At 36.5% G+C, this 72,089-nt stretch overlaps 4 protein-coding genes across 8 annotated transcripts; 2 read left to right on the top strand and 2 right to left on the bottom strand.

The window, feature by feature from the left end:
• The first annotated feature begins 196 nt into the window (after positions 1–196).
• On the top strand, positions 197–14,248 carry gad2 (glutamate decarboxylase 2). Its single transcript, XM_026200757.1, has 16 exons — positions 197–514; positions 795–857; positions 1,117–1,260; positions 1,766–1,999; positions 2,668–2,758; positions 3,408–3,520; positions 3,805–3,920; positions 4,487–4,566; positions 4,679–4,733; positions 4,849–4,965; positions 6,464–6,528; positions 7,132–7,210; positions 7,386–7,535; positions 7,725–7,832; positions 9,377–9,466; positions 10,561–14,248. The coding sequence occupies exons 1-16, from the start codon at positions 442–444 to the stop codon at positions 10,732–10,734; spliced, it is 1,752 nt and encodes a 583-aa protein (XP_026056542.1). The 5' UTR covers positions 197–441; the 3' UTR covers positions 10,735–14,248.
• A 12,998-nt stretch (positions 14,249–27,246) lies between these two features.
• Positions 27,247–33,140, bottom strand: nell3 (NELL (neural EGFL like) family member 3). Of its 3 annotated transcripts, none has more exons than XM_026200754.1 (5): positions 33,044–33,140; positions 32,251–32,849; positions 29,680–30,233; positions 29,495–29,561; positions 27,247–29,402 (listed from the first exon to the last, which is right to left on the bottom strand). In XM_026200754.1, exons 2-5 carry the CDS (start codon positions 32,828–32,830, stop codon positions 27,874–27,876), a joined length of 2,730 nt encoding a protein of 909 aa, XP_026056539.1. In that variant the 5' UTR covers positions 32,831–32,849; positions 33,044–33,140; the 3' UTR covers positions 27,247–27,873. The 3 variants fall into 3 exon arrangements, with proteins under 3 accessions (XP_026056539.1, XP_026056540.1, XP_026056538.1); XM_026200755.1 differs by having other exon boundaries at positions 32,926–33,113; XM_026200753.1 differs by having other exon boundaries at positions 32,922–33,112.
• Positions 33,141–37,301: 4,161 nt separating this feature from the next.
• Positions 37,302–58,850, top strand: LOC113042149 (amyloid beta A4 precursor protein-binding family B member 1-interacting protein-like). Its single transcript, XM_026200749.1, has 14 exons — positions 37,302–37,447; positions 42,608–42,667; positions 43,108–43,207; positions 44,055–44,305; positions 45,083–45,160; positions 48,072–48,231; positions 50,585–50,706; positions 51,276–51,350; positions 51,605–51,748; positions 52,298–52,408; positions 56,162–56,260; positions 56,729–56,852; positions 56,963–57,009; positions 57,671–58,850. The coding sequence occupies exons 2-14, from the start codon at positions 42,608–42,610 to the stop codon at positions 58,205–58,207; spliced, it is 1,908 nt and encodes a 635-aa protein (XP_026056534.1). The 5' UTR covers positions 37,302–37,447; the 3' UTR covers positions 58,208–58,850.
• Positions 58,321–65,797, bottom strand: LOC113042150 (UPF0061 protein YdiU-like). 3 transcript variants are annotated; one of them, XM_026200750.1, is made up of 19 exons: positions 65,546–65,797; positions 65,346–65,464; positions 64,809–64,937; positions 64,670–64,734; positions 62,202–62,258; positions 61,985–62,083; positions 61,712–61,779; positions 61,518–61,605; positions 61,354–61,423; positions 60,769–60,841; positions 60,581–60,664; positions 60,201–60,330; positions 60,086–60,130; positions 59,918–59,999; positions 59,589–59,681; positions 59,409–59,488; positions 59,287–59,330; positions 58,864–58,943; positions 58,321–58,709 (listed from the first exon to the last, which is right to left on the bottom strand). In XM_026200750.1, the coding sequence occupies exons 1-19, from the start codon at positions 65,727–65,729 to the stop codon at positions 58,587–58,589; spliced, it is 1,713 nt and encodes a 570-aa protein (XP_026056535.1). In that variant the 5' UTR covers positions 65,730–65,797; the 3' UTR covers positions 58,321–58,586. The 3 variants fall into 3 exon arrangements, with proteins under 3 accessions (XP_026056535.1, XP_026056536.1, XP_026056537.1); XM_026200751.1 differs by lacking the exon at positions 60,581–60,664 and having other exon boundaries at positions 60,745–60,841; XM_026200752.1 differs by lacking the exon at positions 60,581–60,664.
• Positions 65,798–72,089: the final 6,292 nt, after the last annotated feature.

The raw sequence follows: 72,089 nt of genomic DNA, 5'->3' as shown, positions 1-72,089 counted from the left end.
TGGAGAGCCGGGGAAACGGACTGCAAGAAGTGCTTTTTAAAAATGTTCTATGCACTCTTGACTTGCATTTGCAGCTGAGGCATGTGAAAGAGAATGAGAGCTATTGGATGCCTGCGTCTCCATCAGTGCCAGCGTTTCTCCATGAGTTCAGTGACGGTCTCCAGCTGCTCCAAATCATTGCGCACGGCGCACCAACTGAATCTAGACGCTCAGTCTCGGCTGTTCTCCATTTGAGGGCTTTGAACATATTTTATGAGCACCATAGAAATTAAAGCACTTGATTTGACTCGTTTGGACAGGTGTGATTGTAAATACATCGCGCACGCAGCTGGGTTTCGATTCAGCACCACGGCCGCGGACAGCTCCTGTTTCCCCGTGACGCGCGTCTGGATGGCTGCTGCTCGCGTTTCTCTGTCGCTGCTCTGATCCGCTCCGTTCGCGATGGCATCTCACGGGTTTTGGTTTCTGGGTGCTGAAAACGCGTCTGGAGACGGCAGTCAAAGCCCGAACACTCGTAAGTGGCATGGCGTTCAAAAAGAAGATTGAAAATATTCTGCATGATTGTGTTTATGTATCAGTGAGGCTATGAGACAAAGAAATGCGACATTTGTTGTATCAAGGTTAATTTAAAACCTTGTCCTTGAAATATCATGTCAGCTGTGTCGTAATAATAATAAACAACAGATTTTAGTTTGGTATTTTAAGCCCAGTTCCTCGCCATGGATTATTGACGATGTTAATGGAAGTTTTATGACGGATATGGTGTTCAAATCCCACGCGCTTGATCGTTTCAGCCAGAGCATGGTGTCAGGCGGCGGCCCAGAAATTCTCCGGAGGAATCGGCTCCAAATTATGTGGTACGTTTCTTTTTAACATGAGGTTTACATTTGAATCTCATCCACCTTCGTAAAATGTGATATGGTTACGAAAAGCGCGAGATTACATTATCAATTTCATGTTTTCCTACTGAACTGTTCAATGTTATTGAGAACATTTATTTTCTTCTTCAGATTCTAAACACAAACGAATTGGGTGCTCTTAAAAAAAGTTAATCTTTCCTACAGTGTGAGATGCTGTTGTGTTATTCAATTAATAGAGTAATCGTGTCTTCTGTAGCTCTGTTAAATGTCGGGGAGGCTGAGAAAGCAGCTCAAGCCCCAGTTAAAGCAGAAGATGGGTCTACAGCCGAGAGCTGCGGCTGTAATAAACCCTGTAACTGCCCCAAAGCTGCCGTGTGCTTCTCTGATCTCTATTCAACAGGTAAACCACAATCACATCGCTATCGTAACTGAAAAACTGTACAAATTACTCTGATGATCTGTTTTCATGATGGGTTATGTTGATTACATGACGTGGTTTTATTCGATTTAAATATATTTTATTTAAATTTATTTTTGTATGTTGTATGTTCACCCAGACTGCTTTATATATATATATATATATATATATATATATATATACATTTATATATACAATTTTAAATGTCATTTCTGAAACATTTATATATATAATTATATACAATTTATGTGTGTAAAAATAACTAAAATAACATTAATATAAATAACATTGTTGTGTAAATTATTGTATTAAATGTAAAAATGCATTTCGGAGATCTTGTCCTTTGTTTCTTTTTCAAGGTTAAATGAAGCTATTTTACTCTTGATTCATGCGCTGCATGCAGTCATCTTTTTTATTTCAATGCACTCGTGTTATTTATTCATTCATTTGTATTATTATTATTTTATTATTATTTATTTTTTTACAGACCTTTTACCTGCACTGGATGGGGACGCGAAGACCATGAATTTCCTGCAGGAGGTTGTGGATATAATGCTGGCTTATATAGTGGAATCTTTTGACAGGTCAACGAAAGTGATCGATTTTCACTATCCAAACGAATTGCTCCAAAGGAATAACTGGGAGCTCTCGGACGAACCCGAGACTCTAGATGATATTCTGATCAGCTGTCGCGCCACGCTAAAATACGCCATAAAAACGGGTGAGCGTTTTCATTTGTAAATTGTACATTATAGCCTATGCTCTGTAAAAAGCGTTTACCTGCAATTGTTGCCTTAAAAGCATTATTTCTATTGGATCTAACCCAATACAATTCGTTTTGTTGGTATAAACAGGCATTCTTGACTTGAATTTATTTTTGAGTGTAGCCTAACATTTTTATATACATTTATAGGATATATTTTATTGTGTTTTCTAGTATTAATATTCATTATATCTATATATAATCTAACTTACATTCTGCTATTGATTGTCTCGCTTGTAAAACATTTGTTTAGCTGACCGAACCGCAAGCATCAGTGTGTGTTTGTGCCTGAAGGCGAAACGAATCAGATCAGAACATGATGTGACGTGAAATTAAATGAATGCGTCTAGAGAAGGTTTTATTTTCTCTGGTGGCATTTTAACTGACTGGTATTATATCGAAAATTTATTGTCGTTTTGGGAATAATTATGAATGATCATAAAGATTGATTGAATTCCTTGCTGTCTGCGCCGGCAGACAGCAAGAAATCCCGTTTGAGCTCCATCTGAAGTGAGCGACTATTAATAGAGGGCCATAAATAGATTATAGATTAGTGGAACATGAATGCTTTTGTACATTTAAATGATTAATTTTGTATTCTCCCTCTATGTTATCTCTATCTTCAGCACACCCCAGATATTTCAATCAGCTCTCCACTGGGTTAGACATGGTTGGCTTGGCTGCCGATTGGCTGACGTCCACTGCCAACACCAATATGTGAGTGTGGGTCTCCTTCCAGTAAAATACAAAGCAGGTTGAGATCATTTCCATTTTCTCTGCCTTCATAAACATTATTTTGGACTGGTCTTTGTGGTGGCTGGCTTAACCCTACAGATATCTGTTGAAAGGAATAAAGTGAAAAGCTGCTGAATTCAGACGAGCAAAAATAACCTCCACTCTCTCATCTTGTGCTTTTCACAGAGAGAAAATGAGATGGAAATTAAAATGACATTCAGGCTAATAAGAACAATCATTTTGTGTTGGAAATTAAAGTTTTAATTTAACAGATGCTTAATAAAAATAACATGTAATAACGATGCAATTACAATGTAATAACGATGCAATTACAATGTAATAACAATCTAACGGTTTTTTTTTTTTGTGTAGGCAAAATACAGTTTTGTTTATTTGGTTGTTTTAGATATCAAATGTTAAACCTTTTAGAAATTATTCTTTACAAAAATTATGCACATATTCATCATCGTCTTTAGCTTACTGCAGTGACACACCGCTGGAGAACCTGTAGGCTGTTGCCAAATCCTCTCAAGCATCAGTTGCGAAACAGGTTGTCGTGATGTTTGCTTGTCGTGACTCTTTTTTTTTTTCTGGCTTGTGTAACTGGGTCATGTGATCTCTGTGCAAACAGGTTCACCTATGAGGTGGCTCCAGTCTTCGTGCTGTTGGAATACGTCACGCTGAAGAAGATGAGGGAGATCATTGGCTGGCAGGATGGCCGCGGTGATGGAATATTCTCTCCGGGTAAGCAGCTGTCAGTCTGCGTGACCTGCCTTAAGATGTTGTGAAATGAGAGCGAAAATGAGCAAGTACGGGAATCGGCCAAAAGTGTAAAGTTGTTAGAAGAAGATGCCTTCATTAGTCTTTGAAGTGTATATATTATTATATATATATATATCAAATTTAAACTGAGAAATGATGAGGACGGTCACATCAGAGTAAATGACATTCAGAGCCTGAGTAAAAACTGTCCGAGGTCAAGCTTTACCTGAGTTATGGAATGAAAGGCTTGCTTTATTGTCCTCTAGGTGGCGCCATTTCCAACATGTATGCCATGCTGCTGGCTCGTTATAAAATGTTCCCCGAGGTGAAGGAGAAAGGAATGTCATCCGCACCGAGACTGGTGGCCTTCACATCTGAACATGTACGTCTGTTCATTTACTTTCAGTATCAAGAGAGAGAAATAATAATATACTGTAAACATATAAATAGTCATTTTATTTTAAGTCAGAATGTAAATCATGAAAGTCATTTGTCCAAAACACTCCCCAGATACAGTACATAATGTTAATACATACATAAAACTAAACTGTATTTATGTCCACATTTTGATTTATTAACAAAGTGAGTGAGTGAGAGAGAGCAGTCAGAGTATAATTCAGACATTTTACATAAAAATGTGTTTTCTGTGTTGCCCAGTGAAATTAATTTACAAGAGTAAAGCGGTATGGAGAACAAAAAAAAAAAAAAAGAAAAGAAGGAACATTTTTCTTTCAAGACAGCAAAATTGCATGTCTTGTGAATTTATATATAATTTCAAAAAAATGGCTTGATTATAGAACATTTTCATATATGCTTGTAACTGTTATTAAATAATAACATTATTATTATAGCAAATAAAGACATTAATCACTATTATATTGTTTTTTGGAAGGTTATTTCAAATTGTATATGCAATTTAGTGCATTAATGACTGATTATGATTTTCAGAGCCATTTTTCAATCAAGAAAGGAGCAGCTGCACTTGGAATCGGTACAGAAAGTGTCATCTGTATTAAAGCAGATGAAAGGTTAGTCTGGATTATCACTACTGATGCATTACTTCATGATCGCACACTTGAGAAATGCACGTCTTATAATCACTAAACCATATGACTTCTTTACTGCTCTCATTTCTTCCAGGGGTAAGATGATTCCTTCCGACCTTGAAAGGAGGATTATTGAAGCCAAGCAGAAGGTAATTTCAATGACCATGTCTCCATGACCATCTCGTGTGTCTCTGTTGGATCTGTTCAAATAATTTGTGTGGTTCTTGTGGGCCCTTGAATAACTCATTGATTTCTTTCTCACAGGGATACGTGCCGTTCTTTGTCAGCGCCACGGCCGGCACCACGGTTTATGGTGCCTTTGATCCTCTCATGGCTATAGCGGACATCTGTAAGAAGCACGATGTCTGGATGCATGTGGATGTGAGTAGATCTGCTTTCCTGGACTCGCGTGAACTTTCTGAAAGTTTCACCTGTGCAATACCGACAGTGGACTGGGATCCAAGAGTGATCTCAGTGTTGGCACATCTGAAGAATTGTTCTCTGGATGCAGAACTGAGGACTTTTTCAATTGCACTGCATTACAGATCTCAAAGGGATTAGTTCACTTAAAAAAGAAAATTATGTCACTCTCCCCCTCGAGCTATTCAAAACCTGAGTTTATTCAAAACCTGAGGGAGGGTTTTTTTTTTTTTCTGGTGAACTCAAAAGACGATATTGGAGTATTATGGAAAAAAACAACTTGAGAATGAGTACATGATGTCATGATGATTTTCATTTTGGGGTGAACTATCACTTTAAAAGTGTGCTATTATGCACTTTGACAAAGTCTTGATTTGTACTAGAATAGGTTAGAATAGGTTTGTAGGATAGCCCTAATAATACATTTTTTGTAGTTCTTGAAGAGTGTCTTCTGTTAAAGAGAATAATCTTCTTTTAGAGTGGACTTTGAGCTTTGTAACATTGCAGATAATTTTATGTTTAAACAGCAAGATTACACAATAAGACTAAGTGAGATTGAATTGGAAAAGTGCAAAAAAAAAACAACTAGAACATCTTAAAACCTGTAGTGCAATTCCCTATCAAGAAATCCCAAAATGCTAACATCCACCAACCACAAAGAACACCCTAGCACCCAGAACAACTGCAAAAAACAAAACAAAAAAAAACTATCCATACACCTTAGAGACTGCATTGCAACAGACTTGCAACCAATAGAAATGCTCCAAATGACCACCAAGTGATTCATTAAGAACCACTCAGAACACCTCACCTAGCAAGGAAGCACCTAGCAACACCCTGCCACCACCCAGAATTTTTGGCTGCAGCATATTCTGCACAAAAGTAATCTCCAGAACATGTACAAATGATTTGTTGCTGTTGAACCAGCTGCGTTTGAAGTGTGGCATAGGGATAATTTAGCAAGCATGTAATAAATGTCTTTTAGAACGGTAGATTGTTTCCTATCAGAGGAATTACCTTCAGTCAGTCTGTGTGAGTGTGTACATGTGTGTATTCACTCTCACGGGGCTGATAAGATTAATAGTGTTATTTTATTTTCATTATTATTCATTTTTCTCTGGTGTTGCTGTCACCCCTGGCATTGTGGCAGCATGTTGAAGCTCATACGCGTGCACTGCGTTTGAATCCTCTCAACTTCATTCATCTGACCTAAAGGCAGCAGCTCTATAGTCTCAAATGGGCTGTCAATATAATATACATATAATTTGATGAATGTTCTACAGAAGAAATACAATATCTGCTTACATATTTTAGATAATAAAAATCAGTATTACGTTTTTTTGTATATGCTAAGATGAAACATCCTTTATTTAAATGTGAAAGACAAAGCATGTTTCTGTTAACACATGGTAAACTTTAGTTTACTTTTAAAACTACTTTTGTTTCTGTATTCATACAGGGAGCATGGGGTGGAAGTTTGCTAATGTCCCGGAAACACCGGTGGAAGCTGAATGGAGTCGAGAGGTCAGTATAATCTGCAGGTTCTTTGGATTAAATGTCTTCTTCAGTCAAGGAAATCGATCCATCTGCTTCTATCAGCTGCACTTCTTCATCTATGTAACTCTTTTATATCCTGACTAAGCTAGCCAGTTCGCGATCTCAGCAAAAGCTCTGAGAATGTTCATTTTTAGCCCTCCTCCTCCCTAGCACCACCTGTCTAGATCTGCTATGAGGGGTTCTTCTTTATATTTTGCAGCAGCATGTTTCCTAAAATCTTTATGTCTGAGCAGGTTTATCAAGTCTTCATACTCACTCCGCTGTGTAGCACATCTAGTCAGCCAAGATCAAACTTACCATACACCTTATTATTATCAATAAATGCATTTAGAGAGTCGGCATGACTGAAATATGATTGAGACGTCCACAAACTTCAGTGTGAAAAGTTTACCCTTGTGAAATGAAATGGGTTTGATCATTTTTCTGTTGACTCGATGTTTCACTGCACAGCACAGAGCCTCAGGGAGAAATCTTGTCTCAATCAAAATAAATGATTATATAGCTATTCATTCATTTCAAGGACAATGACTTGGTATTTTAATTCTTTTCTGTATAAACTGACAATTTTAGGGCTAATTCTATGACCTGGAACCCTCATAAAATGATGGCTGTGCCCTTGCAGTGCTCGGCTCTGCTGGTTCGAGAGGAGGTGAGGCTGTCTGCTGTCTGCTACATATTATCACATCATATTATTACAGAGACCAGTATTAAACCACTAAGTCATGCTTAAAAAACGTGACGTTTGCCAGTCAATACAACTACAAGTAATTATTTATTTATCTATTTGACATTTTTTGCCCTTCTCTTCATGTTATCTGTCCCAGGGTCTGATGCAGAGCTGCAATCAGATGCAGGCCTGTTATCTGTTCCAGCAGGACAAGCAGTACGACCTGTCCTATGACACAGGGGACAAGGCCCTGCAGTGCGGCCGCCACGTGGACATCTTCAAACTATGGCTAATGTGGAGAGCTAAGGTATTAAGAGCGTCAGGTTTTGTATTCTTAAAAATAACATTTCAAAATATTAAGCTATTTTGCATTTCCAAGAGTGTGCATTAAAGACATTTGGGACAGTGATTCATTCAAATAGGTCGGTTGTATAGTGAGATTTATTGAGGTTTATTGTGTTATTACATTGTTTGTTCTCTCATTTCTCCTCTGAAGGGCACTATTGGTTTTGAGGCTCAGATTGAAAAATGTCTGGAGCTTTCAGAGTATCTCTACAACAAGATCAAAGACAGGGAAGGATATGAGATGGTGTTTGATGGAAAGGTAAGTCTGATTAAATGCATTTATTTCTTTAGGCCAACTGCTGCATCTTATCACCAGTGCTTTTTATTTGGAAGAGAATTGAGGAATTAGAAAGGGAAGGAATTAAGAGGAATGTTCAAATGAGTAAATACATGGGCTTTTCTGAGCAAACAGAACTTTTTATCTCAGACGGCACGTAAACGGACCACAGACAGTCTGTGCATTGACCGCCCTCAGCATATTATCCTCAATAGTGCCAATAATAATGTCACAATATAGCCACAGTAATTCTGACAATTTCTCTTTTTTAGAGTGAGGTTACTGTACCACAAATTGAATTGATTTTCTGTGGCAGTCTACTATTGTGATATAATCGTAATATTATATAACCCACCCCTATATGGCTTGAGCTAATGTGTGGGCTTTTCCTGTATAAATAAGTTTCAGTGTTGATTATGCTTTTCGTTAATAGTCAAAAGTCTGAATATTTTGAAGTGAACATGAAAATTTATCAATAAATCATCAAATCTTACTAACCCCCAAATTTGAAAAGTAGTGTATAATCATAAATAATTAAGAGATACCGCTTAAATACTATTTCATATATTGTATTTATTTATTTTTAACATACAAGTTTTTTTTTTTTTTTTCAGAATTATTGAAATTTATTCTGAATGTAAAAATATATACATATATTCAAATTAAATCAGTTTGTTTCATTTATGAAATGTATTCCTAAATAATTTCCCAGAAAATAGTTCATGTGCATAAAAAATGCAAAATGCACAGTTTTGCTAAATCCTATCTGACGTGTTTTAAAAATTAAAAATCCTCTCTGAATTTAAACGTAAGGCCTGCATTTCCAAGTAATTTTGTCAAATGCAGAGCTGATTGTGTGTGCTAATTCATCTAACATGAAATGTTTCACCCTTGAAATGACTGAGCAGTCGTTCGAGGCTCATTTAAATGTAAATTGTGTCTGGTGCCAATTTGATAAAATGATTTGGCTGGAGGCTCCTTGCTGAAGTCAGTGTAGTGCAGGGCGAGGAGGGTTGCCGTGTTGCAGTATGATAGAAACCCATTTAACAAAACATTTCAGCTCTCAATTTCATGTTTAGCAAGCTCTTTTTTGGTTTTAGCATGCCGAGGTATGACTCAAATCAGTGTTTTGTCTCTATGTCCCACCATTTGAATGGCTAATGAATCCCTTTCACTGGTGCATGGAGGCATTCTTCTCTAGTGTGGCCCCTGGAGCCTCACAATGAGGACGAGGGCCTCTAATGGACTGTAGTGTCTGTCTATGAGCTACCTGCTCAAGCGCTCAAAGCCCTCATAGCAAAGCCTTTTGATTGAATAGATTACATGGCTGCTTCCAAACTGACAGCGACAAAAATTCCCATTATGGCCCCAGACGGCCCCTAATCACATATTCCGTCACGGATCTTTAATGGACTCCCCAGAGTGCTCTATTTATGCAAGCGTGTGTTGTACGTTAAATTGAGTGATAGGTGTGTGTATTGCGTGAACGTACGCTGATGCTATCTCCTGGCCGTGTGTCCTTGCAGCCTCAGCATACCAATGTGTGTTTCTGGTACCTTCCACCCGGCGTCCGTTACCTGGAGGACAAAGTGGAGAAAATGAAGCGTCTGCACAAGGTGAGAACAATTGGTGATGTGAACTGAGCTTTGACGTTTCAGAAGATATTGCTTTTGCAGCAGTAGTACAATGAAAGAGTAACAAAAATGTAAATTAATCTTCATGCTCTGTTTTGGGGGTTGGAAATACCCTATGGGCATTTTAATAAGCCAAAAGCATATTTAACATTGAAATTACACATTTTTTGTATATTTCATTATACTGTCTTATGAGAATTCAAGACTTTTTTAGACACCGCTCCTCTATATAAAGTTGGCACCATGTCTTACGATGACATAGATAAACTTACAGACATAAGGTCCCTGCAGTGATGTCATTGTAGGGGGAGGGGCCGCTCATCAGGTGTCCTTTTATTGGCTGGCTGCTCTACAGTCACTCCCATGCCAGCAAAGCTCTAATCGGCTATTAGTCTGAACAGATGGTGCTCATGTTAGTCATGCACAGAGTCGCTATCTAACCCTGCCCACAAACCCCTACTCATCTACCTGAAACTAGAACACTTATTCTTTGTCCTTTTCAAAGGATAAAATTGGTTTCTGGAGACTCTTGAGTAGCAGGATATTCACATAGGTTTGAGTATTTATGGTGCAGGGACAATGCATTTTTTAAGATGTATATGAAAAGACACTGGACAGGTTCCAGTATATCAAGGCTCACTTCCTAGAGATGAACATGGTTTTAAGAGCTGGATACAGGCTGCTGCTGATAATAGCTGTACACCTGCAAAAGATTTGAGGGGAAGTGAGTGTAATTATGTGGTGATGAGCGGCTGTGTGTCTTTTATTCAGATTACAGTTCCACATACTGTCCAAAGCTACTGCTCTAATCAAGTGAGTTCGGCTCAGGTTAAATCAAGGACAGTACATCATGCTCATTAGGAAACACTGGATTGATATTACTGGTCGAGATTCAGGTCAGGCTTTAGTCTAAAGTATTACAATTCTGCAATGAATTTAGCCAGAAAGGGGTTCATGTTTGTAAGATATTTTGAGTCTTGTCCATTGGTGTAACCTGTATTATTAAATGCAATCTAAATAAATGCAACAATTACGTTTCGAAACGTAATCAAAGCTAATAAAGTATTCTCTCACAGGTTGCCCCTGTAATCAAAGCCAGAATGATGGAGTACGGAACGACCATGGTGAGCTATCAACCGCAGGGCGACAAGGTCAACTTCTTCCGTATGGTCATCTCCAACCCAGCCGCCACCTTTGAAGACATTGACTTCCTCATTGAAGAGATTGAGCGACTGGGACAGGATCTTTAAAAACCTAAGACACCAAAACCTGTTATTCTTGTGTCCCCGGATGGATCGAATATTTGTTGTGAATGTAACGGTAAATCTTTGATTCCTCTTCTCCAAAGTCATATAAAGATAGTATTATTTAAGAAAATAATAATAAAAAAAGACAATATGAAAATATCTAGACGTTAGTATTGTAGCGTTGTTGTGGGCTTCGTGGTCCAAAGCCCTGTAAAAGTGTTACCGTCTGCTTTTACTGTCTGTCTTAGTGTCTTTGACATGACTTTGTTTGTTTACATGTGTTTATTGAGAATATGAAGAGTTACTAGCTTCTTATTCAGTGCAGGTCCTAAATTTCTATTTGAACAGTTATTCAAAGTGCCAGATTACAGATTATATAATAATAGAGACGTATTATCTAAATCACTTCATCGTACCTAACGTTTTTGTATTCCGAGACAATGTTTGACTTATGTTTGATCAATTTCTCAAGATACAGAACCATAGGAAGAGTTTGGAAAGAGTTTCGACCAACTGTATTGAGTGTGGACATGAAGTTCATATATAGTTTAAATTGTTCTCAAAAAACAAGCCAAAATATAATGTTAATAAAGCGCTCTAAAATTATATTTACAGGAGGCTGCCAGTGTCTTTAGTGAACAGCAATGTTATATAAACATGTCTATACAGTCGCATATTATATGCTACCGTACTTCTAAAATTTGACCAAATTAAAATTATAATTATTACTATTATTATCTTACTATAAAAACATTATAATCCTGTTTGCAGGATAAAATCTTTAAAATGCTTCCCTCCCCCTAATAACGTGCAATTATCTAATAATATTCTTTATTTCTTTACTCGGAAATTCAGAATTTCCAACGTAATACTTGGAAAAGTGCAATAGAGTGGCATTTGGATGGCAGACGATCTTAGAAACTTCTAGGTAGATGTTCACTTTTTAAGCAAACAAAGTGAAAAAAGAAATCAAATAGGCATATAAATTTTTTCGACAATGTCCCCTGGAATGCAACAATAGCACATGCATATCAAGTACTGTATTAAAACATGAAATTAAATGACAAATTTAGTCTATATATGGAGTAAAACACTTTCCTACATAATAGCAATAGATTTCTTAATTTACCGACCCATTCATGTACTTATTTAGCTTTCTTATACAAAATTATAGATATTTCAGGGTATATTAACAGAGCTAAATTTAATGTTATATATAACCTCCAAAAAGAAAATAACACATAAGCATAATAAGGGTTCTGCCCTATGATAGTATGTAAATAATCTTTTAAGATGTTCTTGATCAAGTACATATCTATGTGAATACATCACTGTATTGTATATAAGGCAGAGTCTATTTGTGTGGTAAATAATATTTTCTCTATTCAACAGATATTTAATCATAAATGGTAGATTCTGCTTGAATGTGTGTGTGTGTGTCAGATGTGTTGAATATGATGACTTGTGTAACTGCAAAGATGAAGGATCTGGCTTTAAATCCACTTGAAGCCTCTGCATTTTAACATATTAACTCAAAATGATTATTATAGCACGTTTCAGTGGTTATGAGAGCCATTTCTGAACCCGTGCTGGTTGTATTTGTGCCCAAGTGATAAACTTGACATCCTGTGCCAATTTGTATTTTTGTGTGTTTGTAACTGTATTGCCTTAGTATTAATTGCCAGTATTGTCTAGTTCTCCTAAAGAGGAGCTTGTGCACTTTAGCTTATATGTATGATGATCTGTCCAATGGATGTTCTTAGTTTGATGTTTTATGAAACTGAGCGTTGTCTGAATGTGTCCCAGCTTGGACGTCAATTCGAGATGAAAGTTGCTTATAGCTGAAATCCTTTGTACATTTGCTAATGCTACGTTACTGCCTGTATCCTGTAATAGTCAGCCCTGCTGAAAAACACAGCTGGACCCAGCCGAATCTGGTTTAATATTGGTAACAGTGCATTTCCTAAAAGTATCTTAGCTTGAATATAATTAGTTGGTACCAACAGTTTGGCATTTCCTGAATCCATAGTTCCAACAAACATTCGCAAACAGCAACGCAAAATTTTGTTAACATGTGGTTAGAAATATAGTTTCTTGTTATTATGACATAAAGACTTATGGAGCAAAATAAGTATGCTAACACATAGTACAATCTATAGCTATACAATCTATACATTTATAAATTTAATTCTACGACTTTTCTTTTTTTTGCATACTTGCTCTAGTACCAAGAAGGAAAGAACCAAGAACCAAAGTACTGAAGCAGTCCTCAGATGCCATGTGTATTTATTTACAGCAATAATTGCTTTAATTTGTTACCTGTTTGACGTCAATTTACAACAGTTCTAACCAATGTGATTCAAAAAACGAATGCGCAACAAAGTTCCTTTCTGTTTTGGAAAACTCATCGCTAGCTACTTTCTAGAAAGATGCATCATACTAAGGTGGTTAAGCCGTGAGTAATGTCATTGTAAGGGAAACGCACTCCTGCTCAGGCAGGAAAACCAACTTAAACCAGCTAATCCGGCTAGTTCCAAAAATTAACCATGGTTTTATTATAGTAAAAGTGTAGTAACCATGTTTTATGGGAGACTGAATTGCGTGTTGCAAACCCATGATTAATTTGTGGTTACCATCGTTTAACTGTATTAACTGTGTTTTTTGTTTTTATTTGTAGTAAAACCGTAGTTAATTTTCATAAGGGTAAAGCTGCTTTTCAGCATGGAAGGAATGCTAAGTTGGTAATTTTCGAGATATGAGTGTTCTTTCTGTCCCTTTTCAGGATCAACAAGCTGTGTCACATAGTTTATGTATTTCAAATCTCTCGTATTCATGACAAATGCATCGACATCCTCACCGTGGTAGTCTTGGAACACCCACTGTGCCGTCTTTCCCCGCTGCTGCTACAAACCTGCTCTCTTTGCACGTGCATGAATGCCTTGCCTTCCGAGCTTGTGAAATACAATCCCAGATATCCACATATATATGTATATTTAGTGCAACCTGGTGTTAGTTTTAGTGGCGATATGGATAGCTTAGCTTCAAATATATAGTACACTGTTGCTAGCTTGCTCACTCTGTGTTAGCATTATCCGATGTATTTATCTGCTAAGCAAGCATGTTCTGCGTGGCTAGAAGTTGTATGCTTTCGCGACTGTATACTGTATCTCTATCTTTCTCTCTGTCTTTCGCTTTGGATGTTTTCCGCAGCTTTAATATTAGCGTGTGTAGTTCCTTGGCATGCCTCTATATAAGCATATTCAAAGTCTCGATGTGTCTCTATCGCACTCTCTTCTTCCTGTGTCTCTCTTTCTCTTGCTTTGCCCTGTAGCAGCTCTCAGACCTTTAAGAGCAGTGTATTCCCTGCTGTTTCACGGCTACCCACCATGTCCATCAGTTTGTCTTATGAGGAACTCATGTGCTGTCATGAACCTGACCGAACAGGGTAACACCATGTGACTGAGTGAATTCATTTGTTTTGTTTTTTCTCACTCAACATTGCTTGAAAGTAAAGTGATTGTCTGAGGATCTGATGTTCAGAAGAAAATAACAAACAACTAGTGTGTTGGAATTATATAGAGCGAGGCAGATAATAGACCCTCTTGAAATGTGTTTTACTTTCATGGGAAACGCCAATAAATGTTACTGCCGAACAAGTCTGTCTGGATTTTTAATTATCCTCATCACTTGATTTGAAAGACAATGGGCTCTTATGACTAAGTACCCTCCCAGAAGTATTAGATGCTTAACTGAAATATACTTCAATGCAATTTCTATTGAAACTTGTATGTCATGTATTTGAATATATTTATAATTACACATTTGTAATAAAGTTTAAGTTTTATACATTTAAAATATACTAACTTTAAAATATAGTCTACTAAATATTAGAGCTGTCATGATTATTTTGGCAGTTTAGTAATCGGTCGATTATTCTGACGAATAATCATAAAATTATTATAATTGAAAAAAATTTCGTAATAGAAATATACCTAAGCAAACAAACAGCCTTTAAAATGATGCCAATGGTGTGATTTAAAAAAAATAAAATACTTAACTGTGCAATGAAATCCTTGTTTAATATTGGACTAAAGAGCATGTAAAGGGTTAGTTCACTCAAAAATGAAAATTAGCCCATAAATCACTCACCCTGAAGTAATCCTATGTGTATATGACTTTCTTTCTTCAGATACAGTAAGAGTTATTTTAAAATTGTCTTAGATCTTTTAGGCTTTTTGATGCCACTCAGTGGGTGTTGGATTGCATCGGTCCATGAGAAGTTTAATAAATAGCACATCCATAAAAATACAAAATAATTGTCTCACACTGCTCTGTGGGGTAAAAAAAAAAGGCCTTCTGTATTGAATCTATGTATTCATAAGAAAAATATCCAGATTCAAAAAGTAATAATTACTTTAATCTAGCTGTTGTAAAATGGTAGCAGTTCCTGTGGAATAACGTATGAGGTCAGCATTGCGCATGCGCCGGTGAGTCTCATGAAAACGAACGTTTGTTAACAGGACCAAAGGAAGCAAAGTTTACTTACTTTAGCAAAGATAAACCAGTCTCCTCTTGGCTTACATTGTAATACTCCGACATTCTTCTTTACAAATCCTCATTTTGTACTTCTAATTAGTGACGTTGTTTTGTTTTGATCTCTTCGCTGCATTTCAGCGTACGTCACTTCTGAGCGGGGTGTGCACAAAGCTGACCCTATACGCCATTCCCCCGGAACTACTTCATTTATAACAGTGAGCGCAAACTAGACAATCAAATGTAAACTCAGAGCAAGTTTTATTTTTCTTTATTTTGAAACTGTTTGAACAAATAGCATATTGAGAAAGATATTGATGTATTCTTCTATATTTGTGAAGGTTTATAAATGATTCTTTTTGACCTTACAAATCTGATGAAATGGTGCACGTTGTGGTTCCAGATGAACATTATAATACACCCAAACTCACAACAATATGCACAGATGGAGTTTGAGATGCTTAAATGATAACCGTTTGTGTGGAGCAGCATTTACTGTGAACAGCGTCGCTATAAGTACGTAAACTACATGCATGAAAATAATTAGAATGCATATATTAAACCTGCATAACATTTATTAATCGAATCTTAGTGTTTGTCAATTTGCAATAGCATTATTATGCTTTATTCCGATTTTTAAATGGGTTTAATATATCATGCAGCCTAGGAAAAACGGGCTAATAGTTCGTTTCATGGATTCTCGCCTTTGGAATGCACCACTTCCGATATTTTGCTGGTTACTTGACACAGGCAAAATGTATTTTATTCATAATTAAACATTTGTAATGAAGTTGTAATTTATTACATTTAAAATAAATTAATGCATTTAGCAGACACTTTTATCCTAAGCAATTTACAGTGCATTCAGGAACATATGTTCCCTGGGAATCGAACCCACAACCTTTTGCGTATATGCTATTTTTCGATAGTGTTTCTGGATTGCAGCCTGCTGAAAATTAAAAGCCATATAAAGTGAAGTAGCATGTGAAGAGGGTGTTCAGTAAATATTTCAGAGCACAGGGAGATCTGGTGGTTTACAGGCCTACAGTCATGCCTCTCTTGAATATCAAACACTCACACATCGCCTGGATCTGTACCACATTACAAATGGCAGAGCACTTGACCTTCAGTACTGTCAGTATTAACAGAATTTCATACATGCCTCCACAGAAACGCTTTTGTGCTGTTGAGGGGTATATATTCAGCATTTGTACTGCTCAGTGTGCTGTCATCTTCAGTGTATTCTTATTTGATTCTGAGTCAAATGGTAGTAATAAACCAGCACAAACTGCAACTTCTCTCTCTCTCTCTCTCTCTCTCTCTCTCTATCTCTCTCTCTCACCCTCTCTATCTATCTATCTATCTATCTATCTATCTATCTATCTATCTATCTATCTATCTATCTATCTATCTATCTATCTATCTATCAGTTGGTCTGTCTCTCTGTCTCTCTGTCCCTGTTCTACTTAATTCTGTTGTGACTGATAGTGATTTGTAGTGGTAGATTATTAATAAACTAGAAAGTGAACACTAGATTGCTATGATTATTTGAGTCATTGGGGATGTAATTTCACATTTCATCAGGGTGCGTAAGATGTGTTGTGAAGTAGTAGGGCTGCCAGAGGATGTGACAGGAATAATGAATTGTTCTGAGTGTTGAATCATTAACTGATGTCAGCCTACAGGGGGCACTGTGGCGCCACTGTGCCACCAGAATAATAGTTTAACATTTGTTAATAATAATAGTTTAACATTTGACATTTGTTGACATCCAAAAGTCATATCCCAGCAGAGTGAATATTTTTATATGTTTATATGAATATGTTTGTATTTGTGTAGGTTCTTTAAAATATGTTTATATATAATATATATAATACTGAGCAAACAGTGATCCGTGACATTAGTTGAAAATTGTATTATGTTGAATATTAAAGCTTTGTGGACACATCATTGCTTTTAAATTTGTGGAGTACAAATTATAGTTTTGATTTTTAGGTAAAAAGATACAATAATAATGTAGTTGTTATTATTATACTATATTCATGTTTTTTATGCATAGTGTTGCTATTATGACATACAGTATCTTGAATTAAAATATGGGCAATTAAATATAAATATTCACAATACCTGTATTTAAGTAAAATAACACATTTTACCCTGATACTGCTCTGTCTGTCCTTGCATATTCTGTTATTCAACTGAATTGTCAAAATATTATTTTAAATAGAAGAGTTGATTTAATATTTTACATTAATGAAATGTTAAAAATATATAAATAGCTATTAATAAAAATGTTATCAAAGGCCATTTATGAAATTGGTAAAAGGGAGGGTTCTTATCCCAGTAGTGTCTCTTTGAGTAATTTTACTTTTTATGCTTTAAGTAAATTAGCTTATATTTATCTTCCTTGATAACACACTGGCTGATGCATTATCATCCTGCACATGCCAAACTGTGTTTAAATATTTGACAGTTTTAAAGTAAATACACATTGTTCTTAAAGGAGGGTGTTTTACCCTCATCTTATGCAAAGATGCTATGAAAGAAGAAAAGCATGTGTGCTATTCACAGATAGCTTTATAAATACCAAACCCACTATCTGAGACACTTCTGACACTCATTTCACATAGATGTGCAGCTGCAGACTCAGCTTTACTGAGGTTTGCTCGTGCATGGCAACACCAGAGAGCAAAAAAAAAAAAAAAAACACTCTGCTGTCACTTTTCAGAGATGAAAAAGCCAAATATTTCTGCCTGTTTTCTTTCTCTCTGCATACATGACATACATTTTCCAAGCTGCCTTTTGTTCTTTTATTTTTGTTCTGAATTGTTCTTGACAGTCAGTCACAGTGTTTACATGCAATCATCCAGAGTTCTCAGTTTTCCTCTTTGGTTTTCTACATTTTTTTTTAGTTGCTTTCTTCTGTTGCTGCTTAAAAATACTATCTTCTCCCTATATAGTCATGAGATCTGTCTCAGCTATACATAGAAACCCATCAGTTTCGCTGTTATCATTTTAGCCCTGTTTCTTCTCACTTCACTGCAGATAAACCGCATCAGCTATTTCTGTGATGTGATCAGAAACATCACCACCAAGAGCAATTCTGCTGAAGTCTTGACTTTAGAGTCGCACATTTACTTACTTTGGGAATTCTAATTTAAGGCCAAAGGGGCTTTAAATCCATAGTTTACTTTCTGCTTATGGCCTTCAATGTATGTAGAATGATTAAATGCATGCCCTGTCTTCTGAAAGTTTGTATGGTATATTTTAATTACATTTCAACCCTCCAATGCCTGATATACACTGATCAGCCACAACATTAAAACAATGACAGTTGAAGTGAATAACACTGATTATATTATAATGGCACCAGTGGATGGGTAGAATATATTAAGCCATCAGTTTTTGTATTTTATGTGTTGGAAGCAGGGGAAAAAAATGGCAAATGAATAGATTACTTTGACAAGGGCCAAATATTGACGGTTGGATGTGGTTTCTATGGGGTTTGCTCGACCAACATACAATAAATGTAGGCCCCACTTCTTAACTTGAGGACCTTCTGTTAATATTTCAGTGCTTGATACTACAGGACACATTCTGAGGAGTCCATGCCTGAACACATCAGAGCTGCAGCATGAGGGGGACCCACACTATATTAGGTGGGCAGTTTTAAAGGAGACATGACATTTATTTATTATTATTATTATTTTTTTGTTTAGTTCTTTTTCCTTAAAGGGGGGGGGGGGGGGTGAAATGCTCGTTTTCACTCAATATCCTGTTAATCTTGAGTACCTATACAGTAGTACTGCATCCTTCATAACTCCAAAAAGTCTTTAGTTTTATTATATTCATAAGAGAAAGATAGCCTGTACCGATTTTTCCTGGAAAAACACGACCGGCTGGAGGCGTGACGTGTGGGCGGAGCTAAAGAATCATGAGCGCCAGTAGGCTTTTGCGTTGAGAGCGAAGCTGTGACAATACCGTGAGGATTATTTTTTTAAGCTGTACATGTGGAAAGTGCAATTTGATGACAACATTGCATGTTGTTTACTTGATGTGCTTACGCGCCGATAGCTAAGTTAACAACACAGAGATATTTGAAGAAGTTTTACTCACCGCCTGCGGTTCCAGCACACGATCGTGACCCTTTTTCGTTGGGACTGCATCATCTTCGAAATGCAGGGGAACAAACAAAAACACTTGCACAACTCCGTTGATGCTCTGTAAAAATAAACTCCATCCACTGGTCCCTTAATGCTGTTTCTCTTTAGGTAATCTGTGCAGGGTTGTCTTGCCCTGGCAACCAAAAACACACTTCTTTTGTGACATGTCGCGACGCTCTCGCTCTGATCAGTGAATGTCTGTTGTGCTCTCATTGCTCTGCTATACGGGAGCGCGCGCTCTTCCGGCAGAAGTGCGTCAGGACCCATATAAGGAAATTCCGCTCCATCTAACGTCACACAGAGCCATACTCGAAAAAAACTTTCCGAAACTTGTGACAAACCGGAAAGAGTATTTTTGGAACAGAAATACTCCTTCAAATGTACAACTTTGTCCATGTTTAGCATGGGAATCCAACTCTTTAACAGTGTAAAAAACTCAGTATGCATGAAATAGCATTTCACCCCCACCCCCCCTTTAAGGTTTGATTGTGTTTATTGGGAGCAGTCTAACATGTTGCTTCATAAAAAATAAAAATAAAAAAATAAATAAAAACATGATTTTTAAAATAATTTATTTTATTCCACACTGCTCTGTCCCTTCTCCTATAAACGCGCTGATCATTACCTGCTTTTATGAAGCTCCTCCCACAGAAATACCCAATGGGCTCAGATTGGTTAGCCGGGCCAGTGTGTTGTGGTTGGCTAAAACGACTTATACGTGTGTCTAAATGAGCATTTAACTGTCAGAATTTTTTTAATACGATCTCTTTATTTGCATTTAACTTTCAGCATCATAACTTTGCAGACATTGTTTATGCTCAAACAGCAAATTACACACTAATGATAAAAAAGTCAAATCGCAGTCAACCACCCCTTTAATATGTAATGAGGTTCACTTATAATAATTTTTTTTTTTCTTTTGCACAAATGTATTATTATTATTTATTTTTTTATATGTATGTGGAAAAATTCTAATTATCAACCCTCATTCTGTCCCTATGTCTAAAAATGTTCTGGTTTTAGGGGCAGGACTTTTAAAACTTGTCAGTAATCATCCAAATCATGAAATGATTTACTTTCAGTGATGCAACTGCAGTCAGATCTAGTACAGCTGCAAACTCTCCATTACACGTTGCCTCACTTACAAATCTGAATGCTGAAAAAAAATAAATAAATAAATAAAGCATAATTCTCCGACATGATCTGGGCAAATTTGATTTCTCATGTCATGACCCCTGTAATGTCATGGATCAACAGTTTTTTGATACTTTTAGAATTGTTCAAAATATTCACACTGATGTTTTGTGTTCTTGAAGGAACCTTTTTGAAATGGTGCCGGTGTGACAGTCTTAGGAAACACAAATGGTTGCCTTAAGTATATTTTCCTTTTTACAGAAACCTGTAACAAGAAAAGCAGATGCAAACTATTTCCTAAGGAAACATAGACGCATCTATATTGGGGTGCTAAAGCACAAACAGTGCGGCATTACAAACTGTTGACTTTGATAGATTAATTTAGATTAATAAATTAATTTCAGATAAATAAAAAGTGATTTTAAAAAAATGAAAACCTCTAAACAGACTGTCCCCTCTGCTGACAATACTAGGCTTCAGTTGTTTTTTAGGCAGTACTGTCATACATTGTTTTGCTTGTATTGCTTTACTGGACAGTTAATCCAAACCAGATGTGTGCTGCAGGGCCTTCACAGGACGATATTCAGCCCAACAGCCCAGTGTGGCAGCAGTATATCTGATGCGGTGTCACCCCTGAACATCCTGGGGTATCTCCTGACATGCAGAAACTCCAGCCATGGGTTCGAGAGGTCAGATTTCAGAGGAATCTTCAGCAGTAAGATCTTAGAAATTTCCAAAAGGCAGTCCTTTACGCCTGTTTTATCATTGCAAGGATTTAATATGCAAATAAAAATGTCAACCCAAGGTCTAGGAATGTATAATTTTTCAAATTGTCAGTTTATAGATAACCAGGATTCATTTTTGCCCTGTGTAAATTATGAGCTGTGTGTAAAGTTAAACATTTTCTTAGCTATATACTGAGCTACCATTTAAAATGTTGGTGTAAGGTCTTATGAAGTGAAGAGTGGTGACCCATACTCGGAATTTGTGCATTGCATTTAACCCATACAAGTCCACACAGTTGTGAACACACACCTTGAACACACACCCGCAGTGGGCAGCCCTAATTTTTAATTTAAATACTTTAAAAATATATTAAATGTAAAAATTCCACAATATTGCTGCAACGTGGCTGTTTTTCACATAATGCAGCCTTAGTGAGCACAAGACACTTCTTTCAAAAGCATTAAAAAATCTTGCAGACCATAATCCTATATATTTTCTATAGGCTACAGACTCACAGTGACATAAGCTGTGCTCAGAGTATTCAGCTTGTGACTGTATATTGAAGGTAATTTGTTTACAAACCATTTAATCTCTCAGTGGCTGCTCCAGAAGGCAATTAACCTGAGCACTCACAGGGGAATGGATTTGATCTCAGCTCTTAAAAACTACACCAAGTACATCTTACGTCCTGTCAGAGCCTGAGCTCTCGATTGTTTCAGGAAAAGAGAATTCTTTCTGACATGTTTTGGAACAGTTCTAACACATTCCTGTTCTTTCACTTGATTTTGTTGTTTTATATTCTTGGCTCCTTCTCAGTTCTAATTGAAAACAAAATCAGTCAATGTCACTCAGTTCCTGTGACCAAAACAGCTTTGGAATCCAAATTGAATTTTGCTTTTTCTGAAAAAAACCTTTGTTGTGCTACATTAAATTTACATTTAGTCATTTAGCAGACGCTTTTATCCAAAGCAACTTACAAATGAGGACAATGGAAGCAATCAAAATAATTTTTTTATATTATTACATAATAAACAAAAACAAAACAGAAAGAGTAAAAAAAAACAAAATAGAGCAAACTAGTGTCAGAGGCCTTTTTTCATTTTATTTATTTATTTTTTGTTAACTATAATACATAAAAAAGAAAACAGATAAAATACAAAAAGATTAGAGAAGAAAGTTTTTTTTTTTTTTTTTTTAAGAAAACAAGCAATAAGTAAATTAATAGAGTGCACACTAAAAAGGACATGATTTGGCTATATATATATATATATATATATATATATATATATATATATATATATATATATATATATATATATATATATATATATATATATATATGTGTGTGTGTGTGTGTGTGTGTGTATATATGTATGTATTTATAATATAATTAGAATAGTGAGTGCTAAAGTTAGAGAGTCAAATAAAGATGGAAGAGATGTTTTAAGCTGATTCTTGATGAAGGCTAAGGACTCAGCTGCTCGGATTGAGTTGGGCAGGTCATTCCACCAAGAGGGAATATTTAATGTAAAAGTCTGTGTAAGTGATTTTGTGCTTCTTTGGGACATACACATAACACACTAACATAATTCTAATATTCAAATCCATTAAAGGATTTTTAAGCTGCTTTAATTAGGACAACCTGAACTGGGAACACTTCCAATAATACATGATGTACTTACTAGATTGTTAGAAGAAGGGCATCTACGCTAATATTAATCTGTTTCTTTCTTATTCCAAAGTCACCGTAGCACCAGATCCAGTCTGTACTCAGATCAGATGGTCTTTGCAGTCATCTGGAACCAGTACATATCCAGCCCAGATGGTGGATCAGTACCAATAGTGAAAAGCCAGGTTTTCCAAGAACTGAGCCCTGAGGTACCCCAGTAGTTAGATGTTGCATCTTTGACACCTTACCGCTCCAAAATACCTTGAACGCCCTATCAGAGATAAGACTCAAACAACTAGTATGTCTACTATGAGAGTGTGTCCTTTTAGCAATGGAGACATTAGCAGAGAAGGAAGATAGGAGTGACTGATACACATTAAGGTCAGTAGGATTTTTTGTTTGTGCCATACTCTTTAAGCAGCCCTGAGTTTAGAAAGATGCTCGCGAAGAACATCAGATAACCAAGGGGCAGAAGGGATGGTACAGCCTGGCCTGGAAGACAAGGGGCAGAAAGTGTCTAAATAAGATGTAAGAGTGGAGTAAAAAGTATCAGAAGCACTGTTAGCATCAAGAGATGATAACTGTTTAGGGTGAGGATGCGAAGATGAAACCATAGCAAATAGCCAGGAGTGAGAGTGAGTGTATGTTATTATACAACAAAGACAAAGAAAACCGATAGAGTAGAAAAATATGTCTGTTTTGCATGTAATGTTGTTGCTAAGATCTTGCTAAGTAGTTTATTTTGAGTGTTGCTACAATATGTGTTTGTTAAGGGTGTTGTGGGAGGTTGCCATGGTATTACTATGCAGTTGGTAAGATGTTCTGAGCGTTATTTGTGCACTCCTGTGTGGTTGCTAGGGTGTTCTCATAGTAAATTAGTAGTTGCTATAGTGTTGCTAAGTTGTGCTTTTTTTTAATGTTGTTGTGTAGTTGCTAAGGTGTTGCTAATTAGTCTATTTCAAGTGTGGCTATTAGGTGGGTTGGCATTATTATTCAGTTGATAAAGTATTCTGAGTGTTTAGTGCATTGCTGTGCGATTGCTAGGGTGTTCTTGTGGTTAATAAGTGGCTAAGGTGTTACCAAGTAGAGTTAAATTTTCTTTGAGTTTTGCAATGTAGTTGATAAGGTGTTGCTAATTACTGTGTTTTGAGTGTTGCTACAATAATTAAAGGTGTTGTCGGTGGTTGTCATGGCCTAACCTAATGGTTGGTAAGATGTTATAAGTATTTTTATTATGTTGCTGTGTGGTTGCTAGGGTGTATTCATGGTTAATAAAGTGTTGCAAAGAAGTGTTGCTTTTCTTTTCTTTTATTCTTAATTGTGTTGTTGTTGGTTGCCAGGGCATTAATATGCTGCTGCTAAAAATTGTGCCTTGAGTGTTTCTACAGTATGTATGCATTACTATGCAGTTGGTAAGATGTCTTTAAAAAAAAATCCATATCTACAGATTTAGAGCCTAGAGGTTTGTTGAAATCATTAACCTTGAGTATGAGAATAGCAAGAGTGATGCATCTTAAAAATGTGCTAAGAAATATGAAGTCATGGTTTGTGGCAAAAACAATCATTACATCTTAATAAAGTCACTTACTTAATCTATATTTAATTAACAGAACTCATTTTTGTCAATGTTCTAACTGAAATCCAAGCACAGCATGAAATGAGTGCCATCACATTATAGCTGGGCAGTGATTAGAATACCACACAGACACCTAATATGTTTTCCATAGAAACACGGTTAGTTCATCTTTATGAGTTCATTGGAAAATGATGCTGAGTGGGAGGAAGCTCTTTGTGGTTAGTGAAACTGAAAAGGCTTTCATGAGCTGCAGACTGTGAATTTCTCTCTGTTTGTGCGTGGTGACCTGCTAGCCTTCATTAACATGCCTCACTAAACAGCCTAATGAGAATACAGAGATGAGATGTAGGAGAGAAAGAGGGAGAGAATGAAACTAGCGATAAAACGAAAGAGGTGTATGAGATAACAGTGACAAAAATCATCACATAATATTTCTGAAAAAGGTCATGTATACTGTTTCTATGCCTCAAGTTCATTAAAAACAGATAAAGGTGGCCATCTACAGATCTGCTTGACAGACTGGAATAATTGTATCTTTCAGTTTAAAACATTGCTTTGTGTATTTTTTTTGTCACAAAGTGAAATACATGTGAATCAAAAATTGCCATGCTGTCAAATTACTTTGTTTCCTTTGAAAGGATGTGTTAAATGAAATCTGTTTAAACTTTTTTTTTTGCACTAGGACATTATCATCTTGAACCACGTTCTCACAAAAGTGAGTTATGTTTTCATAATTCACTTTGTGTAGGTATTCTTTAATGAAAGATTATACGTTTTGTTTTTTAGATTATTAGTAAACTACGAGTTACTCTCTATGTAGAGCATTTGTTACATGCTGTCAATCCTTTTGTCACAATCGAACAAAAATGCATTGCCATTTTATGCACTCACGAAAGTCTATTTGAAAAGCTATAGGCTATCCTCTAATGTAAATTATGAGTATTCCTGTATACACTTTTTTCAATTTGTTTATATTCTAAAAATACACATTCTAACCAGAATGGAAACTTCTTGATCACTCACAGAGCAGTTTTGTTTGTGAGAGCATCCAAGCTGTTGTGTTTGATTCATTTTAATTTCGTATTTAATTTGTGTAAGAGCAAATGGTTTGTTTCTATGTGGACTAATGAGTATATGGTCAGGGATGCTTGGAGAGGAACACACTGCATAAACACCACACATATCAAAATAATTATCTTGTCAAGAGAGATTTTTCCCAGTTAATCCTTCCTTTGGCATTCATAACTGTTTTATTTTAATCCACAACTGATCTTCATTTTCTGTTTTCCAGGGTTCACATGCATGTATAAACTCCTTTCGAAAGTCCTCTGTATTTGTATATTTTTGACTGGATATACTGTATCACAAAAGACAGTCTGTTTGTAAACTGTAAAACATACTGTAAAAGTTCTAAAAAACAATCCTCTGCCAATCTAAAAATCATATTTCGAAACCAACCAGCATTCTTTATTATGCATTATTCATACAGCTCTCTCTCTCTCTCTCTCTCTCTCTCTCTCTCTCTCTCTCTTTCTCTCTCTCTCTCTCTCTCTCTCTCTCTCTCTCTCTCACTCTCTATAGTTGATATCTGTCTCTTTTCCTAACCATAGTGTTTTATATGGATATTTTTTGTATGCAGCAACATCTCATTTGATCTACGGCAGAAACATCTGGTTCCAGCACGCCACACACCTGCTTTCCATTCCCAGAGCAGACAGATGCATTCTATTGTTTCACACAATCAGTTTTCTCACTAATTTAAGCACTGTTAGTCATGTTTCGGCAGGCATTCAATTGTTTTTCAACCAAGTTCCTGAAAACTTTTGCCAGATAAAGTATTGCTGATACATCAAAGGCACTATTAACTCTGATGAGCATGATTCTTTATCACATTTTCACAGTTCAGTATGACGTCCTGTACCGTTTCAATACTGCTATCTGAAGTTTCACCAAATTGCTGACCTCTTGAGCTTGATGCTGTGCCCAGTGGAAGGATGTCTGGTGCCCATCTGGAATCAACCCACTATGGGTGGATCCTGAATGTATGGGTTAGCAAAAACTGGTAGGGACATTTACCTCCAATTATGAAGTCGAACAAATCCAATAACAACCACATGTAGCATGTGCTAGATTTAAAAAAATCAACCAAAACTGACATTATCAAGCAATGTTTTTTTTATTTTTATTTATAAAAATGCAGTGGAAATAACCTGTTCTCTACTAAAGTATAGAACTGGGTTAAAATATACTGTAAGAGTAGTACAGTCCATTTAGACTTTCAAGTAGATTGTATTTCATAGAGCCACCAAAAAGCTTTAATAAAATATTAAGAAGCATATTTTTTTTAAATAAAAGATTACACTCTACATTAATTCTACAGTAAATGAATGGTATACTTTGGTTTTAACGTGTTTTACAGTGAAGGCAGACATGATATTAATGTTGCCAAATGTTTGTTCACTTCACTGTAATCTGTAGTTTGAGCACACGCAGAAGCAATTAAGCATGGTATGCAACGACACCAAATGGCAGACATTTTGGCAGAGTAATAGAAGACATATGCCACTTACACCGTAACTTAGCATGAATGGACAAATTTGTAAATGTTTTGTGTTTTTTCTTATTAATTACAATGTCAGGACATTATGGTCAGCAGTATTCATTCATAGTACTACATTTAAATATTCAAGAGCTGAAAGATGCATAATGATTTCATTATTTTGTTATTTTGATTTCTATAATTTCTATAATATTTTCTATCATTTTAATCTTTTATATAGATCAAGCTATATTATTTGAATCCCAGTTGTTTCAAAAGGGCAAACACAAAATTGCGCACTGTACAAAATAATGCACCTCAGTGTTGATAAAGTGCAACAAAATCATCACATCAGCTTACAAATATACATTCTTTCTCTTTAACAAACACACTTTCTATCAAACATGCACAAAAATACTGTATGCACACATTTAAATGGATTACTCCCTTGGGAAAAATTGGTCACTGCTCAACCAGCCAAAGCACTGAAAAAGTACTTTTTAAAGGTTGTATTAGTTCATTGTTCTAGCCAAGCAAAATTTAAATGTGTATTTATGTTTAGGTAACTGAATTTTTACAATAATACATCCCACCTTTCTCCTCACATAATGCCAATGAACATAAAATCTGAATACCAGAGGAGTATTAATAGCACCTGTGCATTTCAGCTTTTAAAAATGAGCCATTTTTTGGAAAGTTCATCTGTTTAAAGTTCTCTACTTTGTCTTATGAAAGCACCAATTTTTGCAAAGTATTTTTTCAGTTGATTCCGGCACCTTAGATCGAAATTGCATACTTGGGATCATGATGCCAACCAAAGAATGGAGATGTTGGTGTCGCCCTCATGGGTGATCTGGTTGATCCGGCCACGAATGCAATCCAGAGAAACATAAATGGCAGTACCATTCTGCACTTCAAAAGAAGTTCTCAGCCCCACGCTGGCCCACTCACTACCTTCAGGCATATGTCCACCCACCTGCTGGGCCAAGGATGTGGCCTGACTTCCATCTGTATCTTGCCGGTAAAGGGTCAGCTTGACCACATTGCAGGAGTGGATCAGTTTTAGGTTGAGTGCCACACTGACCGTCCCAACATCTGAAAACACAAAGTTCCTCTGAGTATGCGGCTCACCAGATCCAGCTAGTCGAATTTGGTCTGTATTTGGGCTCATCTGCCTAAAGAGAAGGGGTTTATTTCGCACTGCCCCAGAGGGTAGACCTGCTCTTGAGACAGTGGCTGTGAACATGGAGGAGACACCGGTAGGGATCCATATCAAGCTCAGCATACTAATCCCAGAACTGTCACCAAAGTAGCGGACATTGCACTGAGACGGGGCAACAATTTCAAAATTGAGCCAGTCTTCACTGTCCACCCTTGTGGCCCCAGAAAGGTTAATGGAGGTGTCTCTGTAGTTAACGCCAGACTTGAAGGAGCGTAGCACCTCCTGGTTAGTGCCATTTCTGTTGACGTAGACAATCAGTGTGAAACCATCTCGAACACAAGAATGGCCCATTGAATAGATGGCCTGTTGGAGTACAAACTTTACCATGCCGGTCTCCATGAAACGAACCCCGCGGCTGTCATGGGTCAGAGCCACTATGTAGGGATCAGAGACAGTGGCTATACGGAAGGTGGGGCGATAGTTACTCTGGTAGTGGGCTGAAGTGGAGATCTGAGCAGTCATGGCCACAGCGCCTGTGTCATGGGATAGCCAGAGCAAGCTGAACGAAGCTCCGCCAAGCTCATAGGCTTGGATATCTTTACTCTGGTTGCAGTATTGGTTGGGACTCTTCAGCACAAGTGTCAGAGTATGATTGGGTTCCACCTCAACTGCTGCACTTACAGTCACACCCTGGAAGAACTTCCTTTCAGGCTGCTCAATTCGAACCCCGCTGAGATCTCTAGCCTCCTCTTCACTGCCATTTATCTGTATACCGACTTGGAGAAAGTTCCTGCAGCTATGCTTTAGTGCAATGTTGTAGTCTATCCAAACCAGTCCATGTTGTTGCAGGATGAGGTAATCATCATGGTTGGTCAACAGGTTGTTTCCTGCTTTGCCACGGATATTGAGCTGTAGCCCAGGATAGATGGAAGTACTCTTTGACTTTGTAGGCGGTATGGCAATCGAAGCCGTCCAGGACTGTGAGAGCATGTTCTCAGTCACAGTTCCACATACAGCATCACTGGTAAAAGTGCAAGGAATGCCAACAGGCTCGCCATCACAGTCTGAACAAGCATGGCACTCCTGAAGTTCTTGATTGTAGAAGTACTCATGACCACACAGCCCTGCGGACATCTCCCTCTCAGAGACGCCGAGACAACGAAACCCACCTGAATAATAAAACAAAGAGAAGCTTGGTGAATCCCAAGATGCCGTTTAAAGACAGGCATCGGGGTGGCATTAAGTTTTCTTTTTTTTTTACCTGGGGTATTAAGACATTTTACTCGCTCTCCACACAGGCTTGGTAATTCTAGGCATTCATCCCTGTCCTGTTGGTAGATATTTGTTACTCAAAGACATGTTAAAGATTAAGACATATAACTTGGTCTGCTGTTCATTGAAATCTTATGTGTTGCATGCATAATGCAATTGCTGCCACATTCTCACCTGGCACATCCTATCAGCATTGGGGGAGCACTGTGACACCAGGAAGAATCCAGGGGGACACATTGTGCAGCTTTCACACTGCGGTGGATCTTTCTGGAAGTCGCAGTATTCTTCAGGCCCACAAGCAATTTGACAACCCAACACTGGATGGCCTGCATCTCCAACTACATTCACCACTTTGGCATCCCCATCTACCTTATGCACAGCATAGGACTTTTGCAGTTGAGTACGTGCTTGGCTCTGAAGGCCGGCCAGGTGGCTTTCAAAATAGCTTTGTAGTTCTCCCTCCATGCCTTTGAACGAGAACTGCTTGACTGTCTCAGAAAGCAGACCGTACTGAGCCTTCACCACATCCATCTGCTCGTACATGCGGCGTTGCTGGTTGAGTATCTCACGCTGCTGGGAGAGGAGGGCCCCCTGCTGTTCCACCAGTCTCTGCTGCAGATCACGGATCACTACTTGTTGAGCTCTCAAAGCCTCCACCAGTTTCTCTTGTCCCTTTGCCAACTGAAGATGCAGGATAAGTGCATCCTCAGAAGGGACCTCATTCTCTCCTATTAAAAACAGGAAATAGTTATATATATATGTGTAAGGCTGGGGAAGGCTTGACAACAGGGACTTGGGGTAATAATGCCACTTAATTGGACAACAATGCCCCTGCACAAACAAATATAATCTATTACGTCTGTTGCTAACAAAGTGAATATGAATAAACATTAAATGTGGCGTTATATTAAGATCTGCTCATGTTGTGCCGTGTTTCATTTTAGGTGTTTTTACAGTGTTGCGCATTTTAACCAATCACGCAAAATTCTGCAATGCAATGGCAAAACAGAAGAGTTCAGATGAGTTCTCGCTGAAACTCATCAGTTTTGTTGAGCGTGTGCGCGTTCGTTGCCTGAAATCCGGACTCTTGCGAATTCCCTCATCATAAACAACAAAGTGCAGAAGTATGTACAAATTCATTTCACAGTTTATACATTTTCAGAGATTATAACGATAGTATTTTTATTTTTATTTATTTTTTGAGAGAAAGAGAGGGTGCTTAAACTCGCAAGATCAATGTTAGTGATAATGTCACTCTCTATATAGCAATATTTTTTTTCACTGTTTAAATAATCGGGGAAAGGAAACATTATATAATTATACATTTCTGGCATTATTACTTAATTGTAATCTCGTTAAATACAAATTTAGTCCCATAATTTTTTTTTAACCCTATATGACCCCCATGTCTGGTTCTTGCCTAAAAAGACATGTTTATGATGTTTAATACGTTTGGCTGCTTTTAGCCTTAAAATGGAGTGGGTTCACCCTATGGAAAGAGTAACTAAGTGTACAGTATATAACTCAGCAAGTGTATAATTAGCTTTAAGAAGAGAAAAAACTGTACATTTAACATGCCATTAACAGTGGAATACACTGGTCTTATTAAACTGGATTGTAAACATATTTGGATTTACATGAGAACAACTATTTGGGAGTAAAGCAACATTCAGAGTTTATTTAAAGATGATCCAAACAGGAAATTCTCTGAATCTAATAAAAAAATTTGATATGTGAAGGTCAAAGTTGGATCACACATTTTTAAAACCAAGTGCTATTTTTTTTCCAGTGCTAAAACTTTTTTCAATCATATGGAAATGGATCAAAGTAGTCTGCAATGTCTTGACAGTTGACTGCCAGCAGTTCTGCTGCTCTACCACTCTCTCTTTAGCCAAGCAGATGTGTACGTTTGCAATAATAGTTCTATGGCAAGCTGTCAAATTCCCCTATTCAGTGAAGTATTGGAATTCCAGTACTGATGCGAAAATTGAATAAAGTATGAGTTTCATTGAGCCTGATAGTTTGTATACACTCCCCACCCTGTGGCATGCATCTCATATTTTTCAAAGTACATCAAATATCTCACACAAGCAAAAACAGGTCTGCATCCTTCTCCAATAAAGAGCATTATAGAGATTTGCTCTGCGTAGTTTGAAGTGCATCATTAAATAGTATGAAATAGAACCAGTTGTCTAGAGGGGCTTTGTGAAATTGATATAAATTAAAATAAATAATTTACAATGTATTATTTTATTATGTAATTTATGTATTTATGTAAAACTAAAATAATCAGGTGGCTACACATGTTGGAAGCAAATAAATATATATTATGAAATTACCATAGTTGACGACCAAAAACCTTGTGGTTATAACATGCTACTTTTTTTGAAAGTGGAACAATGCATGAAAATTAAACATTCAATGTACTCCAAATAATACCATGGTATTACCATGCTACTGCATATGTTCAACAAAGCACATGGTCATACAATGGTAGCTATTTTTTGTAAGTGGTATACACAGTCCAAAGTACTTTAGACAATACCATGATATTATGTGTTTAATAAAGCACAATGTAATGCCATGTACTTTTTGTACAGTTAAGTGGAATAAGCAACATAAGTAACTTGTGCTGTATGTCATTTTTTATATGAATATAATAGCCCACTCTGTTTACTTAAGTGTAACACCAGTTTTAAAACAAGATTCAAGTGCAGAACAGCTGGAACCACTGTTTCAATTCACCTGGTTTGATGTCACAAGTGAGCTGAACTCCCAGAGGAGCCCCACTCTCTGAAGCGGGATATCCAATGTCCGGAAATTCCCCCAAAAACTGAGCGGCTCTGTCTGCCACATGGATGAGGGGAGGCTGGCTGGTCCCGAGCACACATCCGTCTCCAGCACAGGATCTCGGTCTGGGGTTCGGTCGTATCCTAAGAGGCAGACGACACTCCGTTCCTTTACATTCTCTGGTGGCGTTCATAACATGATCTGGTCTTTGAGGAGTAACGCAATCTGCGCACACAGCACCAAAAACTCCAGCGACGCGCGTCTGGACGGTTTCCCTTGTCTTGTCTCCGGACCGCGCGCGCTGGGACAAAGGCGTTGCGTGATGTTCCGATGGAAAGCTGGAGGGAGCATGATGGTGATTTATTGATCTGCTCTGTGTTATCGGATTGTGCTGTCGCGGTGGTCTGGACGATCTGCCTACCGGACAGTGTGATCCAGAGCAGGGTCTGGGGTCTCCAAAGTCCCCAGAGCGCGCAGAGCAGAACGTGCACAACACACAAACCAGGAACAAAAGCGACTTTTTGGGTGGCGGCATTATTTAATCATTTATCCACCTAAATAAAGAAAATAACAATTATGACTTGTGAGAAACTACGCGTTTAAAAGAGTATACTGACACTACACACCTACTAAAAGCACAGCAAAGTCCGTTATCATTTAGTCCAGTCTGATCCGGAAGATAAAGACGGTTTTCATTTTGTATGTATCAATCCGCAGTTAGACTCTTTAAACAGCAAGATGATTTTACCTGCAGCTGTCTTCTGTTGGAATGTCAGTGAAAATATAAACAGGAGGTGAGCGTCTCTCCTCCACTGGAGTGTGTGTGTGAGCCACTCTAAACACTTCAGAAGGAGAATGGGCTGTGTCCCAAAAAATAGTGAGCTCCCTATCAAGTTAACATTTTAGACATCATATGTAAGCGCAGCATTTTAGGAATCACGTGTTTACATTACTGGTGCACATGGTGCATTTGTGGCCAAATCAGGCATGTGCACATGCAACATTTTAAAGCATAAAATATGCAATAACATACCTTTTGGCACAATCTATGGCATTCTGTTTCACGAGTGTTTAGATAGAAAGCTTCTGCTCACACATATATAATGCCTAAAACCAAAGCATGTGTGCTTTTTTTACTCTGTGCTACAGTAATTAAACTCAAATGTGCCGCATAAAAAGTCTAAAATCCTGCATGCATCTACAGCATCCCCATGTTTCTAAAATGATCAATAATTCTGCAAGCACCAGTTAATGTCTCAAAACTGTACGTGCAAATCACGGCTAAAAATGTTGTCTAGTTAGGCAGCTCTCTAAGTTTCAGGACGCAGCCCTTATGTGGCATTCCAAAGCCTTAATTAGCATCAGGTTTCTCCAGCCAGAGTTTAACCCCTCACTCTCCCTGGCTTTCATCTGTTTTTCATCCTTGATGTTTATTTTCCCTTTTTCGTTTAGTGTATGTTCGACAGTGTTCAGCTTGACACTTTTAACACCGAAAGCCTGAATTACACTTAACAATATCTCACTGTAAATGGTGGTCCAGATGGAATTAAAAAAAAGAAAAAGTTTTCTTATTTTAAACTAACTATTTCCTCCAATATAGTGATTTGCCCACAGACAGGAATTCAGTTGGTGCTGTGGAAGTTTGTAATAGAGGCGTCATTGTGGGTAAAGGAAAGTTGTGTTACGACCAGTGTCACCTTTGTTTGTGACCATGTCAGTATTTTTTTTAAAGATAGACAGGCTTTTGATTGTTTAAACAGCTGTTGTCTGTCATTCAGAATCTGTCAGGCAGAAGAAAAAGTCTTAAAAGGTCAAAGTTTATTTGCTAGAGTTCAGCCGGCCATACTAGACACACATTTGGAGAGGACAGACAGGAATCCAGAGCTCTTAATGACTGAAAACTAAAGAGCTTTCATTTGCGTGTTCACAGCTTCAGGATATTCTACAGTGCTTTGGTTAATCCAAATACATGTTTAAAAGCAAAATAAGATTATTGAGTTATTGTTGTCTATAATGTTATATATCCATCTTGAAATGTAGATAATCACCCAAAAATGAACCCTAAGCCTTCAAATTGTTCCGAACTTGTATTTCTATTTTATTTTTTCTTCTGCCTTTTAACATTGTTTAACATTAATTTTTATTATTATTTATCGATGTTGTATTCACGATTACACATAGCTGTTTGGATATTTTGAACAATTCTGCCACCATTCACACCCCTTTGAATGTTATGTCAGCTGACGTGTGCTTTTGCTTGGGCACATGCTTAGTATCTGGATATAAAAATGTGAAGTTTGAGTTACTGAGACATTTTAATTAGGCTACAATGGATGGTTTAAGCTGTGAAATCTGTATTTCCCGTTATAATGGCTGTAATGAACCACCAGAGTGTGTGATAGTATTGAATAGTACAGACCTGGGTTAAACCAGAATAATGAGTCGACTGTGGCCTAATGGTTTTAAAAGACCATGTCCCCTCACACCCCACCAGATGGGCTTTTGAAGTCACTTGAGACCTAGTGTACTTCTCTGAAAAGTGCTGAAGTATGTCTGTTCATTGTCAGATCAGGCCATGACTCATGAGCCATGCTGTCATTTTATGCCAAATCATTAGTCTGCTTTCATTCTCTGCATAACATTTGACAGCTAAGGAATAGTTCACACACACACACACACACACACACACACACACACAATTAAGGTGTTTTAATAGATAGTCGCTTCTGTATAAAGAAATGTATGGTCCGTGATCCATAATAAGGCTTCCTTCAGTGAAAAAAGTCCATCCCCTGTTGTCCTCTCACATCAACACCCACTGACTTATTAGTTTAGAACTGTTTTGGATTGTTTTGGCTGTGCTCGATCTATGCATATTTCTCACCGGATTCAGACAAGGCGATTTTTTCACTGGAAGCAATATTAAAAACATCTTAATTATGGAATTTTTTTCATACATTTATGGACTGGAGTGGCGTGGATTACATGTGGGTTATTGTGATGTTTTTATCAGCTCTCATTCGGATGGCACCCATTCACTGCAAAGCATCAACAAGTGATGTAATGCAACATTTCTCTAAATTTGTTCTGATGAAGCAACAAGTTCATCTACATCTTGGATGGCCTGGGGATGAGTACATTTTCCTTTTAACTATTCTCGTAGATGAGGGCATGTGTCTTTGTGGTTGGAATGAGTCACACAATCAGTAAGAACACGCTGATATTAAACAGTATTTGTATAGTAAATCATTTTGTAGTCTCAGCAGTGCATGTTACATAGTAATTATTTCATGTTGTAGATGGTTCAACTTTTGTCTTGACATTTACCACAGTTGTTGTTGTTTGTTGTTTTTTTGTTTGTTTGTTTTTTATCATGTCAGTAACTTTGTACAGACCAACAAAAACATCATGGCATTATTGTGGTTTACATGATGTCAAACATTTCTGGTCTCATATGGTTTGGTTTGTGCCACACAGTGTTTCTAAAAAAGGGTGGTCTATTTCTCCTACTTGAGCTGGTGGGGGCTTCTAAGGATAAGAGCATATTAAAAAAGTCATAATAAGTCATAATAATTGGTAGCAAATGGTAAGATTTCAATTCTCTTTTAAGAAAACTGTGGATGCTGTAGGTTTGTTGTAATTCAAAATTACTCTGAGCAGTGTTAACTAACTTGTTACTTAAATTACAGTAGGTCCTTAAATGTCCTGAAACTGTGTCTTTCTAGGACTTGTGCTGAACAAATGTAAGTTTGTATTGCCTTAGTATAAATTCCCAAAGTGGCTTAATTGTCTGCATCTATCTACATCCAGCAGCTTCCGATTCAGCACAACAACATGGACCTGAGATTGTTTGCTCAGCCGCTTGAATGGAAAGAAACATTGTTTAGGCCTGATTCGGTTAGACAGTCTATATTCTACAAGTTTAGCTTGAAAAAGTAAGGAATTGTGGAACAGATATACAGTATTACTGACTATATAAACCCCATGATGTCAAATTGAGAGTTTTGTGGCTTTTATTCCCTTTCTTTTCATTTTGAATCCATCAACATTCATTTTTGGCATCTATAGTGCTGTAGTAAATAACCTTTATACATTGCATAAAACATTCTTCATAGTGAAAAAAAGTCTGTTTCGATTGTTTTAAATGGTCCTCACATCAAGATGTTTTTTTTTTTTTTTTTTGAGGAACTGTTCACTGAAAGGTTCTTTGGGGAAACAAAACTTGTTCATCTGTGGGATCGCTGTGAAATGAAGACAGGAACATGCTTTCCCAGATTCGATAGGAAATATGTCAACACTGGAGAAAACCCCATGAAATAAAGAGGTACGTTTTCTTTCCAATGCTATTTCCCTATTGATCTGGACAAAGAATGAAAACCAAAAATAAAGTCCAAACGCACTGTTTTTTTTTTTTTTTTTGTCCTCCACACTGCAATAAATAATTTCAATTTGTGAATATTTTCTTTGTGTTGTTCAATATCCCAACACACTACATTCCATACACTATATGTTATAATGCAAATCTAAATAAATCAAACAAGCACAATGAGGAATAAAGCACAGCTTACACAGAAGCCCCTTTTCATCAATTGGAGAACGAGTGATGTAGTGCTAAATTAAAAGTCTATTCTCATGAAGAAACAAACTCTTCTACATCACTGACGTAGATCATTTTGGTTGAATTATTTCTATAGCATTAAGAATTTTTATAGTTGCATGCAATTGCTTCAAAAGCAAGCAGGTTTATAAAATGTCATGGCTTCGTTTTATGTTGAAACGTATCACTGCTGATAAAAAGCAGACATGTATAACAATGTCATTGATCATTAACCGGGAGAAATGCTTATCAATCATTGACCAATATGTAATCTACAGAGAAATAATGAACTGGTTGGCTTGTCTTGCACACAATCTCAGCTGTGCACTTGTATGCCGCTGTTTTTCTGCGTCAGATGGAATGCAGAGACAGGTTTAGACCTGAACTTCCGTGTCAGGCAGGAAGTGTTGGTGACTAACATATGAGCGCGACAGCTCAGCAGCCTGCTGCATGTGGGTTGGGTGGTGTCCACCGTTAAAACAGGAAAGAGAAGCATTTTACAGAACTTATTCATGACCCCATATCTTAGTTATTAGAACCGCCAAATCAGCCAAGGTAAGTGATGTTTTTTCTCAAACAAATGTCAATTTTTAGGACTAGGTTCAGTGTGTTGTTGATTTTGTTCAAATGCCTGTCACATCTGACAATAATCACGTAACAAAATGATTTTGTAGAATCTCTGGTGCCTAAAAGTAGTCTAATTCCACAGTTCTGTAGATTAATTTAATTAATGACTCATTTTGATGACTTTACTGATTGCTTTAATGAAAACAAAAAGGACTTTAAATGCTAGACCAGTACCTGAATGTTGTGAGTCGGTATATTTGACTATTGATTAGGGTCCAGATATAAAGATGACATGGGCAGATTTGCTTTTGACCAATATGTAGTTTTAGACTGGACAGAAGGCACTGTGGAAAATAGCTCAAACTACTGACTCTTCTCTTCTGGCTGAATTAATTGTTAATTAATTCATAATAATATTGTTGTGACTGGTTACATGTTGCACTGTTGGACACAGCAAACAGTACAAATATCAGTACTATATCTGTGTGATATTTGCTAATAGTTTTGGATTAACAGTAGTTTCATATATCATTAAAGCTCCTCAAAACGTATTCCTGGTTCCACTGTGAATGAATCATCAGTGCACGTTATTCCAAATGTAAAAATCGTTGTCATTATACGTTTTAATCGAAATTCGATTATTTGCAAAGTCCTCAACAATCCACTGAAACTCCCACTTTACAGAATCCAAACAATTCCTGATGGATAAAATCATTGATTTCATTGAAATATGCCACAGTATGGAAGTAAAGCTGGGAATGTCATTTCATGTTGATTTAGAATGGATAATATATGTTACATTTGGTAAAGAACAAGACTTAAGATTTTTGCTGGTTTGCGTGTCCTCAGTTGTCCAGTATCTCTGTGAGTAATTGTCTCATTTGGAGTAACACATGTTTTTCAGGTCTCTAAATTAGCAAATAACAATAATTTGTACAATAGTGACTGAAGGAATTAGAATGACGTCTACAAAATGTGATTCAGAACAATGTGAACTGCATATGCATACATTTTAGCCTCAAAGCATACTTTTTTTTTTGTCTCTGGTTCTACTTTTTTATGTTAAAGAGGTTTCGTGTTTCAAGCACAACAGCTCACAGGTTAAAGTACACAAGCACTGTGACAGGAATCACAGAACGGCACACCAGCTGAACTAAAACACTGTGCCCGAGTGTTTGATGAAGAAACAAACAGGAGACTGTTTTTCTATCAGGTTACCCCAAAGTCAACAGTCCGTCTGGGTCTGTAATGACTGTTTTCCCCCCGACTAAAATAACTACTAAGGGATGATAGCATCTCAGTGATTTTAAAAAGCATTACTGCAGCAACATTATAGCTACTAGGCTACTCAGAGAACTGTGAAAATGAGCTGTTAAGATATTTTAGCATAGTTCTTTCCCAAATCATGGAATGCTGCAAAACAGATGCTTTTATAGGTTTATAGGTTTCCTTGTGTCTCAAAAATGACATTTTAAGGTTAAAATATTAAGTCAGTTTCAGAATCAACTCTTATCGACAGTGTTTGCTATAAAGCAGGTATCAATATTACTATTGCATCAAAAGTAGGATTTTGAACCAACTCCAAAGTAAACTTTGCCATATACTGTATCTAATTGTGTACTTTTCATGCTGTTCAAATAAGTATACCATAAATTGTGTAGCTTATCAAAGTGCTTTGCTATATATATATTGAAGTGTACTTCTTTTTCACAATGGACTCACAATAATCTAGTATGAGTTGCACACATTTATATCAGAAATTTAAAGAGCTAAAGAGTTTATGAAAGGAAAATATATCCATCAACAAAATTCATAACTTTGTTACAGTTATCCTTCAAGGTAAGACCAGTTTGACTGCAGTAAAACTAAATAACTTCCTCGATATTTAATCCAAAGCACATGTAGTTTTGAAACAGATGGAAACATTGAGCTCATTTCTTTTCCAGACATAAAGTCCTGCACAGATGCCCTTGATATGGACTGTTATATTAGTTACCATAACACTTAACAAAACACATGAAAATGATTCTTGAAGCGTAAAAGATACTGGTTAATAGATCAGTATCTTGCTTGTCCTCATACGTGTCAGATAACCAAAGATGTACTCAAGGTTTCAACAGAACTAATGCTGGGAAATTACATGGTTTCATTCCTTCCTGTATTGATACCGCAAATCTATGTATCATAAATCGAACAAAAGACATTTGCTTATATTTTCATGAGAATATACTGATACTATAATAATGCCCGTGCTTATCAGTTGTTTGGAAAAAGACAGGTATAAGAAGCACCGTATTGTGATGGTTGCGTAGAGATACAGTAGTGAGTGTCATCTGTTTCCGGATGCTTTCAACATCTTGCGAGGGGAAGTGTCTGTAACCACTTCCCCATGTGTAGCAGCACACAAACAGCTCTCTGATTGGCTGCACGACAGTACTTCATTTAAACAAGAAGACGCAGCATTGTTTAACTCACAGGTGCACGACTTTAGTCTGACCCATGTTAATTAAAGAGCTTGTTTTAGTTGGAGTATTAGCACAACTCTTATTTGAATGAAGAATAACGTGTGTTTTATTGTTTTGTTCAAGTAAAATAAAAAATAATTAAAAAAAACATGCATTTTTAATAGAAAATATGGTTTATATATTTTTTTCTACAATGAAAAAATATCAGGTAAACATTCTAGTTTAAAAAATGAAAAAAAAAAATAATACAGTGAAGGAGGGCTTGAGTCCCGTCTTCAGTGTTTATGGGATTTGCCCATTTTATCATCCAAGTAAAATGTTTCTATTCTCAGACTGAAAAGTTCGCTTATTCTCAATAAGCCGAATGAGGAATCATTCATGTCTGTGGCAAAAACCATGCGATACAAGCTAGACGTCTATGTATGAAAAGTGCATTCATTCAATGCAGTTTCACAAACGAATTGCTGAATGTGGGAGAATAAGAGGGAAGTGGGCTTAAGTCGGTTATTTTGGATCAAGAATACAGATAATGAGTGTTTTATTATAGTTGAAGCTGAAAACTCAGAAGTGAAGATAACAGATCCTTTTTTAATATGGCTCATATATTTTAACTGTGATGAAAGAAAAGTTTAATCTAAAACATGAATTGATTTATTCACTTACTGCATCTCCAATGTCTACAGTAGAATGAGACAGAGAATGATCTCTTGGCAAATTTATTTGCACATAATTCATACTTTCTGTAATATTGTACACGCAGGCAGTGCTGAGCGTTCATGAGCAGGATTCTGCATGTCTTGGCAAAGAACAAGTTATGCAAGCCATGCTTTTATCTATAGCCTCTGGATGGATATTGTGCAATGTTTAGCTTTGGGCAAGGTTTTTATTTTTATTTTTTTTACCCATGTGCACAGGTACTCCTGTTACTCTATATATGCACTCTGTATTACCAATCACATGCTGCTGTAACCATAAAGATAATGGCACCATCCAAATTCTGCAATTCTGCACAGCAATCACAAAACTACTTTTGTTGCCAGATTATGACAACACCAGTAGGACAAAAACTATTGTATCTTATTAGATGGGAGGATGTTCAGCTGAGAATGCTGACTCACTTGTAGACTCAAAATATAGTCAGGATGTTTGCATGCATGAATGTTCAGTGACGCTTCACATTATCACACTACAGGCTCATGAGACACATCGGTTTAACACACGGAGGAGAAAATAAAAGTGACAGTGTAATCTAAATCAATCAGACGGTCATGCAAAAAGTTTCACAAGCCACCAGTTCAAGAGCCCTGGGTTAGAACGATAACTGGCCCGTCTTTATTGCAAAATAAACACCGACAGTGTGATCAGGACCCAACATATAGTGGAGGATGAACCTGTTCACTGTGAAGTTTACAAGCATCACCTTAAAAGGGTCAAATTAGGCTTTTTTAAAGATAATTACTTTGTGTATTTGGTATAACAGAATAAGTTGACATGCTTTAATGATTGTAAGTCCACTATGCCCTGCATCTCTCAAATGTGTCCTGTCTCTCTCAAATGTGTCCTGTCTCTCTCAAATGTGTCATTTTCTATAAAGTCCCTCCTTCCAAAAGCGCAGTCTGCTCTGATTGGCCAACTGACCCAGATCATTGTGATTGGCCGAAAACCGCAAGCACTCGTCGGAAATGTTATGCCCCCTTCCATAATCGCGAGTTTCATCTTTTAAAATAAATATTAACACGGTTAATAATGTCCTTAGTTTTACCATCAGTTCAAGCCCGAAAGAGGAACAGAGTCTCATAATAGACACAGTGATGAAGTCTCTCTCTTGCTCTCGCTCTCTTTCTCTCACACACACACGACGCGCAAAACTCAGAATTTGAACAGTCAATAGCAAATACCTAAACTAAAAACAAAACATACTTATAGTAGCTGATTCAGAAGTGTCAGATTGTCGTAGCAAATCTGACTGACCTCCTCTCCTAGGTTCACGAAACGGTCGTCCATAAAATGTATTGCTGTTCTGTTGTAAGTAATCTTAAAGATTCCTAAATGCATCTACTTTCGGAAGGCCAAATAAAGTGGTTTTGCTTTTACCTAAATACACAGCAACTCCCTTCAACACTGTGTTACTGAAACCACATACTCTTTCTTTGCGTGAACATTTGGGTGGCATTACGCAAATATTTCCACATCGTGACGTAGACATGTGGGGGCGTGTTTGAATGAGCCATTTCAGGGGGCGTGGCAGAGTCTTAACTTTGATAAAGAATATCTCTTTGGATTTGAGACTTTAGTCTTTGAAACTTCAGGGATCTTATATATGCAGCTTGCAACACTCCAAAAAGAAAGAAAAACTTGAAATCACATCATATGACCCCTTTAAAATAAAGCGTTACCAAATATTTGACCTCTAAATGTAGTGACTGACCAAACAGGATCCATTATTCCAGAAAGTATTGCACATGGATATAATAAATAATAAATGAAATTACACTGAAAATGTGTGTGTTTACATTCAATGGTCAGAATGCATTTTGTTTAAACTAGGCCTGTGTTCATACCTCAAGTTCTGTGTTGAGTTTCTGTGCTGAACTCTATTGCGAACAATTCAATTCTAACAGTTCTATTGCGAAACTTGTTCTAAAGATGTTAAATTCTCATCTCCCAATTATTCCTGTTGCAGATGGATGACATTGATGCAATGTTCAGTGACATGATGCAGGAGATGGATCTCCTAACGCAGGTATGTTTCTCATATCCTCAAGAAGGGAAACTGGCTAATCAGTGCAATGTGTGCCTTTGTGTGCTTTTAAGTAAAAAAAGGTATGGAACCACTTCATAAAAAGATATATGTCTAACATTTTTTAGTGTGTCAATAGAACACAGCAATTATATCCCATTCAAACAATTCCAGGTTGGATATACGATGCATTGAAAATGTGGATATTTTCTTCTTGCAAGTATGAATTAGAGATGGTATAAGTCAGATGCTAACAGTATGAGCACAAAATATGAAACAAAAGTGGGAAGCACATATATTAAGCCTAATATGCATATCACATTTGTACGTCAATAAGATTATAGTTCCTTTGCTGTTTGTTCTGTAGTTTAAAAAATACAGTAAAAAACATAGCTTCCATATTTGTCTTTCATATGAGTCGTTCCGCATTTGTCTTTTCACAGAGTTTTGAAGCAGAAATAGTGTCTGTGCCTTTGCCTAAACCTTCCTCCATTCCTGACCCTCAGGAAATGAACTTTTCCATTGGTTTCACAGATCTGAATGGTAAACAATATTTCAGCCTAATATGTTTCACAAGTGTCCGCTGTTTTACTGAGTTATTTCACCAAAAGGCTCTATTCATCAAGTGTTGCTTTTAGGAGGAAATTTGTGATTAATTAACCATAAAATTGCTTGAAATTATGTCTGAGTGCGGCCCAAAGATGCACAGATGGAGCTGTTTGAAGTGGAGAAAGTTTGCTGCAGTCAAAGCTGTACTTGTTAAAAAAATGTATTATTTTATGAATTCCTTCCTCATTTCATGTTGTCACGGAGCTCCACACATGACATTAATAAATTTCACAAATTAAGAACTTACTAATTTTTTATTTATTTTTTTACTTGTAAACCCAAAACTTTTTAATTTGAGGACAGTCATGTTTTATGAATTCCCTCTCTGGTTTTAATTAAATCCTGACTGCTCATTTGGCGGGAAATTGTTTATTAGTGGCCACAATATACAACATAATCCCATAAAAATTTAAAATATTTACAAATGTTCCTATAGCTCAAGTGGTAGAGCATTGCGTTAGCAAGCGCAATGATGGGGGTTTAAATCCCAAGGAACACATGTTAGGAGAAAATTGTTAGACTGAATGAAATGTAAGTGTGTGCTAAAATGAATACATTTAAATTAACTGGTGGGTTATTTGTATGTTCATACTTTCTATATCCTTTATATATTTTCACATGTTCTAATTAAGTCTAGGTGATGGGGTTGGGTGGACCTTCATGCTTATTATTAATCCTATGTTGTTGTTTTTTTATCATGCTTAAGAAATTCATATGAAATAGCACACCACTCCAAATGTGACATTTATTTAATTATTTTTTTACATTGTGACCTCTAAAGCATCTCTGCATGATATGGAAGACAATGACTTGGACGCCTTGATGGCTGATCTGGTGGCAGATATCAGTGCCACGGAAGAAAAGTTTGCCACAGACAGAGATGCGTTTAAGGGGTCAGCTCCAGTTGCCTCAATACCCTCCCAGCCTCAGAGTAATTTTAGCCTCCAAGCATCAGCTGACACCTCCAGACCTGCAACTTCCTTCAACTCCATTGCAGCTCAGCCCCCACCACCCACCTCCACACCATCGAAAGTAAGTATCATTCTGAATGGTATGCACACCCTCAGGCCTCATGCGGTTAACACGTACATTGTTGAAGATTACAGGGTTTATTTTAACACAGGCCGAATGTGTGTGAATATAATGGAATTTAAGTGCAGCCAACAAACTGCAATAACTTTTTGAAGTATGAACCTTATGAATGTCTACAACATCCATTTCGTAAAAAGTAGCTTAACCATAAAATGTAATTATCCTCATGAGTGCGATGTTAGCTGAGCTGGATAGTCATTGAATGTTAGTTTCTGTCTAGACCAGTGCTTGGCAGAATGTACAGCAGGAGATATCCAGACGGTTTTATAATGCAGATCAGCTCTGTTTTAAAACCTTATGTGAGATGCCTACCCAACAAGCACTTGAAAGCATTACAGATGTTCTTGTTCTTCACCGATGTGAAGGCTGTTCTACAAGTTGGGCAGCATGATTATATTGCCTTCTGAGAAGGATAGCATTACGAACATCTTTCTTTGGAACCCAGAATGCCTGCTAATATTTTGGAATATAGGCTATTGAACAAACTTGAAACTATTTGCATGTATTTAATTCAAATTAATCACATTACTAGCTTAATTTCTGTTAAAATTATCTGACCTCAGACTGCAAGACCAGACAACATTATAACATCTTCCTTATTCATTTTTATATTTAATCTGCAGAGAGTCAAAATAAACCTTGCATTTCCCATATACAGAGCCCTTTAATGTCACACTGACCACATGACACCACACACATCATTTTGTGTCTCCTCAGGAAGAACTAGAGGAACAGATGAAAGCAGATAAGATCAAGCTTGCTTTGGAGAAGCTAAAGGAGGCCAAAGTGAAAAAGGTGAGAGATAAAGTCGTTTGAATCGTTTTTCCGTCCTGAATGGACCTGAATGGTGTCAAGTATATTATTTATTGCAGTTAGACACTGCTCATGATGATTCATGCTGGCTTTGGATATTCTAAAACAGCTGGAGACCTTCACAGCATTGAGAGTTGCTGCGGGGTAGAAAATGCTGACTGCATTGGGTGATCTAGATGAGAGGACATCCACCACACTGATCCATTTCTAAGAGAGTAATAACATCAGTTAGATCAGGGCATTCTGGAGCATGTCTGCACCCAGCTGATCGCTCTTACATCTTCCCTCTCGTGGAAGCCAAAGGAGGCGTTATGTACTGTAGGACGTCCCTTAAGAGAAATCACAAACAACATCTGATTAATCTAAAGCGTCTCACCTAAACCTTAGAGTAAATTAAAAGAAACCAACACAAAACACACCATTTACTACAGACAAGCAGTTTATGCATTTGTTGGAGTTTCCCATTTCAGAGGCAACATTTATAGAAGAAGAGCATTTAAATAAACGTAACATGATTTCCTTAGGTTTAAAGTAGTCAATTTACTTTTTGGTCAATTAAGGTACCTTAATTAAGTAACAGCAGCCAATCAGCAAACAAAATGTATTCTCACTGATTGATTGTTTAGGGCTATCAGTTTAATATTGTGCCTGGATGCTAAGTTCACTGGAAGCACAGCCGAGTCACAGACAGTAAACCCAAGTAATACATGGTTTCCCCACTATATTTCTGGCATACCCCATGCTCTTGCTATACCGCAATAGGACATGGATCTGGAAAGTTTGGTCTGATGTGTGCAGTGTAACATGGTGTTAGAATATTGCAAATCATATTCTTTTGTAAATAGTTCCAATGTTTCATCTGTCTTGTCTCTTCATAATCTTTAGTGTAAACTTACCTTAGCAAATGCCCTCCAACAACACCTTAATGTTCTCCTTCTCTGAACGTCCACTGGGGGCAGTGCTGCCCTGGTTGAGAAATGCGTTCTTGGTCTTGACTTAGACTCTATACTTTTCAGGTCTTGAATCAGACTTTCTTCAGGCCTCTGTCTTGACTCTGACTCAGCCTTCTTTAGGGTCTCTGTCTGGACTTGAACTCGACCCTTTGTCAGGTTTCTGTTTACACAACGTTTTCAGCAAAACAAAATGGGAAACATAGTTTATGATTGAAAACGCTACAGTTATTGTTTCCACGTGAACATCCAATATGGGAATCTTTGAAAACCTGCATGCATGCATGTGCGTAGTATGTGTTGGGTATGTAGACATGCGCAGTACGTGTCGATTTTAAAGACAGGCGCGAGAAAACATACACAACAATAGCAGAGTATATGGTTGTTGCTGCTCAAGTTTGCTAACGCTTCTTCAGCAAAGTGTGGATTTACTTCACCAATAATACAAGTAACATCGGAGACGCATCATATACATCACATAATCGTCAGTTCCCTACAGGTACTGTTTACTAACAAGTGGCAGTGCCAACTACTGGCCTGGTAAAGGTAATAGAGTGTTCTTGGCTATTTTCGCGAATATGTATAAACACCAATAATTTTGAAAACGTTGTCCTGTATACACAAACCTTTTTAAAATGCATGGGAAAACCTTTTCAATTTTTGACTACATGGTTGTCGAGTAAATGTAGCCTCGGACTTCACCCTCGTCAGGTCTCAGTCTTGACTTGACTCAGGCTGAACCATCTTCGGGTCTCAGTTTTTACACTGACACCACCGTCTTCAGACCTCTGCTTTGACTCAGACATAACACTTCAGATCATTATTTTAAATCGAACAGTCATCTTCAGGTCTTAGGCTGGTTGACTCAGTCTAAACCTTTTTCAGGTTGTTGTCTTGACTCTGATTTAACATTTTTCAAGTATGTGTCATTACACAGACTCAATTATCTCTTTAGATTTATGCTTGATTCAGACTAAACATTTTTTAGGTCATGGTCTAGATTTGGACTTGACCATCTTCAGGTCTAGGTCTTGACTCAAGACTCATCCAACTTTTGGGCTAATTTTTATTCAGACTTGCATGAGCTGATCTCAACTAATTAACTGTCCAAAATTATCATAGAAATGTATAGATCCATTATCATACTATCAACAATTGCATAAGTTAGGTGTATTTTTTTAGATCCATAATTGTACCATCATCAACTGTCAACAATTGCATAGGTTATGTGTATTTTTGTGTCTCGTAGTATCATGATAAAGTATCATGAAGAATAAACAGGCTCTTAAGCAATAAAAGAGCAAGCTTTGAGTAATCATTGTTTGCAATAATAAGGCTCAGACTGCAGGATGGATTAACAGTCTGGTTTCTTATTATTCTGGTTATAGGTGACATGACCCACACTGAATTAATGCCTTCATTGAGTGATCTAAAGCTGGTTACTCAAAGTGGTTTATCCAGTGTGCAGTTGTAACATGTTGTAACAGTGATTACAGCAAGAACATAGTTAAAGTTGCAATGATAACTGAAACAATGTGGTTACAAAATATGACTACAGTCAAAATGAAACCATTCTGAATGCAATAATATACACTTTTAGCATGATTGTTGATATTCAAATTTCATGCACCATTGCAGACAAAGTAGTTCCCCAGAAAATGTATATATCCTCTAAAACCAGTGTGTGCTTATGTTTGGCTCCTACCAAGCTCCTTAACATATTTCAATTCAATTTTCTTTAGCCAGAAGTTCCACTTTGGTTCACTTTGCAGAATATTCTGACTAAGAACTGCTAAACTTGGTGACATCTTATGACCAACATAAACTGTAAAGCATCCAAAGGTTCCAAATGCAGATGCAAATCACCACAAAAAACAAACAGTATGCAGTTATGCTGTAAACTACATTTCGTTTAACCTTGTTATTTATGGTTTGTTGTGTAGCTGGTCGTGAAAGTGGAGTTAACGGATGGCAGCTCAAAGACTCTGATGGTGGACGAGAGACAAACAGTCAGAGATGTGATGGACAACCTGTTTGAGAAGACACATTGTGACTGCAATGTGGATTGGTCTGTGTGCGAGACCAACCCTGACTTACAGACTGGTGAGTATCATCCGGGTACACACAGACCTGCATGTCCGTTCACTTGACATCAGGCGATGATTTCAGATGATGAAGTATGTTTTTACTGGCGTGCTGACAGCCAGGCTGCAGTGAGCTCAGAGTACAGAGCTGACCTACCACTATACACATTCACTCTCATTCACCAAACAACAGGTGGGTTTAATTTACTGCCCCAGACACCGTCACTCAACTTCGCTATCATGAGAAAATACAGTCCTTATGATCGAAATCCCCAATTTCTCTTTCTCCATCTGCTGCGAGGCTTCATCTGCAGCCATTAGCTTGTGTTTGCTTTCTGGCTGCCAAATTCTAGATGAATAGACTGGATTTATCTTGTGTTATTCCATTCGTTCTTATCCCTAGAGAAAAAGAAGTGCACCTGTGGTGTACTTTAAAACATAAAAAATACATTTAAAAACAAAACGGTACTTGAAGATAATATATTAATTGAATTAAAATGCCATGTAAAGTGTACGTAAACATTCACTTAACATAGTCTTGAAAGTCTAATTGCAAGTATATAATTTTTACTTTTCACATACACTACAAGTGCAAATTTAGTGCACTTGTTTTTCACAAGAGAAAAGAACACGTGGAATGGTGGAAACCAAATATTATATTTTAACTATTGGCACTACAAAAAAATTGACCTCTTTGCTGTCAAAAGTATTTGTCTCTTATGCTGCTTTGTATTGGCATCTCTCACTGAAAATGAACTGTCAATGCAATCTTACCAAAAGAATGTAACTCACCAACTGTGTTAAAGATCTTTGCTAGGTTCATTTTAGACAAACATGATGATATTTCCTACTGTAAGTGAATTATAATCATGAGGAGATCTAAGCAGCTCTGACACACAGACACAGTATACTTTTATACTCTATTGGCATTTCTTGCTTTCTACATAAACAGCTCTTCACCATCATCTACTCCCATTTATTTGAGTACTTTCATCGAGCTGAGGGACACAGGAAATCATACATATGCTCAGGGAAAATAGCTTCCATGTTATGCCTGTGAAGCAGACTCACATGGGTGTGATGCCAGTAACCACATCAAACATCAGACCACCCATAAGATCTCTTCATTCCAGTTTTTAATCAGTATATGTGATATTCAACTGAGAATCTGGGAGGCTGCAGACAGTATATAAATATATATGTATGTAACCAAATGCTGCAAATCCTGTGCATTGGTGCCAACCCAGACACTGTGGTGTGTGTGTGTGTATATATATATATATATATATATATATATATATATATATATATATATATATATATATATATATATATATATATATATATATATATATATATATACACACACCACAGTGTCTGGGTTGGCACCAATGCACAGGATTTGCAGCATTTGGTTAATGACTTAATGATAATCATTTTGGTAACACTTTAGAATAAGGAACGTACATATTCACTATTAATAAAGAGTTTTCCCTCAATAAACTCCTAATTTGCTGCGTGCTTAATAGTTATGTTTAGATATTGATTTGGATTAGAGGATTTAGAATTATTGTGCAGAATAAGGTATTAATGTGTGCTTTCCAAATACTAATAAACAGCCAGTATTCTAATATGCATGCTAGTCAGCAACAAATTAATTGTGTTCCCTTATCTAAAGTGCTACCATCATTATTTCTGAAACCATTTTTTCCCTTTTATTTTTATGCTACTTTCAGGGGATCTTTCGGCTTCATTCCAGTAAATAAGCCAAAGTCATGTTAAGTTAACCGTTTAAAAAAAGAAAACAGCTTACACCAGTTACTTTCAGAGGAAGTTTGAGCTTGCTGTTTACTTTCATGCTGTGTATTTCTCATGCTCAACAAAATGTGTGTTTGTGCAATTAATGCTAATATCATGGGCTTTTTTATGAATGTTTGTTTTAAATATTTGATCTCACTTTATATTAGGTGGGTTTAACTACTATGCATCAAAAATGAAGTGGAATGTACTTAATGTGTTCATATTGTATTGCAAAAGAGTATTGTCTTTTGCTGCTATTGAGGTGGGACACAGGTAAGGTTTGGCACAGGTTTGGTGGTATGAGTAGGTTTAAGGTGTAAGGGATGGGGTCAAGTGAGTGATTATGAATGCAATTACATAAATTTATTACAGATGTATCAAATCATTAATTTCAATTTTTAGTAGTTAAGGACACCTTATATAAAGTGGGACCAAATATTTCAAGTTTCTGTGGATAAAAGTCTTTGTCAAATGAATCTTTACAGAACTTAAGTTTTAGGGGGTGGTTTTGATTATCAATATTTAGTTATAAAAGATAGATGACATTTGAACTGAGTTTGAACTTTCCACAGAACGAGGGTTTGAGGACCATGAGAACCTTGTGGAGCCTCTTTCTACATGGACAAGGGACACGGAAAACAAAGTGCTTTTTCAGGAGAAAAAAGACAAGTATGAAGTCTTCAGGAACCCTCAGGCAAGTGTTTGGACAGCTATTTGTGCTTCTTGATTATACAAGTTAAATGACTAATAAATAGCTAATACTTTAGGGACCAGTTCTCACAATTATCAGACTGTATATGTGTACTCATAAAGCACATATTAATGCCTTGTTTTGCACGACTCTTCTACATCCCTTAATCTTACCATAGACCTAAATTTAGGAGTTACAGAGGCAAATGTCGTGGTTAATTGTGAGAACTGGTCACTAAAGTCTGACCAATAAATACTATAAAATTGTTAAAAATAATGAATACTTTTCTCTTTCCTTTGCTTGGAATAACTGTTACATTTCTAACACTAAAACAACTTCTCTATTTCTTGTACCCTGTAAGTTCACTGAAAATGGAACAGAAATTAGGAAAGCAGTAAATCTCAGCACATTGAGAGGTTTCTCTAATGGTCGAAATCTAGAAGTGGCCATTTGTGTAGAACGATCTGTCTTTAAAGGTGCCTCGTGGTGATGTACATGGATACTTGATGATCAACTACTGCAGTTCTGCTGAATGCTAATCCATATCAAGTCAATTCCAATTTCTTTTACAGAATTTTTATTTGTGGAAAAAGGATAAGAAATCGCTAACCGACATGAAAGACAAGGACAAGGAACAGCTTCTGGAGGTACGTCTGGCTTTAACTTTGATAGAATTGAGAGGCTTTATCAAAAGATACAGATGAAGACATACATCAATAACATCATAACTGAACCCTCTTGATCAAGTAATGCAGGTCTTAACAAGTCTGATCCAATTTCGACATAACTTTCTCACCCTCATGTCATTCCAGTGTGTGTTCTGCAGAAATGTATATGGAACCACATGAGTGTTAGCGAATGATTGAAGTCTTCATGTCTGTTTTTGCATTTCTGGGTGTAGGAGAACTTCTGTGGAGCCTCCGTCATTGTGCCTGATCTGGAAGCAGTTCTGTATATGAAGGAGGATGGCAAGAAATCGTGGAAACAGCGCTACTTCCTCTTGCGGGCCTCTGGATTGTATTACTCACCCAAAGGCAAGACAAAGGTCAGCTAAGGCAATCCAGACAGTAATACAGTGTATTTTGACCAGACATGAATTTCAGAGAAATTCAACTCAATGTACATTGCATTGCTATAGTACTAAATAGTGCTGTCAACCGATTAATCGCATTCAGAATATTTTTGTTTGCATAATAAAAGTGTTTTCTTTGTGTGTTTTTTTATTATGAATATATAAATACACACACATGCATTTATACATTTCAGAAATATGTCATTTTTATATATTAAATATATTTATAATATAAATTATATGAATATAGATAGCCCATGTAAACACATGTAAATACTTAAATTGTTTATACTTCATTTTTTATACTTTTATAGTGTCAAATTTATACTGTATGTGTTTGTATTTATATATACATAATAAATATACACAAACACATAATTAATGCATCAAAAACATTTATTTTGGATGCGATTAATCGCGATTAATCGTTTGACAGCACTAGTCCTAAATAATAACTGGCTTGGGGAAAAGGACAAGTAACTAGATTTTGATGAGTAATGGGTTTTTCTCCGTCTTCACCAGGCTTCACGGGATCTTGTGTGCTTGGTTCAGTTTGACAATGTGAACGTCTACTACTGCAAAGAATACAGAATCAAATACAAAGCACCAACAGACCACTGCTTCATTCTTAAGGTACGGTTTCAGCCCATGGTTTTGAAAAAGAAACACATCTAATTTAATTGAATGTGCACTTTTAATGTACTTGAAATCTTGAAACATATACATACAGTACACAAACACACACATTCCAAGTTAGAATAATTTTTAGTATATTAAGTACAAAATTAGTGCGTGGAAATGGAACTCTTTAAGTACATTATGGAATTGTACTTTATTTTTAACCTGGTATATATAATAAAATATATGTATAACAAAAGAGGGTTGCTTTAGAGGGTAAAGACAGTACACATTCTTTCAATAATCTTTTGTTGTGCTTTAAAGACTAAACTTAAAGCACATGAAGTACTAAAGTACTTGACTATGACTGTAGTGTTATAGTTGATATTAATTTGATATTACATTTAGGGCCGTATCATTCAGCCCATGTAATGTGGCAGAACGCAAGTGTTTTTGTTAGTTTCAGCCAGATGTAATTCTCATTTGCCTGTCTTGCTCCGCTTTGTTTAAATAGCAAATGCATTTGCGCCCATTTATGCGCCCATGGGTGTGCTGGTCTAAAAAAGGTGTCCGCAGTGGCATTGTTGGCGCATTGCTATTTTGAGAAACTGAAAATAGACTGCACCATAGATCAACTTGGTCTAAAGTCTGGCGCAATATTTTTCTTTATTTTCTATAGGCAGGTGCACAACACACGTACACTTTGTTTATTACACCCACAGGGACGGATCACACAAATAATAAAAAAAAAAAAATATGTAATCCGCCATGTACTAGCAAACCCACCATGATGTGGGCGCAAGGGTATGGGAGATGAGACTATGATTGGTTTATTACACGTTAAGCGCAAAATATAAGTTAAGCACATTAAACCCATATACTTTAAAATTTGTGCTTTTTCACAAAGGCATACAGATGTTTTCATATTCAAAAGTCAAGTTTTAAACAAATTTTCTTCCTAACACACACTCCGCAACCCTGGATTTATTTTAAATGTTTAAAATTTATGTAAATACATATGTAGATTTGAATGAACATATCTCTGCATTAGCAGTGCCTGTGTGTAATAGGTTCGTTTTGCAACACTTACACTTGAGTTCTCAACTATATTAACAGAGTTCACAGAGTCATATAGTTAGTTCCTGATTTATTACACATGTGCAAAAAGCAAAAGTAGATGTTCCAAGCCTAATATGGTCTTTTGTTTTCAGTGTTTGTTTAGAGCAGCAATAGTAAGAGTAATAACACAGAGAAGCTTCAGAAATCTCATATTTTTAAGGAATGTGGTCATTTTTGTTCACACAAATTGTTTGTTTATAAGGTAGATCTATTTAATAGTAATTTTAATTGCAATAAATACATAAATAAACACTCCCCTGTCTATAAAATACACAGAATTGTGACACTGGACAATTTTAAAACCAAAGCAGAACTTTTCACATGGACATTAGCAGTAGAAACATGCAGAAGAGCTAGGGTGGTGGTACTTGTTTTCCTGTTGTTTTTCCAGAGTCTCAGCTGAGATTTAGAGCTATTTACTAACTTGAAATCTAACTAAAAAATGGCGTTCTGTTCTCATTCTGTGAGTAATGCAAAGAAATTGTGCTTCTTGGACTTTGGTCCCTAAAGCAAATCCTTGTTTTAAAATGCTGTTCTATCAGCAGTAGTCATGGACATGAAAGCAGACATGAAAGACGTGAGGCTTATAGCACCAGAAGCTGTAGATCACATCCCTCTTAAAGCTTCCATTTCCCCCTGAGATAACAAGAAGGAGTGGTGTAATGGTGTGACTGGGTCAGAGGTTTGAAGATGACCTTACTGCAACCCTTCAAATTGCTCCACTGCTCCAAAACTACATCCCTGAATGAAATTCCTATTTAATTACTAACCTACAGTAGTAGTAATGGCAGACAAACCGGGGTTAAGGGGCAACCTCAGCTTTTCAAGTCATGTGCCATAATAACAAGGATCTTTAGGTACTGCCGGCAGTAGGGCATTTATCTGATATTTATGCACCATAAATCTGCTGGGTTCTCTTTTATACGTGTCCACTAAAAGACACTTAAGCTGGTGGGTGTAACTTCCAAACCCTGGGCTGCTAAACATAAACTGTGCAATAATTATTTAAAGGTGTGTCTCCTGTATTCCTACTGCTTTTATATATAATAAGTAACTAAATGACTACCCCCAAAGATAAAAGCTAATATGTTGCATTTAAACTTCCAGAATCCAGGAAGTGGTTGGGGGAAGCATCTTTTCCTGTTTAGTGAGCATGGATGAGAGCTGACATTAGCTGTCGCAACACAAAACATAAAGGGATAGGGGTTTGAAGCTTATCTATAGACACAAATGAACGTCTGGCCATATTGCAATAATACATTTATCATAAAATACTTTTTTTTTTAAATTCATCTTTTTTTATTGAAGCTAAATTGCTTTCAGATATACAGTATCTTACATACATTCTAAAGATCAGATATAGGTTCTGAAAATATATCAGAAAATACAAACTGAGTGTCTTCAACATAATAATAATGATAATAATAATAGTGGCATGTTTCCTGAAGATACTACCTAGTGGACGTAAATATGACGAGAACTAAAGGGGCCTAAAAGCAAGCCCTGTGGCACTCACCACTAACCTATGTATATTTGGTTCACACAGGATGGGATCTCACGCCTTTCCAAATTGATATTTTATTATTTTAGTCTATGGTCTAGTAGCCTACTACACGTAGTGAATGTTCAAAACTTTGTGTGTGTGTGTGTGTGTGTGTGTGTGTGTGTGTGTGTAGACAGTTTTCAGAGCCTGTCTGTAATTAAAGTCTTTGCACACAATTTAAAATACCTCAAACTAAGTTTTCTCCAGTCTACACTGTTATATTGTGTGAATTTCTCCTAACAATATGTCTAAATAGTGAAAGTGTGACTATTGCTTAATTGTTTTTCTAATTTTAAACAAGTCAAAGAGATAATATCACTGGCTACAAAATAATGATAACTTCACTTTTGAACATCAATCCAAAGGAGACAAAAAAATACCTTACTGTATACATGATTCTGACAAAACCAGGTCCACTGACATGCTAAACTCTTGTCAAGGTAGCATGACAAATCATCACATTTTTTGTAATACTTTCCAAGGGTGTTTCAGGCTATGTCTAAGTTAGGAGTGTCTGTGTTTTAAGTTAGTCAAGCAATTAGGAAATAAAATGCAAACACATGATAAAATGCAATACATGATGTAGAACCAAAAATAAACCTAGCGACTCAGACTGTGCTCCAACAGAAAAGGACATGCATTATTTACACAACTTGTGCAATACTTCAACATCATCAAGTACAACACTGTCTCTGCCTCTTTTAGCAATATTTAGGACTAATCCTAATGTATGGCATTAGAGGGGTGATGGCAATCAAAATTGTGATTTTGTGATTTTATTGTGCCATCTACTGTCTCTGCTATGCAATTACAGTTCAGTAATTGTTCAGTAATCACCAATTGTCTATTTGGAGAAAGACTAATATGATCAAAACACAAACTAACTTTGCATATCCTTAATAATTTGTTACCAAACCAAAGAGAGAGAAAAAAAAAAAACACATAGGAAATACATTGTCCGAAAAATAGTTAAGTGGTTTCACAAATCATCAAGGAGTTATGTGGAATGTAATAGGGAATATAAACAAATGCAGTGTTATTAGGTGTCACAGCCTTTATATCAGAGTACACAGTGGTTGATATGGTTACTGTGATCTGTTTTTCAGCATCCTCAGATTCAGAAAGAATCACAATACATCAAGTATCTGTGTTGTGATGATGAGAGGTCCATGACTCTGTGGGTGACTGGAATACGGATTGCAAAGGTGAGTGGAAACCAAGCCATAGAGCATACATTTGTAAATATTTATAAAGTAGATAATGATAAATCAAAAGAAGACATGAAGCATTGGAATTATTATTCTAGTTTACAATACAAATATGCACAGTAAACTTTAGCTACTGTATGTTGTGTCCGGTTCTATCGTTGAACTTTGTCTTGGGCATTAAATGAATAGTTCACCCAAAAATGAAATGATTTCCTCATTCTCAAGTTGTTCCAAAATGAGATATTTTGAAGAGTGCTGGTAAATGAACATTTGCTGGTACCCATTGGCTACAAGCATCTATTTTGTAAAACATTCCAAATTTTTTATTTTGTGTTCAACAGAGGAAAGAAACTTGGAACAACTTGACATTCAGTAAATGGTGATAGAACTTTCATTTTGGGGAGAACTATCCCTTTAAGTCCTTCTACTGTTAACGGTATTGTTTTGTCATGATTTCTTTCATAGTATGGTAAGCAGTTATATGACAACTACAAGGCTGCTGTGAGGAAAGCTGCAGGCTCTGCGACCTGGGCGAACCGCACGATCCAGACCTCCTCCAGTGCATCGACACCCTCCCCTACACCTAAAGGTACAGATCATGGAGCTTGACAGATCATCAGAAAATCTATCATTGATTGCTATATTAACATGTTAAAATGATTCTGAGCACATTTAGAAAGGCTTGTATATATCTTTCAGCCAAAGCTGCGAATGGACATGCTCCTCAGCCTGCAGTGGAGACCAAGGTATCTCTCAATCTATCAGCTGTTTTAGTAACGGAGTACAATGTGATTATCACTAATATTATAGGTACCAGTTCTCACTATTAACTATTTGCTTATTAACATGGCTTTCCAACCCCCCCCAAAAAAGAAAATTCAGAAATGTGTGTTTTCTGAAGATGAACAAAGGTCTTAAAGGTTTGGAATCACATGAAGATGATTAATCCATGACAGAATTTGAATTTTTTGGTGAACTGTCCCTTTAACATTTTGGCTGTTGAGTAATACTTATAAATTACATATCTCGCATGACCATATTCTACATCCCTAATCCTACCCAACATCAAAATGTACAACTACCTTACTTACCTAACTATTAATAAGCAGCAGATTAGTAGTTTATTAAAGCAAAAGTCGTAGTTAATGGTTTGCTAATGCCGAAAACTGAACCTTAAAATAAAGTGTGACCATATTATCATATAAAATGGTGTTTTTAACTGTACTTTCAAGTGCGTTAACAAACAGTCATGCATTTTTTTGAGACTTTAAGTAGACTGCAAGTGCACGTTCAATACAATTAGGCACACTTCTTTTTCAGAAGGCTATATGTTCCTTGAGAATCTTCTTGGAATATTATGATTTATTTAGAGTTCTCCTGAATGTTATTTCCGGTTTGTTTTTAAAGGGTCCTGGCAACCAAACATCATTTCCAGAGATCCTGCCTCCTCCTCCACCTGACCCCATGTTGCCTCCTCCTCTCTCTGCTCCTTCCAGCACGACCAACGTTAACAAGATTCCTCCTCCACCTCAATTCCCACAGTCCTCTTTTCCACCTCCACCCATGGATGACATGCCTCCTCCACCACCTCCTCCAGAAGATGAGCTGCCCCCCGACTTCATGCCTCCTCCACCACCTAGTTTGACATCTTATGGGGGAGCAGCGCCCCCACCACCACCACCACCTCCAGAGCCCCTTTCGTCTCTTCCACCAGCTCCTCCTGCTCCCCAAAACTTTGCATCTGCAGGTGGAGCACCGCCTCCACCCCCACCTCCACCTCCACCTCCAGCTCCTGAACCGGCTGCCCACAGACCCCCCGGCACCATCAGAAAAGTGGCTCCATCTCCACCTCAGAGGACTACAGCTCAACTAACAGCGCCATCAGGTGGCGACTTCATGTCAGAACTGATGACAGCAATGCACAAAAAGCGCGGTCAACAATAAACCTGAAGTCTGGACAGAGCTACTTAACATGTTTTTATAGTTGGACTGAGGAACTGACCCCAGAACGGTTTTTTGGTGTGACATTAGGACAAATTGGAATCATTTAATGTTTCTGTTGTTTGAAATGTTTTTATTACACCACAATGCAAAAAAATTGTAAATACTTTGCTCTAATGCAACTACAATATAAAAAGCAATATGCTATATCATCATTGCAAATGGAATGTCAGTAAACATGGTATTGCAAAGTTAACTGTTAAACAGATTCTGGCAGGCCTTGAGTTCTAATTTAAATGCATGATGCAAAGTTTAATGTGCTAATATGCAGAATGTTTTGATGCAAATGAATGTACCTTACATTGAAAAAATAAAAAATAGATTAGGAAGAACAGCTGACCCTCAGCTGCTGAGCCCAGGATGGAGGTTTACTGGAGTATCCGGCTCTCTCAGCCTCCTCCTGCTCCACAAACGGCTCAGTTAGAGTCTTCTGCAACAGCGCCACCTAGAAATAGATCATAAGATATTCTATCACATATGAAAAACAATAGTCTGTCTGAAAAAACAAAAAAAAAACAAGATTTTATGTATAATTGTCTTGCCTACAGTACATTTCAAAGTAACATATTAAAGCAAAAGTTCATCTGATGTAGTCATACCTCTGAAAAGTCATTTCCCTCTGCTTTTCTGATAGCAGATTCAGCCATCCAGTTCCTCAATACATACCGTGGGTTGACTCCTGAACAATAAAAACAAAAGAGTCAACACACACAGAAACATATAAAAACATGACACATAAAACCATTACCATTCAAAAGTTCAGTATCAATAATTGCAATGATGCTGACAGTAACGGTTCACCTTTGCCTTCACAGGAATCAATAAAATATTCAAATATCAAAATAGAAAACAAAACATTTCACTATATTACTGTTTTCACTTTTGGTAAAAAAAATGCAGCCTTAGTGACCACATAAGACTTCTATCAATTGTATTCCAAAAAATAAAAACAAACTTTTGAATGGTAGTTTGCATTGGCGTACTGTAATGTAACAATATATACAACATAGCCCAAAAGATACCTTGCATTCTGTGCTGACGTGCTGCATCTGAGTCACTTTCCATCCTTAAAGACAGGATTTAAACATCGAGATGTTCATTTCAATGCTCTAATGTATGCGAGTGTAGATTGCAGCAATTTTACCTCGACAGACGCTTTGAATACAGCTGAACCCAGTCTCTGAAATACTCGTGTGATAAGAGGTCTGACAGAGCCCACATGGACTGTTAAGAGAGACACGGTCACAGTTAATGGAGTGAAGTCATTATTATATAGATCATGGATATTGCAGCTGCTGTGGGAGTGAATGGAGTGGAAATGTACCGCAGGAATGGATCCCGTCTGCAGCTGGGACAGAGTGACTTCACTCAGCTGTCTGAAAGTCATGGTGAAGTCTGCTCCGGTGTCCTCCATCAGCTCCAGTCAACACATCACACACCATACATTATACATTCAATTCTACAACGCTTTATATGTAGTGTTACTACTCTTTGTATGCACTGCAGTTATTACAACAAGACACTAAGCTTAAATCAATTTGGTCATTTAATACAGTACGGAATTAAAATAATCTAACATTATTTATAATGTTTATAAATAAATTTATATATGTCTCTCCATCTATCTCTCACACACACACAGCTCATATTTACCTTTAGAAGAAATGCAATCACATATGAATCCTTTTCTTGATTTCCCAGAAAGCCTAACTTTGCTTTGAACAGTTCATGGAATCTGTAATAAAATACAAATAAAACAATTATTAGAAATGACTCAGAGATTAATGCTGTGCTACGTGCAGAGTTTAATGGCATGCTCACCTTTGATGGTAGGTTTGGGAATATTGTCTCAGTATTTGCATACATCTGAAAAGAACAAATGAAACGATGCATGAATCAGCCATTTCAATACAATCAGAAAAGAAAGAGCTCTTACTGTGACAGCTGATCTGAGGTCAGCAGTGGTTTCAGAGCTTCTAGAAGTTTCTGTAGATTGAAGAGGCCCACATTAGCCTGAGCTCCTATACTGTACCGGCCCTCATCATCAGACGTGTTGGGGACAAAATCTATAGAAAAAAAAATAATGTTATCACAATGATGGGCTTTAGGTTAGTTTCATGTTCACTTAACACAATACATTAATGCAGTGATTCATTATTAATTTTTTACTGAACTATATTTAAAAATTAACATTTTATTAATTATATATGATACGTATATATTCACACACGTTATACGTTATGTTATACAACAAACATTAAACTATTACAGGAAAACGGTCACTGATATTTTGAAATATGGGAAAAAGGAAGTTACTTGGGTCATATGATTCCATAAATCCAAACGGGCCATAGTCAATGGTGATAGAAAGCAGACTGAAGTTATCTGTGTTGCATACTCCTTCGTGAAGATGCAGATCATACGGTAGAACAGTTTGGTTATTCCGTTCAATCTATAATTTAACAGATTGTGATAATTACACCAGTAAAGAAGAGTCAACGAACCATGCGCAAATCCAACGGACATCCATTGAGCGATTAAATGTGCGGTTTCATTCACCACTCCAGAGAAAAACACCTGAAACCCAGTGAAATACAGTCAAGCTGGTTAGAAAGTAGCGCTGCGCAATTAATCACATTTCTAATCGCGATTACATTTATGGATGCCACAATTACGTGATCGTTCAAATGTCAATTTAATTAATTTGTTCGACACACTTAAGATATGTTTTTTTCTTTCTACATGTTATCTTAAGGGTTTTTCCATTGTTTTAGTTTTAGTATAACATTATAATACTGTTCATATTTGTTTTTAATAATTTAAAGAAGGAACCAGTCTGATGTATATTTGACATTTGAGGCTTAATACTATTGAAAAGCACTAAAGGTTACAGCGTTTTCAGCTTGTTTATTTTCATATAACCATACAGCATGCATGTAAATTGTGATAATCATAGTTAATAATCACAATAACAATTTCAAGGGAATAATCGACTATTATGATTTTTGTCATAACTGCACAGCCCTATTAGAAAGTATAAAATTGCTTTGCATTACAACTAAACATACGAGAGACACTGAGATACATACCACATACTTGTCAGGGTCATCCATCGCGATAGATTTAAAATACTCTTTAATTATAAAGTCCAATAATGTCCTAAAAATCAAAACACAGAAATGCAAATCATTAAAAAGCAAATAAGAGTGAGTCTGAGAATACATATTACCCTCCTGAGTTAAAGTTAATTTACCGCAGGACATCGAACTCTCTGGTTCTGGTTAATATCTCCAGCGAACCAATACGAAACCAGGACCTGGCCAGGCGCAAAACCACCGCTCCTGGTGGACAGAGAACAAGCACATGCCATGATTTATAAAGATAAAGACTGATAAAGAACCATGTAATTCAGATCCAGTATTTGTGTTCATCTGATTGTAGTTATACCTCTTTCTTTTATGACATTGCCGTTATAAAACAGATCCCTCCATACAGGCTCCTCACTTACAACCAGACTGACCAACGATAGACAAAAGAAGAAAAAGAAAACATAAATCAAAATAAAGTAAAATCCGAATGTGGTAAATGCAGTATTCATATTTTTCTGCATGCCCATAAATTCTCTCACACCTTACTAATTAGCGTACATACATATGAGACTGTGTGTAAAACACTGTTTTACACACATATAAAATAGTGCATAATGTGTATGTTACGCACCTGAGGGCTCTGCTTGTGGGAACCCCCAGAAAATGCATGGCTTCACTGCACAGGAACTCCCTCACAGAGGAGCGAATCACGGCCCGTCCATCACCAGACCTGCGTGCACGACAGCATGAATATATAATGAATAACATCTAAGAAAAATAATGATGTATTTCTTAAGATAACACACTGTATAAGTCAAATACTGTGAAAGCACAGAAGCAAAATTCACCTGGAGTACGGTGTCTTTCCTGAGCCTTTCAACTGGAGTTCCCATCTTTCACCTTTTCTGGATATAAAAGAGAACGCTTGTCACATTCAGAACACTTGTCACATTTCTAAACTGAGATATGTTCATTGTCCAGCTTCATTCTTTAATGAATACTTCACCCAAAAATAAAAAATGCCATGAATTTACTCTCAGGTCAGACAAGATGTAGGTGACTAACTTTCTACAGTAGAACACTGAAGATGATTTTTAGCTGATTTATAATATGCACGTCAATGGGTACCGTCACATTGAGAATCTAAAAAGCTGTTACAGGAAAAACTAAATGAATACTTGTAGTTTCTGATTATATATTGAAGTTTTATGACGCAAAACAACTGATACAGTATAGTTCAAAATAATAGCAGTACAATGTGACTAACCAGAATAATCAAGGTTTTTAGTATATTTTTTATTGCTACGTGGCAAACAAGTTACCAGTAGGTTCAGTAGATTGTCAGAAAACAAACAAGACCCAGCATTCATGATATCCACGCTCTTAAGGCTGTGCAATTGGGCAATTAGTTGAAAGGGGTGTGTTCAAAAAAATAGCAGTGTCTACCTTTGACTGTACAAACTCAAAACTATTTTGTACAAACATTTTTTTTTTCTGGGATTTAGCAATCCTGTGAATCACTAAACTAATATTTAGTTGTATGACCACAGTTTTTTAAAACTGCTTGACATCTGTGTGGCATGGAGTCAACCAACTTGTGGCACCTCTCAGCTGTTATTCCACTCCATGATTCTTTAACAACATTCCACAATTCATTCACATTTCTTGGTTTTGCTTCAGAAACAGCATTTTTGATATCACCCCACAAGTTCTCAATTGGATTAAGGTCTGGAGATTGGGCTGGCCACTCCATAACATTAATTTTGTTGGTTTGGAACCAAGACTTTGCCCGTTTACTAGTGTGTTTTGGGTCATTGTCTTGTTGAAACAACCATTTCAAGGGCATGTCCTCTTCAGCATAGGGCAGCATGACCTCTTCAAGTATTTTAACATATGCAAACTGATCCATGATCCCTGGTATGCGATAAATAGGCCCAACACCATAGTAGGAGAAACATGCCCATATCATGATGCTTGCACCTCCATGCTTCACTGTCTTCACTGTGTACTGTGGCTTGAATTCAGAGTTTGGGGGTCGTCTCACAAACTGCCTGTGGCCCTTGGACCCAAAAAGAACAATTTTACTCTCATCAGTCCACAAAATGTTCCTCCATTTCTCTTTAGGCCAGTTGATGTGTTCTTTGGCAAATTGTAACCTCTTCTGCACATGCCTTTTTTTTAACAGAGGGACTTTGCGGGGGATTCTTGAAAATAGATTAGCTTCACACAGACGTCTTCTAACTGTCACAGTACTTACAGGTAACTCCAGACTGTCTTTGATCATCCTGGAGGTGATCATTGGCTGAGCCTTTGCCATTCTGGTTATTCTTCTATCCATTTTGATGGTTGTCTTCCGTTTTCTTCCACGTCTCTCTGGTTTTGCTCTCCATTTTAAGGCATTGGAGATCATTTTAGCTGAACAGCCTATCATTTTTTGCACCTCTTTATAGGTTTTCCCCTCTCTAATCAACTTTTTAATCAAAGTACGCTGTTCTTCTGAACAATGTCTTGAACGACCCATTTTCCTCAGCTTTCAAATGCATGTTCAACAAGTGTTGGCTTCATCCTTAAATAGGGGCCACCTGATTCACACCTGTTTCTTCACAAAATTGATGACCTCAGTGATTGAATGCCACACTGCTATTTTTTTGAACACACCCCTTTCAACTAATTCAACTAATTGCCCAATTGCACAGCCTTAAGAGCGTGCATATCATGAATGCTGGGTCTCATTTGTTTTCTGAGAATCTACTGAACCTACTGGTAACTTGTTTGCCACGTAGCAATAAAAAAATATACGAAAAACCTTCATTATTCTGGTTAGTCACATTGTACTGCTATTATTTTGAACAATACTGTATATGCAGTAAACCGAAGATTATTTACAACATTATATAACTGTAATCCATAGCCTCGGGCAAACAGCACTGGGGCTCAAGGCTTCTGTTGCATTCTGGTAGCAAAGTCATGTGTGACGTGATGCCATTGTGGTTTACAACAGATAGGGAGGACACGTGTGCATACCTCAATATATCACCAGAAGCCACGGGTATTACTTTTGTGTTTTCTGTAACTGCTTTTTTGACCCTTAATGTGACGGCACCCATTACCTTGCAGATTGTGAATGAACAAGGACCATGGGTTGAGCTAAAAAAACATCTTTACTGTTTTACTGAAGAAAGTCACCTATATCTTGGATGGCCTGAGCATGAGTAAATTTACAGAAGATTAAAAATTCTTGGTGAACAATTCCTTTAAACATTGCGTTAGATGATGAGAGTTTCAAGATTATAGAGACATCTGTTTAAACATTTACCTGTTTGTATATTCACCCAGTAAATGTGCTCTTCCATCCCCCAGCTGTCCTGCCCAATAACCAAACTGTAAAGATAATAATCAAACAGGTAGTTGAAATGCTTATGTCGTTGCTGTCAGGTTTGAAACATTAGTTTTACCTGATGGCCCCCGTATCTGTGTGCAAATGGAATAGAGCCAGGAAACAGTTTTCCACCACTGACACAAAGAACAAAATCTTCCTTCTGAATCACAGACTCATTCAGATCCAAAATATTCCTCAACACATCCTGAAATACATATAAAGACAATACAGTGAATACAATGTACTCTCATGAATACAATGGCACTGACAAGCATTGAGACAAGCTTGATTGAATTCCAGCTTCTCTTGAAATCAGTTTTATCAAAACAAGTCGATTAGGAATTGATAAGCTGAAAACTTAGATATCTTTGAATAAATACTTAAATATAACTTATTACAATAAGTTTGCTTGTGACTAACACAGTGTACAAATGTTTAATAGCATTTAGGCATTATATGTAATAGTAGCAATTGATTTAAAGAGGTGGTTGTCCATAATTTTGTGATTTTTTTCTTGTATATCACCTTTGACTGGCAGCTACAGGTGTACTATCAGAGAAGCACAGTTACTACAACAATATACCCGGGTTTGACTGAGGGTTTGTTACAGCACCTGTGACACAGCAGCCAAGGTCAGGGGCTCTTTCAGAGGGGTGGGCTGACACTCTGAAAACACACATCTGTTCACAGTACGAGGAACATGACCATCCACCTCATCCAGAGGAAGAGCATCTGTAAAACACAGAGAGAGAGAGACTCAGCCACAGTCAAGGTGTAAAACAGCACGTAATGCTCGTACACTCATAATCTTACCTAAAAGTTTTTGTGATAATGTCAGTGGTATTTCTCCATATGTTTGTACATTGGTATAGAAGTTGTTCTGCTCAAACTCTCGTTTATAGCAGCTTTTACTCTCACAGAAATCTTGTTCGTCCACACATGTAGCGCTAGCGACGGCCGAAAAAAATACAAATAATGTGAAACCATGTTTTGTCATTACATCAATCTCACAAACATGAAGTTATTTGCTTCCGTACTTAACCTCATCACGGAACTAGACGAGAAATCAGTACTGTGTCTTTGCTACACAAACAATACGTCTACGTTTGACTAGGGGGCGCTCGGTGGCTCAAAACGCCACGTGAACATCTGTTTGTTTATTTATTTTAGTGCCTACAAAATACAGCTGATTCAATCTATTAATTATTTGGATTCAGAACTTGTAGTTTTAAAGATTCATAACCCTTTTTTAACCCTTTTAAGCCACTTCCCCGTTTTTCGGCTATTAAACCGCATCTGGACACTTTTATCTCCAGCAACCCCAAGTCAACCATTTCATCAATAATCAATATTTACTGTCGCAATAATTTAAGTGATCTATTAAAACATGTATATATTTGTATCTATTGACTGAAATAACGATAATATAATTTATTTAATATATATATATATATATATATATATATATATATATATATATATATATATATATATATATATATATATATATATATATATATATATATATATATATATATATAATTTGTTATATAATACATGTATACTATTTTTATAATGTTTATGTCTGCTTGTATTTATTTATTTTATTAACATTTTTTTTAAATATTACTTATTAACACGTTACTATTAAAAATGTAAATAGTTAAAAACAACCACAACCACAATAACACTTATAATTATTTAGAATTATTATTTAGAATTTACGAATCTGACCAATTAGAGACAAGCTATGGGCCACCATACCACGCCTATTTTATAACGGTACACGTTTTGTAATTTAATTTTATAATATTATTTAACCCCTCTCTACTCACTGGCCTCCGTTACACATGTAACTATTTATAATTAAAATTGAAATATACTACTACTACTACTACTATTACTACTACTACTACTACTACTACTACTACTGCTGCTAATAATAATAATAATAATAATAATAATAATAATAATAATAATAATAATAATAATTTATATTTAGTATCTAGAATTTACGAATTTGATCAATTCTAGACAGTTTATGGGCCACTATACCACGCCTATTTTATAACTCGCACAAGCAAATCTCTTATTCTATTTCTAAGACTGCCCTCCTCCAACAGCAGTACATCACGTGACCTTCTATGCGATTGACTCCCTTTGGCAGCCAGCCTCAAGCGGTCAGTCGATGAAATGCAGTTTTTGTCAATTCCTTATTGGCTTCACGAGAGAGAGCGCGAGGTTGCCGCTCGGTTACACTACATCAGGAGGGCGAATGTTTAGCTTGTAACAGTTTTAATATTCGTATATCATGGAGTGGTTTTTGTAAGGAACGGGAGGAGTCGTGACTGAACTATGTTAAAGGGCAAGAATTCACGAGAGACCCTCCCCATGTTATCCACACTACATGCTCTATTTATGTTTTTCAGGTTTTATTCCGGCAGGGCCCTGTATATAATTTTAACAAACCAATGACTATTGCAAGGTATGTCAATGTAACACATGTTTACTAATTAATAAAGTACTATTAGATAACGAATATATAAATTGTTATGCATAAGGACACCGGGGCAAGTTGTCACACGGGGAAGGTGTCAATCAAAGGACTCAATTAAAACCTTTTAGTTATGACTACATAATATTTATAACAGGCTAAAATAGCTGTTTGGTGTTTTTACATTATTATATTTTTTATTAATTGCAAAACATTTGAATTTAAAATCTTGATTTTTTTTTAAATCTGAGGTTAGTAAGAGGTTTTCTATCTATCTATCTATCTATCTATCTATCTATCTATCTATCTATCTATCTATCTATCTATCTATCTATCTATCTATCTATATATATATATATATATACACACACATAAACATAATTTATTTATTTATTATTATTATTATTTTTTAAAGAAATTAGGTAACGGTTTATTTTAAGGTGTCTTTGTTACATGTGTTACAAGTACTTACTGTTATAATAACAATAACTGAAACCTAATTACATGCAAGAAACCCGAAGCCAAATCCTAATCCTAACCATATAGTAAGTACTTGTAGTTAATTAATGTTACTCGGTACTTACATGTGTAATTATTACACTGGCTGTAACATGTATACCTTAAAATAAAGTCTAACTGAAATAAAATAAAAAATCCCTCAGCATGGTTGCAGTCAACTGATCAAAAGGGAAAGAAGAGACATTTCAAATATTACAAAAGATTGTTACAAAATATAAAATATTACAGATGTTTCTATTGCAAGCAACTATTTATCAAATAATCGTACATAAAATAGATCACAGTATCCACAAATATTAAGCACAACTGTTTTTCAAACAGCAAATCAACATTAGAATGATGTGAGTATTATATAACTGTACTTTCTATAAAAAAAAGAAATATATTTTTAAGAAAGATACAGATTTTGAAACTGACTTTCAAAAATAATAAACACACCCGAGTGTCAAGTGTGTCAACCAGCCCTGATCTCTTATGAGTACATTCATACTTTTATTGTTTTAATAAATAAGGAAAAATTTTTTAAAAACAAATTTTGGTTTCTCTTCATCTCATCCCTGTTACAGTGTGATAATTATGCATTTAAGTACTACATAATATTAATTAATTACATGTACATACAAGGTTAGGGTTTGGTTTCGGGTTACTTGCATGTAATTATATATAATTAATTGTAATTATTATAGTAAGTACATGTAACGTGTAACAAGGACACCTTAAAAGACTACACAAATGTTTAATGTGTTTATTAAGTACTTCACTGTTTGTGTTTCAGGCACAGGAAGAGATGTCTGTACACAACACGAGTCTGTTACAGCACATACAATGATGCAAAGCTGAAAGATCCTTTCTCACTAGCACAAAAAGACTTGCAAAATTTATATGATGACATAAAAAAGGTACATCCAGAGCACTTACCCAATGCAAAGTTTTATAGCATTTAATGCCTTTTATAAAGAAAAGTACTGCAAGTGACCTTTTAACTTCCTGTTTCAGCACCTGAAAGCACTGTGTTATTATTACTTCAAGGTAAAGAGAAAGCCTTTCAACCAATGATTGTAATCCTGATGGCTCGAGCTTGTAAAGTCCACAGTAATAAAGATGGGTGAGAAAGCCCTTCAGATGTGTGTGTATTCATGATGTGAAGCATCAGTCAGTGTTAATAAAGCAGATCTGATGTCCTCAGGGTCCTACTGCCGGCGCAGCGCTCCATCGCTATGATCTCTGAGATGATCCACACTGCCAGCCTGGTGCATGACGACGTTCTTGATGAATCAGACACGAGACGTGGCAAAAACACTGTTTATAAAGTCTGGGGAGAGAGAAAAGTGAGTAACCCATCTGATCAGGAAATAGATTTGGGTTTTTTTCCGGGTCTTAACATTTTAATTTGCCCTTTCAAAAAATAAAGGACTTAAGTCAAAGCTGAAAGTATTAAATTCCTGAAGTTATGCCATTCAACTTTGTTAAGTGAGCATCTGTAACAAAATTATTTTCCACAGTATTTTTTCCCCTCAATACATATATATACATACATATATATATATAAATATATACATGTAATTAAGCAAAAGGTACACATATATATATATATATATATATATATGTATGTGAAGAGTTTATTTGAAAAAACTACTTTTTATTTTATCATGTTAGTTAGCTAGTATTTTTTTGTAATTTTTTCCTAAACAAAATAGCCCAACTGCAGTTTAATTGGAGTGCACAGTGAAAAAAACATGATATTTAAAAACGGTTAAAAATTGAGTTTCATGCATATATACACACATACACACACACAAACACACACACACACACACACACACTACTGCCCAAAAGTTTGGGATCACTTGCAAATTTCTTTGTTCTCCAAAAAACGGGAAAAAAAAAAAACTTTTATACAATTCACAAACGATGTTATCCATTTCACAAAATTACAATTATTCAGATGATTTTTAAAGAATGATCTACTTTTTTTGCACACAGGCCTATTATTAGCAATTGTCAGTCCTCTGCATCAGACTCCTGTTATGGTTGCTAATTCAAGTTAATCATTTTATAAGGATAATTGATTGAAGAAACCCTTTTGCAGTTTTGAAGCACAGCTGAGAACTCTTGTACTAATGGAGCGTGACAGTCTTTAGGTTCGTTTAGTATCTTAACATCAGCAGCTGTTTGTTTGTTTACAGGCTCAATATGGCCAGAAAGAAAGACCAGACCCATCAGTCCATTGCTGTCCTTAGAAAGGAAGGCTACTCAATGAGAGAAATTGCGAGGACACTTAAAAAATTAAAATTAACTAGTTATACCGCCTTCAGAGCTCAGCACAAACTGACTCTAACAAGGACAGAAAACGGAGTGGGACTCCCCGATGCACAACTGTGTGTAGTTTAAGACAGACGCCTCACAGATCCTCAACATGCATCTGTACTAAATAGTACCCATAAATCACCAGTGTAAGCATCAACAGTGAATTGCCAAGAAAAAGCTGTATCTCAGACTGGCCAATAAAAACAAAAGACTGAGATGGGCAAAAGAGCACAGAAACTGGACACTGGAAGACTGGAAGAAGGTGTTGTGGACAGATGAGTCCAAGTTTGAGGTCTTCAGATCAAACAGAAGAATGTTTGTGAGACGCAGAACAAATGAAAAGATGCTAGAAGAGTGCTTATACCTTCAGTCAAGCATGGAGGAGGCAGCGTGGTGAAATAGGAGATTTGTACAGATTGGAAGTGACCTCGAGAAAAAGGATCGCTATCACAAGATTTTGCCACGCCATGCCATACCCTGTAGACAACAGATGATTGAGGCCGGAGGTCTGAGTGTAGTGGAGGCCAGCACAGTCTCCGGATCTGAACACCGTTGAGCAGCTTGACCGCAGGGTCCAGAGGAAGCCAGTCCATCTTGTGGGAGATGCTCCAGGAAGCATGGGGTTCAATCTCATCAGATTACTTAGAAAAGTCTGCCAGGATCTCCATCAAAATCGTGATTTCTAACTCGGGACAGTGTCAGCGTGTCCTGTTCTTTTGCTATATTTCCTATTCAGACTAATTTCATGCATATTTCCATGGAAAACAATGACATTTCTTAGTGTTCCCAAACTTTTAAACAATAGTGTATACTGTATATACATATACAGTTAAAGTTACTTCTATATTCTAGTAGTTTGGAGCAGAAGCATTTAAAACATATTCTTTTTTTTTTTTTTTTTTTTTTTTTTTGTAAAATGAATTAAAGTAATGTTGCAAGTTGTATTTTTAAACTTGAAACATTGCTAATATAAAACATTTCCATTTAAAGACTATACTGACACACCGTGTTCCTTTCAATTCTATCCCAATTGTTGTTAATGATTGAAAAATAAGCAATGATATTATTATTATTATTATTATCTGGAACTGTTAGGCTATCCTGGCTGGAGATTTCCTTCTGTCAGCGGCGTCCATGGCATTAGCTCGTATTGGAAACACTACAGTAGTGTCTGTGCTGTCACAGTCATAGAAGACCTTGTGCGAGGTGATTTGATACGGGTTTTATAAAGTGGAACGTTTATATTTGTGACCCTGGACCACAATGATTTATTTTCAGCAATAGGCAAAAATACATTGTACGAGTCCAAATTATCGATTTTTCTTTTATGCTAAAAATCATTAGGATGTTAAGTAAAGATCATGTTCCATGAAGATATTTTGTAAGTTTTCTACGGTAGATATATCAAAACTTTTTTGATCAGTAATACACATTTCTAAGAACTTCATTTGGACAACTTTAAAGATGATTTCTCAATATTTAGATATTTTTTGCACCCTCAGATTACAGATTTTCAAAAAGTTGTATCTCAGCCAAATATGATCCTATCCTAACAAACCGTACATCAATGGAATACTATTTATTCAGCTTTCAGATATATATATATATATATATATATATATATATATATATATATATATATATATATATATATATATATATATATATATAACATTTTTCCTTAATATATAAATGTATGTGTGTTTATACAGGTGCTGGTCATATAATTAGAATATCATCAAAAAGTTGATTTATTTCACTAATTCCTATTTGGGATTTTCCTTAGTTTTCAGTTATAATCATCAAAATTAAAAGAAATACAATTTTTAAATATATCAGTCTGTGTGTAATGAATGAATATAATATACAAGTTGCACTTTTTGAATGGAATTACATTTACATTTATTCATTTAGCAGACACTTTTATCCAAAGCGACTTACAGATGAAGACAGTGGAACATATGATCTATAAGTGCTATTGGAATTGGTGAAATCAACTTTTTGATGATATTCTAATTATATGACCAGCACCTGTAC

Source organism: Carassius auratus, chromosome 24 (assembly GCF_003368295.1).
Source record: "Carassius auratus strain Wakin chromosome 24, ASM336829v1, whole genome shotgun sequence".
NCBI lineage: Eukaryota > Metazoa > Chordata > Actinopteri > Cypriniformes > Cyprinidae > Carassius > Carassius auratus.
This window is presented reverse-complemented; position numbering and strand designations above follow the sequence as displayed.

What these genes read in the sequence shown, in the direction of transcription:
- gad2 (XM_026200757.1), top strand. Translation starts at nt 442, where the DNA reads ATGGCATCTCACGGGTTTTGGTTTCTGGGTGCTGAAAACGCGTCTGGA. An exon ending in CTCTGATCTCTATTCAACAG is followed by an intron (nt 1,261 to 1,765) that starts GTAAACCACAAT and finishes ATTTTTTTACAG; the next exon opens with ACCTTTTACCTGCACTGGAT. An exon ending in TGGCCTTCACATCTGAACAT is followed by an intron (nt 3,921 to 4,486) that starts GTACGTCTGTTC and finishes TATGATTTTCAG; the next exon opens with AGCCATTTTTCAATCAAGAA.
- nell3 (XM_026200754.1), bottom strand. Translation starts at nt 32,830, where the DNA reads ATGCCGCCACCCAAAAAGTCGCTTTTGTTCCTGGTTTGTGTGTTGTGC. An exon ending in CACTTGTGACATCAAACCAG is followed by an intron (nt 30,234 to 32,250) that starts GTGAATTGAAAC and finishes TGTTTTTAATAG; the next exon opens with GAGAGAATGAGGTCCCTTCT. An exon ending in ATGCTGATAGGATGTGCCAG is followed by an intron (nt 29,562 to 29,679) that starts GTGAGAATGTGG and finishes ATCTACCAACAG; the next exon opens with GACAGGGATGAATGCCTAGA.
- LOC113042149 (XM_026200749.1), top strand. Translation starts at nt 42,608, where the DNA reads ATGGATGACATTGATGCAATGTTCAGTGACATGATGCAGGAGATGGAT. An exon ending in ACCCTCCCCTACACCTAAAG is followed by an intron (nt 56,853 to 56,962) that starts GTACAGATCATG and finishes TATATCTTTCAG; the next exon opens with CCAAAGCTGCGAATGGACAT. An exon ending in AGCCTGCAGTGGAGACCAAG is followed by an intron (nt 57,010 to 57,670) that starts GTATCTCTCAAT and finishes TTGTTTTTAAAG; the next exon opens with GGTCCTGGCAACCAAACATC.
- LOC113042150 (XM_026200750.1), bottom strand. Translation starts at nt 65,729, where the DNA reads ATGACAAAACATGGTTTCACATTATTTGTATTTTTTTCGGCCGTCGCT. An exon ending in ACAGATACGGGGGCCATCAG is followed by an intron (nt 64,735 to 64,808) that starts GTAAAACTAATG and finishes TTATCTTTACAG; the next exon opens with TTTGGTTATTGGGCAGGACA. An exon ending in AGAGAGTTCGATGTCCTGCG is followed by an intron (nt 61,424 to 61,517) that starts GTAAATTAACTT and finishes TTTGATTTTTAG; the next exon opens with GACATTATTGGACTTTATAA.